Source organism: Hyalella azteca, unplaced genomic scaffold (assembly GCF_000764305.2).
Source record: "Hyalella azteca isolate HAZT.00-mixed unplaced genomic scaffold, Hazt_2.0.2 contig4689, whole genome shotgun sequence".
Taxonomy (NCBI): domain Eukaryota; kingdom Metazoa; phylum Arthropoda; class Malacostraca; order Amphipoda; family Hyalellidae; genus Hyalella; species Hyalella azteca.
Window position 1 is genome coordinate 80188 of NW_025934900.1, and position 52025 is coordinate 132212.

The window sequence follows — 52025 nt, forward strand, 5'->3', positions numbered from 1 at the left end:
GGTTTATTAAGCTTACTTTGGGACAATTTATTGATATTGTGTTTACTTAAAAATAAAAATATTTTAATTATATGAGGCAGCTGTTCGGCCATTGAGAGGCGACCAATTCTTAAAGAGCAAAGCATCAGGACGAAACGTAAAGCTGAGTGACCTGCAAGCTTGTGATGGCCTCCATGTCTGTCCTGCTGAGAGACGAGGCCACAGGTGAAAGTTTACAAAAATCCAATTACATCAAATGAAAAAAAAAACACATTCGCAAGACACCAAACTCTGGTTGACTGATTTGACAAACGGACGCTCAAATGGAGGGAAACTCGTCGGACTGAAGACCTTCTTGAGCAAGTGATTCTGGTTGCGAATCAATGCACCACAACAATCATTCCTGCAACATCGAGCTATTGGATGGCAAAATGAAATTACAATCAAGATGATTTTGAATTTTTTTCAGCAAACGATAACGTTCGGGTGTCGATTTTCAGCGTTTTCTGTCCTGGCTTAACGAAGTCGCTGCTCACGAGCGAGCAAAGCATGTGATCACGCGGCAGTTTTTATAACACACGACGGATATTCTGAGAAGGATAAGGCAAGTCGTCAATCGAGAGGTCAAGGGACAACTTCCTTCAGACTTGTCGTGCATGACGGTGCCTCCTAGACAAGAGGTCGGCGAGTAATGAGCGTTTTTCTCATCATTTGTGAACTGCGATGCGTGCAAGACAAACTGTGCCGAGCTATTTCTGGTGCCTCCAAGACGTAGATTTGAAGCATGGAACAAATTCTAATTAATTAGATCTTTCAAAGGAAGGCAGTGTACTGGCCGACACTAACGAAATGTCATCGTATTTGCTCCATGGGATAAACGCTAAATTTAATTTGTCGTGGCATCTATAATTCTAAAACATAGAATGAAATAAGTTAACAAAATCAGATCCTAGGCCATGGGTCTCAGAAGTCGCTTGGGAATACTCCAGACGAGTCACTGGGTAAGAAACCTTCTTAAAGTTGTTGTTTAACAGAATAACTTAATTATCATGAGTGAATGTATTTGGGACATTATTCCCACTGCCGAAATTTGTTTGTACAATTTGCCTAAAAATTTGATTTATCGCAAATCAAATTATGATTTTCGATCAACACTCAATATTAGTAGCGTAATGTTGCTCCGGATGACGTATTGTATTTTGGACGCTACTTAGCAGATAACAAAAGCGGCTGCGTCGCTCAGCCCCAGCATGGCCAGGCTGCCTGGACATAAAACCAGTTTTTTTACGAGGAATTCGATGGGGGAGAGGGAGGGCCTCCCTGCCGTGGGGGGCTGCGGAGTATTGTCCTGGCGGTCATAGGACAGGGGGGAAGGGGAGGAGGGGAATCCAGAGGGCAGTGGACAAGAGGGAGTTCCATTTGAGCCTCTTGCTTCGTGTAGTAAACATGTGCGACTCACATTTGTTCAACTGGGAATTAAGTTTGTCTCTTAATATTCGCTGTAAAATTTATCTCATCTGATTTGTAGCCAGAATATTAATGGGGTGAATATTGTTGAGCGGGTAGACACGTTACGCGATAAGGTTATTTTTAAATTCAATATTAATGGTTTTCCTTGAAATTACCTTATATGACATGAACATAAATCATATTAATTTATTATATGATATGAACAAACAATTGCTTTACTGAAATTTTCTAGAAAATCTAAGTTAAGTTTAAATTATCTAAATAACAGCCACTGTAAACTTTTCAAATTTTCATTACCGTAAGTTCATCGAATGAAAACTATGTGCTGGATTCATAAATAATACGTCAATATATAAGTCTTCGATGTGGGTATGTCTTGCACGAGAAGTAGTTTTGTATGAAAATTAGTTCTGCATGCGAATATGTCTTCTATGTGACTATGTCTTGTATGATAATAAGACTAGTATATGCGACTGAAGTTGAATAGTTCTTGCAATGTAACACATTGTCCTTGTGCTCGCTAATTGAAGGTGACATTACGAAGACTATTTCAGAATGAGTTACTTAAAAATAAATCTCCGATTTTAATTGTTCACAAGTATTGATTGTTGATGAAACGTGCAAGAAGGATTCACGTGAAGCCATCTGTGGATCAACAGTTTTTGGGTGAGTAATAATTGTACTGATTTAAATGGTCGCCACGAAACTATACTAATGTGCTCATCGAGTCGATGTACTCACTAAAAATGAATTGATGAAATTAAATTAAACTGAAATTGACGCAAGTCTCAAATCATAGGATAATTATTATTTGTATTATTTTGCGACAAATTATTATTAATTGCTAATTTATTGGGATAATTATTATTTGTAGTATTTTTCAATTGGTTTTAATGTCGTTCTTCTGCATTCAGTCTGTAGCAACAGAAATGAATTCACAGAAATATTACCCGCCCCTGCAACATGCGATACATCGATTGAAACTGTTTAGCATCGCAAGGTTCGGAGCATGAGCATTTGATATGATTGAAAGTTGAAAGAATATTTCATTCGGACTTGAGTCGACTGTTGCAATTACAGAGCAATTCATGAATTTTGAATTGCACATAAAATTTTGAATTTTAGTCAACTGATAAGTTTTCATGGCACATGCGTAAGTAAGAATATTTTAATAGTACCTACAAGCATAAGTAAGAATCTTGTTGCAAAACTCGAATCCCGTTGCAGAAATTTATCAGCACCACTTCTTTTCTATCATCTAACTCAATAAATTTAAAATCAGACACTGGTGTAGTGACTATTATTGTAATTTATGATGATCTGCATTATATATACTATCATGTTAATCCAGCGTTGTTTCGGAACAATAATTACTGCTGTTTTTGAATCCTGTCGTTCCGAATCCTTTAATTACTTCTCTTGGCAGCATACATTTCATAACCGAGATGTCTTCGCGAGTGCCGTCATTCCGAATCCTGTCATCGCGAGTCCAGTCATTCCGAATCCTGTCATCGCGAGTCCCGTCATTCCGAATCCTGTCATCGCGAGTCCCGTCATTCCAAATCCTGTCATCGCGAGTCCCGTCATTCCGAATCCTGTCATCGCGAGTTCCGTCATTCCGAATCCTGTCATCGTGATTCCTGTCATTCCAAATTCCGTCTTTCCTGATGCTGTAACGCCGACTTCTACTATTTCGAACCCCGTCATCACGAGTGTTGTTAATAATAATAAAGCCACATATACTGCATGCTAACGAAGGACCCGTTCAAGCCCATACTTTATTCTGAACAAGGAAGTCTCATTAGACTCTCGTTTCAGAATGTGAAAGACTATTTTTCACTGGATAAATTTTTGTTATGCACACCTATTTAAAACTTAAATCTTTATTTTTGATCCAGTTCTTTTATCTCAATTTTGCAATGCCTAACTGCCAAACCTAGCCCAACTGATAACCGACTATACCATATCAGTTAGAAAGACTCACATGCTGATTTTGGATTTATATATCGACATCTTTTGACCAACGCTTCCTACTTCCAACCTCAACATTTACTTAGAAATGTATTAAATAAAACCGCAAACGTTTTCAAGTAAACGAGAATATAACGAACCGAAAATCCTTCAACATCATATTAAATTGGTTCGAGTGACCCAAGCTTCTTCGAAATGTCTAACATGGTGCTAAATCATAAGCATACTAAAATTTTTGGCGAAGATTTATAAGAACCCTCTGCACAAAGAGTAATTGCACCATATATAACTTTCAAAAACCAGTTTTTCAACATTCATTTAATAGAATTTTAATATTTACCATGCGCTTACAATTCAGAGAATCGTAATCTAATGGCTATATAGCAACAATAACTCACGAGCGTTCAGATGATTAACGCGCTGTTGCTGGGAATAATTGTGCAGCCAAACCTCCCTGAGCATCGCTGCCCCGTAGTAAACCCAGTTAATTTATTAACGCAGCAAGCAACGTACATTGCAGGTGACAACCTGATGAAATTATTGAGCTTTCTATGGGATGCGTCTAATGGGAACAAGTTGCCTCGTGCAGCAGCGACCTACACGAGCAGTCATATATTAAATCTTTTTTCTCCCGTTTGTGACACAATTATGTTCTAATTTATTCTGCATTCATTATTGTTTCCGTCTGTTATTCTTATGCATCTTTAACTTCTCATTCTCAACAAAATTCAGATGAAAAATGAATTCCGTGAAGCGCGTTGTGAAAGAGGCATAACGCAGTCAGATAGCAAGGTTCAGACTAAATAATGGCATTTCCAATAAACCTAAGATCATTTCGATCACTTATTTAACAAAGACCGTATGTGTGTCGTTGCATATAATATTATGTTCACTTGAATTTACATTAATTATTTTAGTTCATTACAAGATCTACCAAGTTGCAGCTACGCGAGAAGACCGACGTGCTCACCCGCGCTGGTCCGGCCCCGGGTGGTCATTACTCGGCCCTGGTTGCCGGCATTGCAGGCGCAGTCGATCGCTGCATCCCTGAATTACGTGCCAATCTCGACAATCTTTACCGCTTTATGATGAATTGAATCTGGATTCAACGTCTACTATGTTCCTAACTTGAATTCTGAAGGATAGATAGAACAAATTCCGCATTCAATTTTGAGCAGCTTGTTCACTCATTCAATCGAATAATAAGACGTGAAATTATTTATACTCCATCGATAACAATAATTGTGGAATCTCTATATTATCCTCACTGTCCATTTATGTACCTTAAACTTCATAAACTCATACATATTGTTAAGGGAGGTTCACTTTGAATGCTTGCGAGATGATCGAGGTACATTCACGAAAAATTCAGTTTCCAGGAAAGAACAGAACAATTCAACTTGAAATGAAATTTATGCTTTCCACGTGAGTTTCATCTAATTTAAATTACCATTTCATTGCCATATAATTTGATTTGTTCAATCAAGATCAAGATGTGTTGTGTGTGCCTTGAGGCACCGATAATCCTCTGTTTGATTCATAAATGGAGTATTTATATGGCCAGTATATATGGCAAATAATAATCAATCCCAACAAAAAATTCGAATTTCCACATAAGTAAATTCTTCAATGGGCGATATGTTGTCATAGGTGCACGAGCAATTGATAGACGCTCGCTCTAAAGCTCCTTGCTCGATCACGATATTTCCATTTCAAGAGACAAACTCTGCACCTCTACAGAGTTTTATGAAATGAGAGATAATTTTTTCTCAATTCGCACCAAATGCGTACAGCAAATTTCCGGACCTCGAGATCTTGAAATTGATTCATCACTTTGTTTCGAGACGACCTTGAAACATCTTTACTGTTCACACTAATTTCTGTTTATTTTTAGAATTTATTCATATTCTCTTCATATTGATTGTCACGCCGTTGTTCGGTCTTTCATCCTCAGTTGAGCTGTAGCTGTTGCTATTACTCTACATAACAAGTTCTGGCTCGAATGAAACTGAGTTAATAAATTATTCATCTGTCAACAATGGGTGACCGTTTCCTAATACATCAACTCATGATATAAATCGTCTTAACATTCTTCTGCATGGGTACTCATGTTATAATATTTTAGCGCATGCGTACTCGTCCAACGTTTTTGTTGAGGTAAGCAGCAGCCAGCGGCAGCCTAGCATCTCGCCAATATCTGGCCAGATCAGGCTATGTGCATTAGCATTATGTATATGAAGTGGCCGCAGCTACAAGCCGCTTTACTGATGAACTTAATACACTCTCTGCAGCAAGGATAGGGCCCGGGGCTTTGACCTGAGTCAGAGAACAACTGCGATTTGAGGATAGGAAACTGAGAGGAGTGGCATCATTATGGCCGAAAGTTCATGACATCAACGACCTTTGCAAACTTTGTAGTTCATTCAATACAATTTTCCCTGACCATAAAAATTAGTGAAATAGTTTACCGATTTTCAGATCAATGCAATTGCGTATAGTCCAAATTATACATACCAACCGATGACAACCAACAGCTGGAGCAACTGCGGCTGGATTATAGGACACACGTTTTTCTCCAGCAATAAGTCACTCCGATCGTATTGAGTGTACGACCAGTCACTAAATGACATGATTATATTCGGACAAGGGGGCGAAGATGTAAGCAGTTTCACTTGATAATGAAACTATACAAACCAAATTTAGAGACGCAATAGATATTGATCTGTACAGTCAGAAGCTGGGTTGTCTATAAATTTAGTTTGGGCAGTGTATACAATTCAGGTTCTCCTGATGCTGTAGCGTCATAAGATCGAAGGTGGATGAACTGCAGCACACAGAAACGGAATGTAGTCTTCGTTCCTCATGCAGTCCTGAGAAAGAAATGCCTTGCAAAACAATGCGCTGCTAAATGGCTTACGTTCTCTGGATTGGCGGAGATAAGATTTGATGTTTAATGTAATCTTTATTGATGCTGATAATTTGTTACTTATTGACTCGATTGTGATTGTTGAATGTTAAAACATTAATGAATGCCTGCGAAATAGAAATAACATGTTTAACTAACAAACAAGGGTACTTTTATTTTGACTTGGATAGGGATATAATTAAGAATTAAAACTGGTACATACTCAAACATGTAATGATCTTTACCATTGAAGAATTATAATGACATTAACACGGTGAACTGACTTATTTTGTATTTGAGAAAGAAGTCTTCCTCGAGAAAAATTGTGAACCCACAAAAAGCAACGATGTAACGAGTGAATTGTTTTTACAATAGCTTTTATTTCCCATTGAAAAAGGCCCTTGATGTTGACGAATGGCTTTTATAGAGGAAATTTTCCCTAACGTTTCAATTAAAATGACAATAGTTTTCTCAGCTGCCGAGATCCTTCACATGAACCGATCACTTGGGCACCGCGTCCAGCTCTGCGCAGCAAGCGCTCATGCTTTTATAGCAATAGAAATTTGGCGAATATAATTTTTTGAAGGAGTAATATATATAATACAACCTTGAAGATGAATTTTTATATATTTTCAAATGTGATATAACCCATAATAAATAGAATCATTCTATTGTACTCCATCTCAGATTGGAATCAAAGTAATGAATAGTAAGGATGATCACTATTCTTGATACACATTTTACTCCAACTTGATAATTGGCTAGATATACTTCATTATTATTTGTTAAAAAAAAAATACTTCCTTAAATTTCTTTATTGGAAAAATGAATTAATTTAAGAGAATATATGTCTCTAAAGATTTTATCACGAACAGTAAAAACCTTTGAAACAAATTGTATTATATTCAATGCAAGTTCAGCACTCGTCAATTCTTATTACAATAAACAACTGAAAAGTGAACGATTTTACGTATCAAATCTGAAGACAGCAATGGTAATTAAATTTGATCTGCAATATTCTGATGAAATAACAAGACGGAACCAAGAGGCTGAGAAAAAAATCGTGATAACAACCCAAACAAGTGTTCACCTAACGACGACCATTGCTAATAGCAAGACGAGTTGACCTCTAGCATAGGGAAGGTCAAGTTGCCTTGTTCAGATTACGACTAGCTTTGTGTGAGCCTCGTATGAAAAATGACCGTACAACTAGTGCACAATAGATAGTTTTAGAGCGATTCGTTAATGGACACTTGAATATGCAAATATCCAATTTCATGCTTTAAGGCAGGCATGTTTTCACGGTCAGGAGGTCGTGTCTGAAGCTCTCGGTTCTTCACAGCGATCGAGGGATGTGCGTATTTTGTGATGGCAGTGTTTTGTAAAAAAACGAGTTTAGATTATAAAAATTCATCATAAGATTGTAAAGATTTATCCGTTTATTCAGAACGCAATTAATTTCAGTGTAGAAGCAATCACTAAGCATTACAAATAACGAGACCGTCTTCGGTCAACTGAACGATATATAAATGTACAGAGAGACCTAATCTGAAAGTACTGAGAAAATAAGGTACTATAGAAGAATGATTTTAACATTATTCTTAGGGTAAAATATATCCCATTATGCTAAATCATTCATATCACTCACAAAAATTTTAAGTTTTTAATTACAGACGATATCGAAAATTTGTAGTTCGGTGTCTCGAGTTTTCCGTTAAGCATATAATGTTGGGGATACCGGAAGGGAGATATTAAAAATGGATTCTAGGACAGTTGGTATTTATTTATAACTACGACATTAATTAATCCTGCTCGAAAAAAGATGATCAGTGAAATATGAAAATTCACGTCCCATTGATCCGTTCGTTGACAGTTTTAGAACCAAATTAATGTAAATTAATGAGAGACCCATCAAACCCAGGCATGGCATTAAATTCTCGTTAAGAAATGAGGATGAAACTTTTTTTTTTTTATTTCTGACGCGTGATCCATTTCCAAATCAGAGTTTTTAGTCAGGATTTAAATTTTTAAATTTCAATATTCCACCGGAAATAGAATATTTTTTGGGACAGATAAGTAGGCTTTGGTGGATTATCTGGATACGCGCTGGAATGGCCTCTATTTATTTATTGCGTTCAATAACATATGTTGGATTTTTAGAATATGATATCACCAAGACGATGCCAATATTCAACTGGAAATATAATAAATTGGGACAATAAAAAATTATTTACTCACGTGCGTTACGTCAAAAGAAATGAATCAGCATACATTCGCATCGTATAAGCAGACTAAATCCATGATTTAAACTTGAACATTTACAATTTACACTGTCAAGTGAGGTGTCAAGCTCAACGATCCTTGAAGGAGGCTCACTCGAGAGCTTGTCCATACTTGGAGCTGTACAGACACTCGGCGGGATTATGGCCGCACCCGGAGATGAGGTTTGCATGGTCCTGTAGGCTGGATACCAGCAGAAACATGGCCTCAAGAGCGGTTGGCAGAACTTTATTATTGGATAGTGTAATGCAAGTATGGTGATGCAGCGTAATGGGCAAACTCTGTAGTTAATGTTAAAATTTTTGAAGCATCGATCAAAATAATCTTTTTTCAACGCCTGAATTATATATTAGTTTTCTATACTCACAATTGAGAAATCTAGTATAATGGTAATTTTAGACTTTTACAGCTTTTCTTTGTGCACGATTTTATATCTATATTCTCACCCAATAGTCTGATGGTCCAGGAATAAACACATTTACTCGCTAACCCTTACCTATTTTCTTTATAATTTGAATGAATGGAGAGCAAGCTAGAAATTATCGTAGGATTTTGCAGAATAATATTATAATTTTTTTGCAATCTATAACCTGCATTTTTTCAAATTGGAAAACACCTACGATAGAAACGAGTTTTTTGTTTCAATATTTATTGTTTGCATTGATTGCTTATGGTTGATAGCTTCAACTTATATTAAGTTTTTTCGAACCCCCATATACCTTCTCTCCTCGCATTAAAGGAAACGCTTCTCTATGGCTCCGTCGAGATCTATAATAATGGAGCCGGCATGACAATGAGATGCTCAGCTCAAGACGTCGTGCTGAGTCTATTTGCTAGCTTACTCGTGCCAGCCATGATTGAATCTTGAGGTCAACGCAGATCTGTGCTCGACCAAACTAGTGACATCCTCAGCATTAGCCGGACAAGCAAACTAAGATCTTTATTAACACTTACGCTTTTTGTTTAGCCGAACTTCACAGGATAAAGCCAAGGAAAAGAGCGTAGATGTTGACCTTGGCTTACCACGGTCCGATCGACATTTAATTTTGTGTGCAACCAACGCTGCTGGGCTGACAGTAAAAAAATTTACACAATAGGGTTTTTTCAATTACAGAAGCTAATTTTACGAACCGAATCAAAATTTAGGTTGTTCTGATATTACACCGATGCAGGCAGTAGTGAAAAAACGATATTTATTGTGACTTGTGAGTTGTTCACCTAACGCCCTCAAAACAGGCGAAAGACATCTATAGTATACTTCTTGGCGCCTGCTCGATGATTTACATCGAGTACTCATCTCGGTTTACTCTGAGCAAACACCAATAAATCTTTTCACAGTACGGGCGTCAAAACTGCCGCTTCGAGTCAGCCTAACAAATGACGCTATTTGTTACGCCGCAAAAATTTAAACCGCCATTACGCGCAACAAACGCACAAACAAAATATAGGCTTATTTCCATAAAACTGACACGCGGACTCTCTTTCTGGTCGAAAGTATGACAACCGCTTTGCTTTTTGAAAAAAAGTCTCGCCTAAATGAAACGATGATACAAATAAGATTATTTAGTCGCTCATGCCCATCGAGTGCTTCGGACCACAAAAAAATGACGAAAGAACCTTAATTAGGCTCATAACGAGTGGGCCCCGAACTTGTTAAAATTTCGATAGTTGAAAGCCCACGAACTCAATAAGATTTTTTTACACATTTAGATTGGTAATTCTATTGATAGCAATACGTACCATACTCCTCGAGCTCTGAATTTATTTACTCAAATTACTACAATGCCATCTTTCAAAGTACCTATTAGGGACTTCACAGATCACACCGAAAGTGCGACGTCATGCACGTCTCAATATTCGCTTTCATCACTGAGATGAAGCTGAATGACTGGGAGGTCCGAGTTCATACATGTCAATGCTCACCTGAAGTACTTCATCAGGATCAATGGCACGAGTGAGACTTGGTTGAGAACCTGAGCTGTGTCTGTCCGTCCAGACAATTATATAATCTTGTTCATCAGCGAGCCGTCCTGAATTGCGCCAGGAGATGAAGGGGAAAGGGTTCCGTTGAGATGTATGTTCCGGCTACCACGAAAGTGTTACCTTGAGTAGTAGATTTTTAGCTTGAGAAAAAGTATTCTAAAGAATGGTCACGCGTCTTCCTTTAGCGCTGGTTTTATGTTTAAACTGGTCTTGTAAGCGATTTACTAACGTGATAACCTTATATCAAACAAGGAAATAATATTAATAACTATGAAATTGAGGCCTGATAATCGCGAATAACATCATGAACTCGTTAATTTGACTACCATTCACAAAAAATACATGAGAACGAAGTGGGGAAAGAAATGATATCACTTTATTTACAACCTTGAAAGCGCCATTCTTGTTTTGCCTACCAGTTTCGTGACCATCGCAATGATCCCAATTCAGCGGGCTGTCAATTTAGCAGGTTTAAGCTTATAGTGTAAATTTCAAATAGAATATGTATGTTAACATTGTTGCCTATAAAATGTCGCAGGGAATAAAACAAATAAAGAAATATTAGACGGGTACGACCTCTACTCTCCCTGCACTAGAAAACCATAGCAGACACAACAATGAAAATGCGTAAAATCAGGGCTAAAATTAATTCTAACTTATTTAATTCTCAATCCCGTATAACAAAGAAAAACAAACGGTAATCTTATACGTCGTCTTCAAGCAGGGCGAGTAACGTCTTCAGTTTAAGTTAAAGTTTGATATGGGAATACACATATTGTTTTTACACTTTTACACTGTAGCCGCACAAATCCACTTAAAAATTGCCATGAGCACTCATGCATCATTCACCGTGGCAACATGCAAGCTGAAAATGAAAGAGCAGACGGCTGAACATGAGCGCAGTGTAACATCAATACTTGCATCTTAAGGAGCTCAGGTGATCCTGTACAGGACTTCTGCCGGAGACGCCCTCGAGTCGATGATCTTGTGCGGTGTTTTTATCTTAGCTGTTCGATGGACAATTTCTGCAGCGTCATCTTCTCTGAAAAGACGTACGTGTTGTAGGCATGTGCGCGGTTTGTATGCTTACGCTAAATTTTAGAGTATACTCAGAGGAACGCGTGAGACTTTGTCCAAATAGCGATGTATTTTCTGCCTTGAGTGGGTCATCTTGACCCAGTTTGACCAGAAAAATATGACTAATTAGTTCCTCGTGCAGGAAGAGTGTCTTTTTGCACAATATCACCCAATAATTTTTTCTGAGGGTCGAGAGATTCTTCGGCAATGCAAAAATACTTCTGCTATCATCAAACATAAGTTTCTCTTAAATAAAATGACTTGGTTACGTTGGCATTAGCATTCAAATTACTTCTTGAAACGGAAACTTCGGAAGTTACTACAAAAAAGAAATAATTTTTGTTTCCATTATCTATAACTGAACCCATGAGCTCGCAGTGCCCCTCATGTGGGGTTATTAAAGTTCATGCAGGCACTGGCACGTGATGCATTAACTTCTCATTAACAATCCTGCAGAAAATGTGCCTTAGGCGGCGTCTGTCATCAGTGGACAGGACCCATGCCGCCTCCACCAGCCCCAGGTTCCTGTTCTGGAGTTACCAAATATCAGATTCTGCCCCGCGGTGACTGCTATTTTTATGAGGGTTTTTTACTATTAAAAGGTGCGAAGGCGTCTTACGGACCGGTCAATGATCGACCAAGATCCATTTAGGGCTGAGCGTTGTTTCTTTAGATTTTAAGATGAAACTTTGGTAGAAATATGCTGCTGGAATAGCCCATCAATTCGAAAAACATATATAATTTCGAAATTATGTTGAGGCTGAGAGTTATGAGGCCTGTTATCTAGAAAAAAATTTAACAGTTGTATCGGTACGTACCTATCTATTTAGAAAATGCAGTTTGATAGGTTTGATAGAGATGAGTGTGTAAAATCCTTTTCAAAAATCAAGGAAAATAATCCTATCAATCAATTTCCCACTATTTCTTAATTCAAATTTAATGGGTGTTAAAACCTGTATAATGATATTAATGAATTAGTATTCACTATTTTTAATTAAAATAAGCACAAACACTCCGCGTGTCGTCGAACTTGCTCGCTTACGAGCGAGGCGTCTGTCGTCTCACTCTGAGATGTTTGCCTCTCGTAAAAAAAATTTGTTTGATCTGCTTTAAAGGACTCGTTGCTGACCAGCGTCAAAGCAGCAAATTTGTTCTTTCTTTGCAATAGCAGGACGCAAAGTCCACCATATAAGTGCACTTCGTTCGGGCCATAAATGCCTATCTATCTATATTATCCTGCCTCACTCAGGAAATCGCTTGAATTGATCATGTTTTGTTCGATTAGCGACTGTCACACATTTAAGCATAGTTTATAGATATTAAATAAAATAATTTTCATAAATAACCATCAAATTAGCATGAGAAAATTTGAATGAGTCACGTCGTTGCTTTGGTAAATGTTTATCTGGATGGCAAACTTACGTATTTTCCTTCATTCAGGCTCTTCAAGTTATATTTGTTTTCGTATTCTGTTCGAGCTTTAATAGACATTTAACAGTACGATTTATCGATATATTGAAATCCAATATTAACAATTAACAGTTCACATATTCTTTTGTTATTGATCCAGGTCCTGGAGAGGTAAATGTGATTTAGTTTGAAATATTTTAATCAGGTCTGGCTCACTTTATTATAGAAATTGGCGTAACACAAAAGAAATATGGCAATAAATGAAACACAAATTGATGCAAAGCAAACTTCTATGGATGTTAAGTAATTCTCCATCATTATCCAGGCCCTGTTCCTGCACACATTTTACAGGCATGTACATTGATTAATTATTCAGAGGCTTCATATCCTTTCGCTCAAACGGGCATGCATGGGCGGACATGTTTGCGGTCCAGCTTCGAACGCTCCATGCACAGAATTTTTTGCCCGACTCAAACTTAAACATTTTATGTTGAGAACTCGCGAGCTCACACGCACTGCAGGTAAAAAGGATGAACTTGAATTTTTAAAGCAGTTCATTTCCAAGTTCAAGAGGCCATCGTCGTTCAAGGTTGTGGGAGTTGATGTGGGCGTCGTAGAGCCTTATGGGGAAGGTCGTTCCCCTCGCATAAGGAGGACCCATCTTAGGGGAAGCTCAGGGGCTCAAGATGCTTCAGTGCTGAAGACATGGCAGGTGTTGGTGCAGGGTGCTGGCTTAACGCAATGCAGGACTTATGATATCCTAATAGATCATACCTGACTAGGGACAACGTGATAGAACTGTCAGAGTCCAGCGAAAGAATGAGCTCGCGGGAAAACTGAAATGTTAATTCACAATCTCCGGTAACAAAAAATTTTTCGAATGAATTACTTAATTCAAAATAATAATAATAATAATAATGGGAGACTTGGCTGTGAAATTGTGTAGTGGGCTTTTAGTCAATAGAACGTTGAATATTCTGTTGCACGCAATTTTAGGCTAATGAACCTTTTCATTGAATTTAAGCCTTAAATGATGTAAAAATTACATGAATGTTAACCACAGCAATGACGATTTACAGTTAAAGCATTTATAGCGTTGTACAAGGAACAACATTTAAGAAAATAGCACTAAAGGTATTCAAACAAAACTCTACAGATCCCAAGATGTCTTAACGTTCTATATGTGGTGTGTAAAATTTAAGCAAATTAAAATTATTTTTCTTAATGCACACACACGAAACTCACTGCTTACACTCATCAAAGTGTTCAATTGATTTCATATCATCATGAAATGTAGTTTATTTCCAAATGACAAACCTAAAACAAGCTCGTAAGGTATTTTATGGCCGCGCATTAGCATATCGCAGACCGATTAGCGAGTCATCCTATACCTTGAGCTGCCTTTCTCTGCAGGGAACAGAGCAGCATCAATAACTGCAGACATAAAAACACAGCCTAACGCGTATAAAGATAAAACGCAGCGAATTAGATCATTGAGTGATGAGAAAAAAGTGAGTATCGCTTGCCCTTAGAAAATAATTTACTCGCCTTAGCTTCTCCTTAGAAAAAGATGAATAAAAATACACCTAATATAAGATGCATTCAAATTTAAATGTATTCAATGCAGTATTACAACTTTGAGGCAGATTTTATTCCTATTGCATACATACATTTTTTCAGCAATTATTTTTTTAAGATTTAACCTTGGAGATTGGATATTTCCGTGAGACAAAATCTGTAAAATAACCATCAAGAGATTAAGTTAGATATTGCATCAAATTTTATTTTCATTTTATTTGTATATTTTTTTAATTCAGGCACTTGCTGCTGAGTTTGAGATCATGATCTGTGAATAAATCATGTCATTATCCTGTAGAAATCGACGGAAATTTTGACCTCAGATCTATGAAATTACCCTCATAGATTTACAAAGATGGCTCGTAGCCATTATAGTAATCTGTAAGGTCTTTCAATAGCTCGTAAAGCCGCCTTAACGATGCCTGGAGCTTTCGTCACGAGGCCAACTTTTTACAAATAAATTTAAAATTAAGCAAGAAATCGTAAAAAAATATTAGGCTCCCATGGACATCCCAATAAAGGCGATAAAGGTAAAGATTAAACTGAGAGTTTGCATGGGTGTAACAGGTGAGGCATTTCTCAGCCTAATAGAGGCCCGACTCTAATAAAGATTTTTGCCGGGGCCACAAAATCAGTTTTACGGCCAAAGACTTTCACTTAACAGCAAAAAATATAGCATTTTATATCCATTGAAGCTGTAGAGCGACCCTAAAAGAAAGGTGATGAAGATATCCCATTTTATCGCTTAGGTTATTTGCGATAAAGGCCCAAACTTTCACGAACTGGCTGAATTTTTTAGATTATAACAAAATTTAGCTTTTCTCGAGTTTTGAAATTGTTGCACTTTCTTTACTCAATTTTGAAACAAAAGAGTATTATTCATCATGAAATTGAAGGCAGTATCTGTCTGATGCAGCGTGATTATACGAGAATGATAGTGGTAATCTTGTTAACCGACTATGTCTCATGGTGAAATACGATAATTGACTTATAGATTAGCTGGATAATTTGCCAATTATTTACATTCGATGAAATATATGTACTGAACATAAAATATAGCACTTCATATGAAATATTTGTATTGCACAATACACATATGGCTTATGTCAGGATGAATAATGTGGTAGATCATTATGTACTCAGCGTTGCTGTTCCCAACGCTAATACTTCACATATATGAAGATGAAGTTCGAAACTTCCAACACTGTTCTTTCCTCACTTTCAATCAATCAATGAAAATAACACTGAGCTATAAATATTTTCAGTTGAAATATGGTAATGTGCTGCCGCTGGTAATACTTATAAAGATTATTAAAATTTTGAATTACTTATATTACCCGGCTAGATAAAATTTTAACTTGAGATTGCTCTTTCTCTGCAGGTAATCAGAGTTCTTACTGGCAACAATATGGCGAGGCTGCAGTTGATGGCGCTTATCTTGCTTGTGTCGTCCGTGCGTCTCGTGGACAACCAAGAGGCCTCAACCACCTTCACGTCCGCCGTAACTGAGGCCTCAAATGCTGAGAGGTGAGTGAACGCCTTGTGTAGAAAATTTTGTTACATTTTTTGTCCGTCAAATCTAACGAAAATTCAAATATTCCAGCTTCTACCCGGCTTTAAATCTTGCGATTTTACAGTGACACAACAGTGACAAGTAGAGGCCGTTTGCTGCCGTCACTCTCGATGAGACTCCCGCGACGCAACCGCTGGCGTCAGACGTCAACGAGCGTCAGCAGCAGCGTCAGCAGCAGCGTCGCAACTGACGACGCAACCGCTGACGTCAACTCCCACACCAGCGACGTTCCTTCTGGACCTCCTTTGCAGCTCAGCGACGTAAATTTTCCTTCAAATTTCCTAGTTACATAAATGAAGATATTTTGCAAGTCGGGCTTCCGATGATCATTTGGAATAATATAAATTAGATTATCAATAGATATAACTAAGTATTGAAAAGATATTTATTTTAACTACTTTAAAAATATTTTCCTTTATCAGATACCGTAATTTGAGAACCTTAATCATCACTGCTTGAAGCCAGACTCACAGTCGGCTTGCATTTATGTTGATGGCTGATGTAGCCAGTCATGGGCTGTATGATTATATCTCAAATAACATATTTTAGTGAACGAGAAAGAACGATGTCTGATGAAGTTCCTGGATGCCTAATATTTTTACGATTGCTGATAAAGTGTAAAATTTATTTATAAAAAGTTTGCAACTGACGGAGGCTCCAGGCTTTTCATGAATTATTTTATTAATATTATATTTACAGGCTGAGGCAGAGAAGTCACTATTCAACGGTAAGCGCCAATCACGTCCGCCTAGTTTCGGTCCTCCTGCCATCATCGGCCCGCCGTCCATCGGACCGCCATCGATCATCCCGACTACAGAAGGGATACACGCTGACTTCGGCCTCTTCGGTTCAAATCCTGTGTTCCCGACCATCCCTCGACCTCCCTCATCTCCACCTCCTCCTTTCCCATCCCATCTCCACAACTCGCACCGCCCATTGTCTAGGCCACCCAGTCCTCCGTCCTTACCCATTTCTCCTCCACTACCTCCCAGGCCTCCTGCTCCACCGCAACCACCTGCTCCACCGCAGCCTCCAGCACCACCACAAACTCCACCACCTCCCATGCCACCACCTCCGTCAGGAACCCGACCTCCTGTTAGCATGCACGGCTCAGGCGCGCCTCAAGTCACAGGTTGGGTATTGTCCGCAACTTCCATGTGTAAAAATTTATTTTAATTTGAACATTAATATGAGGCGGGATGGACAGGTAATAATAATATTTAATATAAGAGAGAAAATGTCCCGAAGCTCATATTATGAACCCTATAACAAAATAAAAGAACAAACCTTACTAAAAACCTCAATCTTAATTTAGAAGAAAAACGAAATTTGAATCATCAAGCGTCAAAGAAATTAAATAAGTTTTAAAATAAACAATGTTTTTTGAAAAATTATTGACTCCATTTATGATTTAGGTGTTAGAAATAGCACATCTAAAATTTGCAGTTAAAAAATTATGTAATTTATTATTACATTCTGCTGTTATTCGACCCCGAATGACAGAGGCCATTAGGATAAAAGCTAACATGGAAATGTAAGGTAATAGACGGATGTTCTTTTTCAAATAAGGGAATAATTCCAGAAGCTTCCTTATTATATTAGCCTGTTTTCTAGTAAACGATACCAAATGATCAAATCGCTTCATCATGAATTGTTATGAAAATGAAATAAAATCTTTTCGCTTCACTTTCTGCTTCATTGAACTAAAAGATTTCCGTATCATAAGATGTATACAAAAGCAATATAGATGATGAATTTTTTTCTCTTAAGTTGAACAATGAAATGATATTTTGCAAAGATATCACTGACAACTTGGAGATATAACTGCAAAAATTATCGTTGAACAAAAACTGTAGACACATTTTACTGAACAATTTCTGTAAAAATAATTATTGAACACTAACTTACCTAAACCACTCTGAACAAAAACAGTAGACACATTTTACTGAACAATTTCTGTAAAAATAATTATTGAACACTAACTTACCTAAACCACTCTGAACAAAAACAACCGGAGGTTTTTGAAAAATCGTGTTCATCTACGAGTATAATGAAATAGAACAAATATGTTCATGCAATTTAAATTTAATTCGAGGTGTTTTCAATATTAAGTGACACAAAGTTTAGCCCATAATTTCAAAATAACCACGATGTAGTAATTATTTGCGTTCGAATTTCCACAGGAATACAGAAATTAATATCTACGAGATAAGAATCAATAACTTAAAAGTGAAAGAATTTCGTTCAGAATATTAAATACGTAATGAGAACGATGTCTTGAGGTAGTCCTAATTTCTACCGAATGCAATTTTTGAAAAATCCAAATGTTAACAACTATTGTCTTTTCCAGCCATTCCTATGCCTGACCCTGCGGTTCCCCCTGCTGCTGGGACTGCGTCTACCAGAGGACGCTCTCGTGGACATCCGATGTGAACCTCAAGATCCAACCGCCGAAGACACGCATGCCATCAGCGTTGCCACGTCACAGGAAACAAGGTGCGATATCATCTGAAAATTTTAGATTAATTTTATGAATGTTTCAATTGGGTTTATATATCATAAGTAAGTTATTTTTATAGAATAGTTTTTAGAGCTAATATAAATTTTCATGCAGAACAGTTGTCAAGGAAATTTGTTTTTACTGTAAAAAAAGAAGTTATGAACTTTTATAATGAAATCGGTACGTAAATCCATAACCATTATTTTATTACATGTATTTAAACCACTTAATTAAATTATGTAAACTAAAACTCAATTAATATCATAAGTCCTGCGGTTGCTGGGCAGCTCAGACCGAGAGGCGTCCGTTTTCGAGGGCGGGGGACAAAATTTCCAGTGCGAGATCGCGCTCTTCAGGAAGGACCCGGCGTCGGGGGGGTTCACCCAGCGGGTGCTGGAGGACACTGAGCTGGAGCTGGGCGAGGAGGTGCAGTTGTGGTCCATCGTGAAAGCAAATGACGGTAATAATTCAAAACGATATTCATTAAATACGTCATTAAGTTGGAATGGTATTTATAGGTATCTCATCTTAATATCTTCTTACTCTCGGTTGTTTGACAATCACTTTCCTTCACAAATTTCTCATTTATGTGCACCTTCTTTTTCATTACCAATGCATTTCATAAGTAATTCACTCAGCTCTTCTATAGGCCACATCGCCGAATACTCATAATTATATTGATGTCAAACCGTCTTCATTCTAGTGTGATCAATATTTCAATTGCGTGTACTGTATCATTACAAATATTCCCGGCTATATGATATATGACTACCACCATGTACCACGGTCAGGTTGGGAGTACAGCCGCATGGTGGACGTGGTGGTGCATCGCAGTGGTAGCGGCTCTTCCAGTCATCCGCGCAACACAGCTGTTCTGGTGTTCGCTGATGGCTGCAACAATCCCACTTATGAGGTTATTTTTATTTAAATTTTTTTTATTTACAGTTCACACAATATTAAACTGATGGGCAGTTTTAAACAATTCTTAAACGAGAGTTTTTTTGCTTTGAAGTAGATCCATCTATAATCTACGAATGCGGTGCAAGTGTAATTCTGAAAGGACATCATTTATTTATATAACACAAGTTGCTTACAGTTCCTTACATATATTTACTAGAACCAACAGTATTTAGTATGGTTGGGCACAAAGAGGAGTTAAATTTCAACAGAAACCGGCATTATTGTAATAAATTACATTTTGCCGCATATGTAAGAAATACTCGACAGAATCATTTCTACTATGGCCCATAGAGAAAATACTTAAGGTAACGAATAGGTAAACTTTGAAATATGTCTCTGAATTTTAAACATAGGGCTCACTTTTTAGCCCGTTGAGCATAGAAGAATACTTTTGACTCCTATTTCAATTAATCAAATTCCATCATGTGCATTGTACGGACACGATAAACTTTTTAGTAGTCTCGAACAGCTGACATGCGAAGAAGAAAAGCTCTAATTCTCCACTTTCTTAACAAAATCCCCGCTGCTTTGGAGAAGCAGCCCTGGCTGCGAGACTTGGCATCATTAGATCAACGACCAGTGAGACTCGAGGACGGTAGAGGCGAAACAAATTATAGTCGTTCAAAATTTTTCTACTTGTGGCGACTGTCCCTGTATTTGCGTGGAAATCTTTTCATTCATTTTTATTATTATGAACATTTTGGTTCTTATTTCACTGCCGCAGTTTCGATGTTCTCATGCGCTCTGAGTTTCTGTTTAGTGTTTAATCGTTATAAGTATTGTGCAGAATTTGTCACCTACCTTCACAACTTTATATAAATAACCAAGAGGATCTTGACAAAACTTTATTGTTTTAATTAACGCTTTGGTATTCGATTCCTTCGTAAGTGAACCAATTACTAACCATGAGTCAAAAACTTTATTGACACGTCAATTTTGAGTTTGTAAGGTCCGGTTCTGTCATGGTCCAGGTCTGAAATTCATCACTCACTTAGAACAGATTGTGCATGCACATCGCAAAAAAAAAAACGTTCCACCTTCCTAGTTAACAAAAACGTCTCAAATGACAAACACTTCTTAAGGCTATCCAGCATTTCTCATTCCTATAACTAAACCCAAAAAGAAGGGTCTTCTCTTCTGAAACAATGTTTTAAATAGATCGACTTGACAGGTACGAACCATCAACTGATTTTAAATGTAAAAAAATGGACATCATGTCGAAAAGACCAAGCAACGATCGACTACTAGCTGACTACTAACTCTACGTTGAAACTCACAGTTAAAGTTAAGATTTGAATCTTAATGAATCACAAGACCTCTTCACAAATTAATAAAGATTCGTCTTTAGCATGGTATGTTTCCGATTCCGAATTTAAATTGGTTCATTTCATTAACCTTTCCTTTGACATGGTCATCTTTTCAGATCGTAATTATCTTTCGTTTCCGAATAAGTTTTTTTCTTCTAAAATGCTATCTTCCGGTTTCGAAATCATTTCGTTTCGTCATTTTCTTTGGTTTCGTTGAATAATGTTCCTTCTGACCGCTCATCGCAGGCGATAGCACGCGATAAGCCAGAGCAGACACCCCGCAACCGCCTGCTGAACAAGTTCACGATGCGCGTATTTCTGTTCCAAGACATGCAGCCTGGAGACACCATCATGATCTCTGCCAAGGTGGTCGGGTGCGTCGAGGAGCAGGATTGTCTCGAGCCCGTAAGTTCAGATTCAGGCTAAGAATAAGAGACGAACTTATGTTTCGTACACTCATTTGGTTTCAATTGAAACGGTAAGCGTAAATTTAACATTCAGAATCTCAGCATTACTCAAAACCAAATACTATTTAATCGTCAGCCAATGTCACTCGTGAACTTATTATGGCACATTTGTTTTTGACAGACTCACTGCGCCGGATTTGATCGAGGCCGCAGAAAGAAGCGAGAAGTTCGTGAAGCCTCTGTTTCAGCAGCCTATGGCGCATCAGCGATACAATCGCAAGAAAACACCGATCCCTTCACAGAGAATCCTGTATTCAGTGGAGACCGCAGCACCCAATTAAAACTCACTCCTCCAGCGCCCATACCCCAAAAGATGATGCAAGCTCCTCCAGGGATCATGCATCACAACTCACTATTCAATTCCACTAAAGATTGGAAGAGAAGCTTGTCCATTAATGTTAAAAACCCATGTGAGTATTGAGAAAAATTTGATAGACTAGTAAGACAACATCAATGTACTCATAAATTGTCACGAAATAGCTAATTCAATTTATAACTCATTCTGTCATTCAGTACTTCGCTAAAATTGCCGGACTTGATCCTACGTAAGTTGATCCTTAAAGCGTTTATTTTCTCCAACAGATGTACCACAATCAAAGCTTGCATTGTCAACGCCGCAGTGTGAAATCTATTTGTTCCTGACCGTTGGAGTGGCTTGCGCCTTCTTTCTGGCAACAGTTGTTTTTGTCGTGACACTGTTTGCAAAGCGCAGAAAGCTTTGGAGTAAATTCGATTCATCTGCATCGACGTCGACCACTTCAGTCAACGTTCGTTCAGAAGGCAAAACGCAGCCGGTTACTGAAACTAGCTCTCGCTCTCCCTCGTCTTCTTTGAGTAAATCTACACCTTCAGAAGCCTCCTCGACAGACACAGATGGTGTTGAGCTGCCTTGGCTTCCTGAAGTGGTGGTGCCTGCAACCGTGAGACAAAGGAAGCGTAAAGTTAACTCCGAACTTATGGACACGTTCCAAAACGGCTCTCTGCCTTTAGCATCATGTCCTGCTCTCCTCAACTACTACGGCTACATGGTTGTACCTCGCAAAGTTTCTTCTTCAAACTATGGTTCAGAGGGACGTGCCAGTAAAGTTCGACGAGCTAAGTCACCCATTGGGACTCTGGACCGGCATTTTGACGTCAGTGTTTTGCGCGACATGGATTCAGATTACGACGAAGAATTATTTTCCAATTTAGTAAATTCACGGAATAAATCTTCTCACAAACACCGTTACAAACGCAGACAACGTAATGCCGAACGTTCACGATCACGAGAAGAAAGAAGAAACTCTCATTCAATGACGGAAAAAAATCCTGGTCAACGTCGCAGCCCTGAGAGATCGGCGGATCTGAAGCACCAGACCCTAATTCGCATACCACCTCCATCACCGCCTCTCAGACCAGCTCCAAGGCTCTCTAGACCAGAGCAGCCAAGTGATGATCACTTCTATGAAGTTCCTCAAGATTCTAGGCCTGTCATTGTATAAAAAATAGAATCCGTGAAACAAATACGCGTGAAGAATTATGCCAAGTACAATGTTTGAGCAGAATTGAAAAAGAAAATTTAGAGAATTCCGTTGGAAATCAACTAGTATTTGAAATTTAGACAAGTTCTCATGATTTTTTATAAAAGCGGTGAAGGCATGAGCGGTTACCTCACTAAATTACTGGAACACCAAAAGTACGCTCGTCAATAACGTCAATAGAGAACAATTAAGCACTACATCGCAAATTACTACGCTCGCTTATGCACCGCTTTGAGCTTCATCGTTAATACGAAAATTTTGATTGATTGTATTTGAATTCAATGATTCTGTAACTGACGATAGAGCTGGACTACGAAGTGTGTACTGTAAAGACATGATGAAATATTGTGGAATTTCTTTGATTCTATATTCATAGACAATTTGTGATTCAAGCTATCGATTGAGTCTTAACAACATCAGCGTATAACATGAATTTTTGTTCAGATTTTAATTAAAAATGAAGCGTTATTGATTTGGAGCTTCAGATTAAGCTACATGGTCTAGTTGTGTGTACAGGTACGATGTGACATGCATTACATGTTCAAGGTGTGTGTACAGTGTACAATGTTATGTGTATTTATATTTACTGTTAATTGGTCTGTAATGTAAGTGCAGTGCGTTCCTGTGTAGACGCTCGTGTTAGGGCAAAACTAGAACAGAATTTATGTTAAAACATTATAACAGAGGAATAAAAATTAGACAATTTAAATAATAGAGTAAATAACGTAGCGTGATAATTATGCAAGTAATTCAAAGTATTTGAAACTGATAATGAATGTAAAGGAGCGTAGTTACAGTAAAATATTCTTAGTTGAGGAAGCAATAAAAATTTACCAAGGAGAATATTGATTATTTATATATTTTTTGATTGGTAAACATTGATTGTATAGAAAATTTTCTTACTTTCAAAAGTGAACTAACAATATACAATTATGGCAACAGAAAACTAATTAATATAATTCATGAATCTCTCAATTTGGTTCCAGAATTTTAAAATAAAAATAAATCTAGTTTTCGTTCAGATGCAAGCAAATGTAGGTAGGATTATTAAAATAGGCAATTCATCTCTGCAACGAACATGCGTCACGTGAAATTACCAACAATTGATGACATTAATAATAACTAATTTCAATGGAATTTGCAACGTAAATACCATTTTAAAATTATTTCAAACTGAAGGTGGAAAAAAATAGATAAATTCCAATCATGAGCTATGCAAGTTTCTTCAGAGAATTCTGCTATTTCAGTAGAGAGCATTCAACGGATTCTTGACGCTCATGAATTCACAGGAGCGTACTGAGAAATTTATAGTTCTTGCGCATGAACACAGATTGGAGAATAAGTAAACGTCCCATTTCAATGTTTACTCTAAAATCAATGTGATTACAAAACAAGTACAAACGCACATGCGTGCCGCGATGATGGAGTGAAATTTTCGTTCCTGAGCCCACAACGCAAATGGACAGCAGCGATTAGCCCAATAGGAACTTCATGACGATAGTACAACAGTTTTGCGTCTCCAGCCGACGCAATATGGACAGATTTATGAAGTTTTGAAAAAATCCATGATTTACGGCACACCATCTTTTGGAATGCATTGACCAATGGCATACCAGCACGAGTGTAGCTAACGCCTTGGCAGCCTCGTTAAATAGGACAGCCTTGAGTTCTTCAGACAAGATGACATAATCGATAGAGCAGGCGCCATCTACACAGCGCAGGGCCACTCACAAGAAATTAATCGTGAGATCACAAATCATAATATCGTCTTCGAATTAAAGAAGCCGATCACAGACGTGGAATTAAGGTCATCGTAACAAATGAATAGAATGTAGCTTCAAATGTATTTCTCGGAGTAGGTGGTACATCGTATCTCTTATCAAGCGTCGAAACCTCGAGTAATTTCTATATTCCTTCCATAAACGGTAACGATAATCAGTCAAGTGATTCTAAAAAATTGAGAAGAATTAAGGAAGTGGCTTGGACCGTAAAGATTGTTTTCTGATCGGTCATGATATGAATTTCAAGGAAACAAACCACGTAAAGCCTCAGGTGACACAGAGAGACCTGTAGTACGCTTAGTACTTAGTACAGGCACGCTTAGAGGAAAATCTGTCCCGCTTTGACTGTACGACTCTTAGAATAAAAAAATTGCTGCATGAACACTCACACATTTAAAAATAAATAGAACAACACACGCATAACAACAACAAACCTTACATAGGAGACCATCAAGCATTGAAACACAATCAAATAATCATGAAACGAAAGATGTCTATGATAAAGTTTGAGGAAATGTATTTTTCAATTAAAAATGTAAACGAAAATAACGAAGAGAATAATACTGAATATCAAAAGCTGAGAATTAAAATGTTTTGTGCCGCTATCAAAGTTGAGAAGAAGTAGCAGGTTTTTTAGCGCTTTATGAAATCATGATCTCGCTTGAGTGCGGGTATTTCTTATAGAGAATCTATATAGGATAGAAAGGCCCTAATTGTCCCGCAAATATTTAAGTACGTCCGAAAACAAGAAGTAAAAACGGTAATCGAGGAGCTCGCAATCACTTGAAAATTCTTAAAAAATAAAACCAAAGAAAAAAGATTAGCTGATGATGGAAAATCAATAGAAATAGTGGAATGTAAACGAGCTAAACTCGGGCCCGTAACTTTGAAGTCATCGTGCCGTGACATGAAGGGGACCAAGCTCTGCTCTCCAAAGAAAAAAGACGAGATCTAAAGTGAATACAAAATCGGGTGCATCATCATAGGTGAAGTATGCACGGGGAGAGAAAAAAAGGCGAGAAATCTCCACAAAAAGCCTAATGCGAAAATATTTTTCACAGTCAAGTGCACTCAATATGTGTCAACTCAAACCTTAGAAGCACACAAAAGGGCAAGGCCTCGTAAAATCCACACAAAGACAGCATGAAAAAACACCTCTTCAATCCATGCTAATTTATAGCACACATATAACGCGCGACAACATAAAATAAAATTCATCAATGAAATGAAGTCGCACATAAAGATTAATGAAGAAGGTAGCACAGATACTTCAGAAGAAAAGCCGTAACATAATAAACCAAAGACCTAAAACAATGGAGTAAATCAGATAAAGTCGCTGGAAATTGAATCAATGTCAAGTTATATAATTAAATCATATCAATAAACGGACGAAACAAAGCCATGTATGCGGTAATAAAACATTCCCAGCACATGGCGAAGAAAACTTATCGTGAAGACCAAGACTTATTATTACCAAATCCTTAACGAGTTTAAGAGCCTCATATATTAAAAATATCTCATCCAGTCAACATTAAATTGATAAGCGATCCAATTGGAAGTAAAATCCATATGGCTGAGCTTGAAGATATTGGATATCGCAATGAAAATGAGTTGCACCCACCAACATTTCTGACAAATAATCTATTTGTCTTATTATATTTATTGGTAAATATACCAACAAATACTTGTTGGTACTTGAATCAACACTCCACACGTTAGGTGCATAACTAATTACGTCACTCATTCACAATAACACAAAAAGCAAAGGGTTTCACATCTGATTATTGTGCAACACGACACATTAACACAGTCTCATATTAGTGAAGCAATCAACACTCGTAGTGATGGTAATCAAAGTGCACAAGGAAATTTTGGAAGCTGAGAGGACGCATCTGAGAGTAATTTTGGACAGAAAAGTCAAAAGCTAAAAAGGTTTCTGGCACTCGGACCAATTCATAACCACGAGAAATTAATCACCAAAATAACAGCTGAAAATGACACTATTGAAAAGCATAACATGAAAAGAAATTAGATATTTATAATATCTAGATAACACTGTGCAACCTTTAATTCGCATTACAAACTTTGAACGACCGACGTTTGAATTTACATCAGTTTTGGGTGGTAACATCGAACTGATTTAGGTTCATGAGATATCGGATGCGGCCGGGAATGTTGCCTTCGTAATTTTTCAAAGCAGCGGCCGTCGCAATAAGAAGAACCTCGTTACCCCGGACGGCGATAATAAGAAGGTATTGATAATACAGAACACTTTCATTCAGAAATGAATATTGAATTCCATGCCAATACCTTACAGGTAATTTATAAATGAGTAAAGCCGCTGGAGCATTAAATACAACAAAATTAAGAGAGTTGCTCCAGTGACACTAAATATGGTATAGTCACCAGCACCAAAACAGCTCAAAGGCAGATATATCAAATGGAAAATATTACAAGAAAAAAATGCCATAGCGACTAGGAGTTTCCACACAAGACGTATTACAGACGTAAATACCGTACGAGTTCTTTCTGAGCTGTCGATATCTTACGCAATATTGGACGTGGCAGATTAGGGAAACGTTATTTTCTAGAAGAAAAACCAAGGCCCACACGTACGTATGTAGGAGTCTTTAAGGCCTCATCAACAATGATAGAACATCAAATAAATAAAATAATTGTGGGTAAAATATCATATACTGTATAGAGTAGGAATAACAACTAACCAACTAATTTTGATTTTAAAACTTGAATATAAAGAACAGAAAACAGAAAAACACCATAGCTTATAACGACGAGGCAAAAATGAGCTTTGGTGAAAATATTTGATATTAAAACAGGGGAAACCAGAATAAATTAAACCAATATTCCTCCAAAACGAGAAAAAATCAAACACATTTGAAATAATTAAACTTGCATTTCACCTCAAGTTTCTTAACTCATCATAAATATTCAAGCATACAAATTTTTTATGTCTCCGCATTCACATGCTTAGCATGTGACGCTTGCCGAAAAAAAACGTTGAATCTTGCAGTATCCAATCTTCAACAAATTATAAATAATAATAATAAGACATTATGTCGCAGCGCTGGAAGCAGAGGCGCTATCACATCCTGCAGAGACAGAAGACGATGGGAATGGCGGCTCCGACGGCGGCCACTAGAGGCAGGAAGGTGCCTGTGCTCTCGTCGCTGCTGTAGGGGTCGGGAGTGCGTGGACCGCTTGACACCTTGCGGGCTGTTGAACCTGAAAATGGAATGCAAAATCTGTACATCATCACTGTTTACAATAGAAGACTTAGTCTTAAATGAACACCAGGAGTGTCTTAAGACTTGGCAAATTATTATAATTTATTTTTATGGGAGTTATTGAAATTATTTGCCAGACAGGAAATGTATGCAAGCACTTACCTGACATTGGTGGCTGCGCTTCCTCCTCCGGCAGCAGCTCAGACTCTTCTTCTAGCGGGAAAGGAGGCAATGACGGCACGTCTGGAAAATTCAAAGTATTTCAGATTGGAAAAATATGAGTGAAATATTGCAATTGAGGATGCCCAACTAGGGAGAAGATTTGCCCCAATTGAGGGCCTTTCTGCCCCGATTGAGGGCCATGAAGAAGCTAGCAACCCACTGTTTTAGGGAACATCTGCCGTTAAATCACTCTTCTTGGCCTATCCGAAATGATTTACTCCATCAGTGAATCCATGACTAAGTATTCACACTAATCCCATTTTCAAAGATAGGACAATAAGGTGAAGCGAAGATGACTGTTCTGATTACTAAGATATTCTTCTCAGATGGTGAATGTTCCTCAAAAAATTTATTCCAATAATGCAAACCAAAATGAAAGATACAAGTGATTAGATGAATGATTTATATTCAGTCTCCAGCAAATCTTTGCCTATCGGCATAACTCAACACTCAGAGTTATAGATATTTACCCAATTGTTCATAGCGAGAGTGAAACCAAATAAATTAGCAATGAATGAAAAAACGTACGAGCCATTATTAATTATTTGACGTTATGTAAGCCCACCTTGGGGGGTGCCTCGGAGGAGGTAGATGGCATTAATCTTAGGATTGTCTCTGGGGCCCTGAAATACAATGTCCCTTATTATAGAAATGGATGTGCAAACATGCATTCAGCATTAATTTATTGTACAATATTATTCAATCATTATGAATAACCTGCTAAAAATGGAAGCAACCAATATTTTCATATGGGAGTCAGAAATCTGCATAAATATCAAATCACATGTTTACTGTAAACACTAATCAAATTAGAGAATACAACTGCATCATATGATAATTAACTGGAGCTTTAAACTTAAAGTTTAAACGGAGCACATTGAAGGTGGAAACCACAAAGAACAAATTTGTTTTCATGCTTCGTGAAAATAAATTGAAAATGCAAAATTCCAGATTAATTTTGCCTATAAATTCAGTTATAATACAGCATCAATCATCAACCAACAACCAGCAAAAATTTTCATGTTTTTTCTTCTCAATCCATACTTCCAATTATCAGTTACCTTCATGAAGTCAAGTCGGACTGAAGAATGTGTCGCCAATGGGGTTTTTGTTCCATCCCTGAGTGTGATGTAACGTGAGTCTGAGATGGTGAAGGCAATGAGCTCTTGATGCGCTACACCGCGACCCACTTGTGCAAAGATGTCAAGCTCAGAGATGACCGCAACTCCATTCAAGTGCACATTGAACACCTGCAGGATAAGGTAATATTCATTAATTCTGTAAAAGGAAGAACAGGTTAGGTTCATGTTCAAACAACTTCTTGTTGTTTGTTTTGTTTGTCTGCTACAAATCTTATAATTGATATTTAACACACTCCTACCTTCCAATCGATCTGAAATTTTGCAAACTTGCATGAAGTCAGAGGCGATGCATGAATCAATTTACAGAATAAATAATTTTTAAAATTTAACTTTTTTATATATATAAAAAATTCTAATTAATTTTTATTTAATTTTTTAAAATAAAATTAGAAATTCATTGTACATGTGTAACATCAGAGACACTGGATTCTTCAGAAGTGCTGTCTTTAAAAAGTAAATTTCAAACGCATATTACTATTACCGTACTTGGGACACTCAAAGTGCAGAAATATAAGATTTCTGTTGAGAACAAAAAATACAAATTATTCTTATGACACTATGTTGGATTACCTTCTGGTCAGGTGCATTGAAGTAGACCTCAGCAAACTTGAGCACAAGCACATAGTTGCCATCACCGCGCAAGGGGAGATCGTAGCCAAATGTGGAGTGATGGTAACGCTCCGTCTGGTACAGGATCTGCAGCAGATAGGACGTCAGCTTTGAAGAGCTACCACTTGTACTGATAGATGGTAAAGCATCAAGTTTTCTTATTGAATGAGAAATTAAAAATATCTGAGCAGCACATTTTAAAATAAAAGATTACTCTTCAAGTAAAAATGAACATCCAAATGAAAGAGATGAATAATTTAGGCAGTGCATGCAGGCTTCAAATTGTCAAATGTATAACAGTAATTTAAATCTTCTATGAAGTAGCAGAAATTGTCATAACTTAGTAGAATTGAGTAAAATATAAATTGAGTAAGACATAAATTGATCAACTCAATGGTAACTTCCCATATTAATGGAAAAATTGAGAGCTGAAAATTTCAAGAAGTTGAATCTAACCAAACAAATTGCAAACAAAGCCTTTACCTTCTATTCTAAAAAATTTGGACTTATCAGTCAGCATATCAAATTATTGTTGCTACACTGGAAGCAATGAGAATACATACATAATTCAGGACACTCAAACTTTAAATTTCTTACTTGATCAGCAGGAGGCACTCTGGCAATTATTAGGTTCTTGCCAAAGTCAGACGCTGTTCCAACATCTTTGTCAGCAAGTGGATCTCTTGAGTATCGGATGCCATGAATGTCTGTGTGGGCTTCTCCACCTTCATAAACATAAAGCAAAAAAAGAAAATTATTTTCTTGTTGATACTATATAAGAATGCAAAAAGAAAACAATTACAGAATAAGATTGCAGAACAATGAAAAAGTAGATTGGTTAATCGATAAGGCAAATGGGACTAAAATCATCATCCTTCTTTTTCTTCATATAGTGTTTGGGATAAGAAACTTAAAAATATAACCTCAATTAAAAATTGTTTTAATTGTAACTTTTTTTGAAGTTTCAACAGATTTGGGCCAAGTCTGAGAGACTTAACTAACAAGTAATACACAGTTAGAAGTTCTTAATGATTTAAATATAACATATATAGAGCATTTTAGAATTGATTTCAGGTAAGGACAGCTAAAATTTAATTAATATAAAAAATAACACATACCTGCATTAATGGCATAAATCACTTCACTTCTTGCCAGACATCGGCTGCAGTTCAGCAGCAACACCAACAGAGCCAGAGTGATTTCAAAAGTTTTCATAATGACATGCATTTTGTGTCAACTGTGGGTGCAAAAATTCTCTCTGATAATATAAACTGGATAAACGTAGGTAATCAATAATCAGCGAGTTTGTACAGTTTAAGCTAGTCAAATTTTGAACTTTTACTGGCCAATTTGCTGCAGTAGTACCATATGTATTATATCAAGTTGACTTTAATCTGGAAGCAATATTCACAAATTGATAAAAAAAATTTATTGGTTTGGTGCAGAACTTTCAGCCATAACTTTTATAGTAGACATACGTAGGCAGGTCTATGAATTTCAATTTGAGATTTGAAAAGATTAAATTGAAAAAAATTAAATGGAAATAATTGCTAAATAAATTAATATTTGGATATAACAGTCACTTCACACTTGGGAACTGATCACTCCAAGCCTTGAAGAGATCAGTTTTGGAATGACAATTATAGCCAAATTAAAATTTATTCAGCAAGTATTTATAACATGAGAGATACCTTAAAGTCTCTTGATGTTAACAGCATTGAAATCCATGCAGAAACATAAATTTTAATATTTTTTAGGCTGAATTAGGTTCCTAAAGACTTGAAATCAGACTTTGTTGAGGCTTCACTTTCAAATTTTTGAAGAAACTGCTGCAGCAGCTTGTACAGCAGTACAGCTGGCTACCAACTCAACGTTGGCCTGCCGCTTTTGTTCATTTTGTTTTCATTTACCTTTTGTTTGGGAAGGAGCTAGTGTGTTGTTTAGCAGTCCATAAAGTAGCATTGACAAGTTCAAAATGTCATTTGACCATGTTCTTTTACATTACCTTTTTTTTAATTTCATAAAATTTTCCACTTCCACAATCCGCATATACCGTTCCTGCCAAAATATCCAGCAGAAGGTGATCATTGTAATGTAAAAAAGTCAGCTTAAATGTTTTGTTGAAGATCGCCCATAGCTGCATTCACGTCAGACTGCATTAACAGATTTAACACATTGGCCGCGATTGCTGATTTGGCCCGATTGCCGTACGGGCGATAGGTTCAAACTTGTATATCTCTCTTATACACATCTAGATGTGTATAAGAGACAGCTGCCAGACGGAGGCTCCCTCACCTTTTCTGCTAAGGGAAGGGGAATCTCGGCCTCCTTTTCCCCCTACCCACATCTTTGGCCACCTATCTTCCCTGGGGCTCCTTGTGGCCTGCTCTCCTCCCATCTCTTCTTCCTGCTCGTTCTTCTTCTCCTGACCCAGGGTATACACCCCAACCTTGGCCTGCACTCCCCCTGTTCCCTACCAGTCATGTGGAGTGGACATTCGTTCTGGTGCACCTGGTGCGGTGCCTATATCCATAAGCGATGCTCTGGCCTGCGCTACATTAGACTCTACACCGAAGATTGGATCTGCCCTATGTGCAGATGGTCTGTCCCGTCCCCAGCCAGACCCTCCTCCCCCTCCCCCTCACCCCCCGACNAATGGTCCTATCTTACCCCACAAATGGTCCTCTCTTACCCCACAAATGGTCCTCTTTTACCCCCATAGTTTATCAAAAATAGCTTTTAAATGAATATATTATTGTGCATAAGTATACATGGAGTATTTTGGTCAAAATTTTCATCTTTTGCAGCCTGGTCCCATCTTACCCCAATGGGGTAAGAAAGGACTGGTCCCAATGGGGTAAGATGGGACCAGCTCACTTTTTTTAATCTGTACAGAAAACTGTATTGTATGCAAAAAGTCTGAGTTGTAGCTTTGAAGCCCATTGCATAACCACACCTTGTGATAAGTTTAGGATTTTTTAGTTATTCATGGTATAAATGCTACATGCCTGTTAGTGATTTTGGTCCTGTCTTACCCCATCTGACTATATATGGTAACAAGCATCAGTGATAAATTAGGGAGGGAGTGAAACAGTAACTCGATATAGTAGTACGGTATAATTGTTTTTCAATCAGGTATGAAATATAATAATGTTGGCAACACCCAGTTTTGTAGTTTCAGATCAATAAAAAAAATATATTTTTTTTTCTTTTCATGCAAAGATAGATAGGTACATATATTGCTTACATCAATGGACACAAATTTCGTAATTTTTGTATTACTTGCATTTGAAAATAAAACTATTTCCCTAAGCAGTAGTTGTCAAGCAGTCCCTTCAAAGCAATCCCTAACATGCCTATTGAATTGTATCATTGAAATTTGAAAGAGTAATAAGATTTTATAAAAATGTGTATTTTTCATAGGAATGTACCATATGTGTACACATTGCAATTCTGAGAAGTACAGTGTATACATATATGGCGCACATCATGGCCAACGTGTTAACACACCTTGTAAATGGCTTTTCATGGCTGAGACATGGAATTTACGGTTTAAAAAAATGGAATCACAGCTCAAAGAAATGGGATCATGGCTGGTAAATCCATAAAACCATGGCTCGAAAAATTCAGTCGCGACTTGCCAAGTAGATATATTCCATGCCTGAATTAGTAGCATGATCAGTTCCAAAATATTAGCTATATATAAAGTAAAATTTAATTAGAGAATTAATAATACTTTAAGATTATGTGCATCTAAAAAAAGGGTGTTTTTTTTTTTTAATTATATGTTTTTTTGGGATGTAGATCAAGAATCTGAAATCCATTTTTGGCGGTCGGCATCGGAAATTTTCAATAGAACCTGTTCCTAACTGGACCTAACCTGCGGTTTTAGTTGATTGGCTAGGTTTTTCCGGCCGCCGGACGGACTCCAAAGATAGAAAAAACCTATTGGCTAGGTTTTTCCGGCCACCAGACGGACTCCAAACATAGAAAAAACCTAGCCGATCAATGAAAACCTTGCAGGTTAGGTCCAGTTAGGAACAGGTTCTATTAAAAATTTCCGATGCAGACCGCCAAAAATGGATTTCAGTTTCTTAATCTACGGTACACCCCAAAAACATATAATTAAAAAAACAACCTTTTTTGGATGCACTTAATCTAAAGTAATACCAGATAATTTTAAAACCAACATGATAGCTATGTGGCGTGCACAGGACAGCACATGTTCATATATTAACTTTCTGGCATCAGAAGCAGCCTACCTGTGCCTCACCTACCACACTTTGTAATAACTATATCTGAGACTGTATTCAAGTCAGAATTCTCTAATTCATTCCTATTCAACTGGGGACTGGAGGTTAAAGACACACTAATCAAAATTTTGTTTTGTAAGAATTTTGATGAAAATTATCTTTGCAACACATCTTGAAGAGTGAAGACTGCTGCTTGCTGGCAACCCACACGGTCACACGGCCATGGTGGTTTTTTAGGAAATCCTTGGGCATTTAGCCCCAGTGCCGCCCCCAGCACTCCAGCAGGCACACTGTGGCGCTCCAAAGCAAAAAAAAACAGCCTCCCAGGTAGATCTAGGTTTTTTGCTTCCTGCTAGGTTTCTAGGTTTTTCATTAACAAACTGATCCTAATTTAATTTTTTTCAGAATGATGCACTGAAAGCAGAAATCGGTCATTAATTATTGACAAGAAAGGGAGAACTGCTACGCTACGAAGACTTACGCGATGGAGCCATTTACAGGAGATAAACTGGGAGGTTGTCTGACAGAGGCTGCGAGCCGCTCCTCTAATTTAAGTTCGACGTTCACAAAACTCAAATTACCAAGGTAATTTAAAATTGATATGTAATTGCACCGTGGTCACACCTGGTGATGCATCTTGACCCTTGGCTTTGCCACTCTGCAGAGAGTGGATGAATATTGCAAGATCTTTGGCGACGCTTCAGTAGCCAAATTTTCGGCTTCAGAAGATCTTGCCGACACATTTAGATTGAAATTCTTGCATTTAATATATTTCTCAGTCTTCAGGACTGGAGGTTAAAGACACACTAATCAAAATTTTGTTTTGTAAGAATTTTGATGAAAATTATCTTTGCAACACATCTTGAAGAGTGAAGACTGCTGCCTGCTGGCAACCCACACGGTCACACCTGGTGATGCATCTTGGCCCTTGGCTTTGGAGTTTGGATGGATAGCCGATAGGTAGGTGCTGTTGCGGATGCCGGAGTCCGGACAGTGTTGCCTGTCACTGTCAGTGTCAGTAACATTTTTGGTCTACAAATGCAAAAATTAGCAATGCATTTACAGTTTAACAAACTCTGCACTCTGCAGTGCAAACTGGCCATTGGGCATTGGCCAACAATAGTCAAGAGTGACGCCGACTCTCGTATTCACCAGAGGCCATAGTGGCAAAGCAGAGAGTTTTTTAGACTCTCCCTCAAGTTCAGTTTTGACCAGAGGCTCGTTTGCCGCAGAAAGTCTAATTTATCTACTCAAGACTCAAGAGCTTATTAATGATGCCAAAATCTTTTAAATTGGCTCAAAGCCAGATAGCCTCATAGGAAAACTAGCAATGTTAGTTAAAAAAAAGTGCTAAAAATCAGTGTTTTAGGATTTAGGTAGGGACATAATTAATTGGATATAGCCTTAGAGGCTTAGGGCCTAGGTATAGGAAAAAATTCATTGTTTTTTCACTTCTATTTGCATTCTAATTATATTTAGATGATACCTACATCCATAGTGGCAAACCAGAGATTTTTTAGAATCAGTTCATTTTTAATTTCCTCATTTACCCAAGATTTAAAGCAATTTCTTATGTAAGATAATGCTGGTATCCAGGATACTTTACTAATCTACTTATAGGACTAAAAATGAACTTGAGAGAGAGTCTAAAAAATTCTCTGCTTTGCCACTATGCCTACATCCTACTTTTCTAGATTTTTTCTCTGCCAGTCTGCCAGCAGCCAGACACATAATTTTCACATTAAGATCAAATTATCAGAGGAAACATTTTTAGTACACATACTACGGTAAGTAATTTTTGTGCAAAAGGTTTTCCGCTTCGTCAACAGCAGCCACTTCATTCTCACGAACCATGAAAGTTGTTATCATGGTTGTACTACCTTAGTATAAGTATATAATACTACTAACTACTCTACTAGTTCAACCATGGTTGCTATGGCCACGCCACGAACATCATCACTCTATCCAACCTTTCGATTTGCATCGGTTTATGAATTTGAACGATAGGACTCTTCCCCAATTGGTTGCTCCTATCATAGGAGAAACAATTGTGGAAGAACCGGTGACTTCATTCCAGAAGAGGAATCGCTGCTCTGCTGCTCGCTGGAGCCTGGAGGAAGAGCAGACAGGAGCAAGGCTGCTGGCCTTCTACTTGATCAGAATATCAGATGACCGCTAAACGGAAGACGAACTAAAATCCGGAGTCTCACAAAAAAAAGTATCTGCTGAACAATTAATACCATGGTTGAACTATATAATACTATTAAACTATTAATACCATGGTTAAACTATATACTAGTTCAACCATGAATTAATACAATGGAAATAAAATTTTTTTAACAATTAAGTGGAATAATTAGTTCTACGCTCAACCATATTGGTCAAAGTGTGTTGCTTCTGGAATCAAGTTTCTTTTATGCGTGTTCACTGTTCAATATGTCTATTACTTGTTTACGTTTTAGGCTCTGTTTCTAGAACTGTTGTGTTGCCCGGCCCCTTGGCAACTCCTGTAAGCCTGATATGCCTTTGCCATTTAGTCTTGTATTAGCTTCCTCCAAATAAAGTTCTCAAATTTTATGTCCGTTTCTGCTTTTTTTTGCACCCTATTGGAAGGATTGCACCCTGTTGGAACATGAGGACAGGGTGTATAGTGAGTACAATGGTTACTAATTAGGAGTCTTTTTTTCATTTATTCAGTCACATAGTACCGAGTAAGCGGATGAAACTTCATGGAGATGAACTGCAGAATTCCACCTTGCATATCAGTGTATATATTTATATATATATTATATAATTGTCTCAAAGTAATCCATCATTTTTCATATCTTCATTTGAAATGGGTTCAAACGCTATCTTTTAAGGAAGTATTTCGATATTTCCATTCAATGATACGCAACTCTCCTAATTAATTTCTCAATCTTGCTGCATTAATTGGGTGCTGAGTTACTAGTATAACTGGTGACATTAGGCTTTCGCGGTTTACTTGTAACGTTTACATTATAAATGAAAATCCAATGTTCGTTAAAAAGATAATGGATATGGAACAAAAATATCAGAACAATTGAAATACTCAATTTTGTATCAATTAAAGAGGAAGAATGATGAAGTTACCACTATGATGACATTACACGGCAACAATATTGTGGTAACAATTCGGCAACAACGACTGTTAGATGAACTGAATTATGCAGCATTAGACAGCCGAGGATGCGGTGCATTGTCTAATGAGGCTGTATTATCCTGAGAGGGATATATATGTGTCGAAATTCCTATTCGTTGCCTTATTAATATTGTCTACGCGCACGAATTCGATGTACATTGATCTATTGTTAGGACGAACGATGGTTGAAAGCAAAGTAACGTGATTTGCAATGCTTGTATTTTTTATATATACATAAAGTTGCAAAGACAAAATTTCAACCTGCTCGCTTATCTGAGCCATAGAAACAGACAAAAATTTAAAAATGTCCAGATAATTGATATTTTACGTAATGCATTATTGAATATATAATTCATTTTCTACTATATGTATTGCGGTATATTCTCAAGCTACGAAGATACAATTAATCATCTTATTCGGATACATGCATCCATGCATGCATCAGTTGAAGTGAATATCATGAAATTTTTTCCTTATTGTTTTCACAGGTACATTGCATTTGGTACCATAATTTATTCAAGTTTTCACCCACCACTTATCTCATTCTATTTACTAAAATTCAGCAATTCTTCACTTGTATGGCCGTTCAGGTATAAATACATTGCAGTAATGTCGTCGTTGAGCATGTTCTTGTAGTAGTGTTATTTTATTTAAAATTGTTGTATTCATATTTATTGGAGCTGCCAACTCGAGTTTCGCTTTCAACACAGCAACAGTAAGTTGGTGTGTGTTGGAGTGGGTATCTTGAATGCACGTAGTTCATCGTGTGCTGAAGCTCTAGCTGCTCCTGGAATCTTGCTTCCAGCTGCGGAAGCTTAATTCTACGATGAACGATATTGTAGCCAAGNAATGCCATGATTGGCCGCTTTACGTCAGGCGTTCCTTTTTAGTTTGTCCAGCCCTCTAATTAGTTCCCATAGGATTTGTTAAAGGGCCTAAAAACTGCCCTTCTTTGGGAAGCTGTCACGAAATCATTTTTCGACGCACAGGGATGATTCTGGTACCGTTGAATGCGTTGAAAAGTGAGCTTTAAGATGAGCCCAAAAAGTGGAAAACGCCAAGATTGAAAATTTTAGGTTAGCCGGTCCCCTTAATGTGTGTAACAATTCCACGTTGAATTTACTAGAGTAATCCCCTTTAAAAGTGAGGGCGCACATTTTGTTCCAGCAAGACAGTATTTCCAAAAAACCTGAGTGCCTTTTTGGCGATATTAGGACGAGCCTTTATTTTTGAGTAGGTGAACAATTAACTTCTGTTGAAATTTAAACAGAATAAGTCTTGAGAGGGAGGACGTTCACCTTGGCAAAAACGGTGTCCATGACCCCGTACATTGCGGATTTGATGCCGACGTAAGCGTACTGTCCAGATACAATTTTTTCGGATGCGTTGATATAATCGTTCCCCCATGAGCCGACGTTTCGATACAGCTTGCCGAATGTGGAATTTGGTTCTGCCTCCTGGAGACAAAAAGTGTTAATTTAGGTTTCGATTCGAATAATAAATATCTTCGGGTAATAATATTCGAATTTATTAGAGCTTTTCGTAATTTCTATAGTATTTTTAGTCTATAAGATAATTAAATCGGACAGCATATGTTAAAAAACTTTTTAATTTCGCATGCTCTAAAATAACAAAACCAACACGAGAACTTTCAGTCGTGATTTCCAGCATTTCCAGTAAAGTTCGCGAATGTGATGCTTATACCCTTGACAAAAAGTCCAAAAAGGCCACGAAGCAAAATTTCATACCCATCAGGAATCCATACTCCAACTTAGTGCATTAGAGCTTCCACGAATATATTACACCTCAAGAATTTAAAAGCACAGAAAACAGCCAAGAAATTCACCATTTCTTAAGAATGAAAACGTTTCGGAGTCCAGCTCCATTGTCAGTTCAAACCCTATAAGACAAGCAGAATCAATTAGAAAACTAAAATTCAGAAGCTAAAAACCTAAGGTGACATAAGAAAAAAAAATACACATGAGTTGACAGGCCTATCTATTTACAATTTCAATGGAATAGGAGCTAAAGGCTGCATTTCAACTAGATTTCTGCTTAAAAATATACAGGGATTCTAAAATTCGTAGGTAAGTAACACCGGTCATGAAAGCTAGTACTCAAAAATCACTATCGGACACCGGGACATTGCATTGCTATGCATAGACGCGCACAGCTGGATGAGGAGGATGGGCAAGTAATATTCACGTTCTAAAACTTCTGCCCTTATGCTCCGCCAGCCTAGTATAAAAATTGCAAGACGTCATACCGACGTACGCTGATGCGCACTACGCACAACTGTATCTATATACTCTGGACGAACGAATAAAAAGTGGGAGAATAACTTTATACTTGATATCGAAGAACGAGCCGAGTTTAAAGTTATTCACCAACACCACTTGCAGAATAACATTCGGAAGATATTTGCTGAACAAAACTTTTAATTCTTTAGTCATAGTCTCAAATGCATTACCGAAGGAGGGAAAAGAAGAATAAATTAGGTTCCTTCTGTCACAATCGGGAAAAACTTCATTATATTGCCTATAGAAATGAATTTCTTAACTTGAGTATAAACGAATTGTGACGGAAACCCATTTAATGAAAAGATGCTACGCAAAAATTCAAGTTCTGTGTGCATAGTATTGAATGCTGAGCAAATAAGGAAACCATGATATATTAAAATTTTAATCCCATTCAATTTGAAACGAAATGAGCAAAAACTAAAAAAGCTAGTGCTTAAGTCGATGAACGTTGACTTCCGGAATACAGAGGTCTGGAAACAGCAATTCGATTTTGTAACATTACAATCGAGAAAAGATAAACTACTGTTGATTTCAAGCTTCATGGTGAATTTTATTGACTGATGTTGGAGGTTAAGATAATCAAAGAAAAGGCCCACATGAGAGGGATGTTTTATAAGTAAAAAATAAAAGAAGTATCATCGACATATCGGTTTAGAAAACAGGCTTAAAATCAAGGGGACAATTAGCCATCCCTTTAGCCTCATGAAAACGCTTGCAAATATTTGCAAAAGTAGGACCGAGTGGGAGACTCATTCCCAAGCCGTCAATTTGTCTTTAAAATTTGCCGGTAAATACGAAACAAGAGTTTAAAACAGACAATTCAAGAAGAGATTTAAAAAAATGCGGTTCAAACCCATGACAATGTCATTAGTCTCTCTGAACAAAGAATTGAGGCAAATATCAGTAGTTTCATGGAGAGGTTTATTTGTAAACAAATTCTCTACATCAAATGAAGCCATATTTAAATCCTGAACATTCGTGAAACTCTTCAAACGGTTTGCGAAAACAAAAGAATTTTCTTCCCTATATTGGTTGGTTGTCAAACAGTTCAACAACCGGGACCAAAAATCTAGCAAGCTTGAAACTCGGAGTGTTGTAAGCAGCAAAATGGCACGAAACTGCAATTTCGAAGCGAAATCTGGCTTACATATTTTAGGCAAGCCATACAAAATACCTGGACAAGAGCCAGAGGCATAAAGTTTCAAATAATTGGCAATGAAAGTACAGCGGAATCTTTATGTTTTCTTAAAAAAGTATCGATTTTATCCTCAATCTTCAAAATAGTTTTTGCAATTAGATCCGTAATTTTGATAGATTTAGAAGGGTCTGTAATGCATGGGAGCAGAAAGGCTCTACTGTTGTAACGATTACGATCAACCAATACGACTCCCTTTACCTTATCTGGTTTGCAAATGGTAAGGTCCTTATTTTCGGCAAAGTCCTTTAACAAATGCGTGTCACGGGGTTGGAAAACAGATGAGAAAATTTTATAAGATTTGAAACCGTAAAAATGACGGTAAGCTATATAGGCTTTGCAAGTTGCCAATAAATTCAGGACGATTGGTAAAAGAAACATTTCTTATGCTTATGCTAAGAGAAATATTTTTTTGTTTCTTTGTCACTTTAGGTTTTAAGCTTCAATGTGAATTTTAATTTTCTAATTGATTCTGTTTGTCTTATAGATTTTGAACTGACGATGGAGCTGGACTCCAAAACTTTCATTCTCAAGAAATGGTGAATTATTTGGCTGTCTTCTTTATTTTTAAATTCTTGATAAACGCGATTTAAGAAATCAAGTGATTTTTTATATTAAACCTATTCCGTTGTTAAGACTGTACACTAAAACTACACTTACATCCAGGTAAAAATCAAATACTCTTTCCGTTGCGTCTAAAATACGACCCTTAACCGTAGTCATAAAATTTCATCGGCAGTCGACGAGTCGTGAAGTTCTGCGGGTATCGCTTCCTCTGCATGATATTGCAAGGTTTCCGCAGTTACACTGCGGACACCCGCAATTTACCGCAGTTGCACTGCAAGCCTTCCAATCAAGATTAATATGTCAAAACCATAAAAAAGATTAAACTTCTGTTATATGTGTGAGTGATTAATTTATTTTAAAAATTTAGAAACTAGGTATCCAGAGCCCATAATTTCAAAAAAAGTTAAGAAATCGTAAGTCCATCAACCAATCATTGACGGCCACGCAAGCAAAATCCACCAATCATAAAAAGTAAAATAGAGCGTAAGTACTTACGTTCACTTAGCGAGTTTTGAAAGTATGGCGGACACCAGTTTACAATGAGGACATTAACAATGAAATAAAAAATGCAGAAACAGAATTGATGCAGCACAAGGCTCACACTACTGCATCTTTGCTTGGTAAAGCTTCATTTCATAAGACATAGTTGTATCCGCTGTTTTATAAAGGCTTTATTACGCCCTTGATGCACACGTTCCTCCACAACCTGAATTTTTGATGGGGTAGCAACACCACAGTGTCCCAAGAAGAACTGGGCCAATGGAGCAGGGCAGCGGGTTCTCGAGTCTTGTTTTGAAGCCAACACATATGAAACAAACCTTGGCAATAGCGCTAAGTAGAGTCCCAGGCGAGAGCATGTACGGTATGGGCCTCTTGGTAACGAGCTCGTCGAGGGTGTTGAAGGGCTCGACCACCCTCGGCAGGACGAGCATGGACGTGAGGAAGGTCTTGTAGAAAGTGCTCAGAAGGAAGCCCCACAGCATAAAATTTCCGAATCACGATTTGTCAATCGGTTCGAGTCACACCATGCAGTTTCGTTTACAGATACATGGTCATACGCTGCTTTTCAGCATGCATCATCGGATCAACATTATTGGTTCAATTAAGATAATAACACGTTGCTTTATCGCACGAAACAGACGCTCATATAGGCTTTTACTCACGATGGTTAATCAGAATTTTAAGCACTGCGAAAACGGAGATTCGGGCGTCGCGTGACGACAATCGGTGTTTGCCGCGTCTACGGGAAAAATAGCACATATTATATCAGTAAATATTTTGGAAAATATGTTATTCTCATGGATAATGTAGTATCTCAATCGCGTGTGTTACTTTCCCCATTGCAATCAACAATCGTTAGAACAGGAACAATATGATAAATTACATTGCAAATTTTGAATTCATTCCTTGAACAGAATTGAAATTCCAAATGAAACGAATTGGATGAGGATATAATATTTGTTCCACTATAGAAAAGAATTCATCACCTCCATTTCACGCTTATTTGGGTGAACTTGTCTTACTTTGAATTGGCTTTTGGAGACAGAATCTCTCGTATCTTGAACGTCATGATGAAGCAGATGACGAAAGCAACAAACGTTGCTAGAACGCTCAGCCAAGTCTGTTGACCAGATTTGAGTTTTCCTGATTTGCTTGGGGACTGTTTGGATACTCAAGTGGTCGACAAAATTGTCAATAGACTCTTAATTATTGTTATGCTGGTGATGAATATTATTTTTCAATACTAATATGAGTCATTCATTGGATTGAGACTTTTATGGTCATTAGGACAAGAGCAAGGATCATAATGTATAAATACAGAATATTGAGCTCACTGTAGCCAGTAAACATCTAATCGGAGTGTTAAAAAAAGTTTGCAATAAAAATGTATTATGTGAAAATAATATCTGAAGGTTAAATACAACCTTACGAGCCTCACCGTGGCCGAGAAAGGCTTTATGAAGCCAGCAATGTCAGGCTGGACTTGTGCCTTCCTGTGTATAGTCGTGTGCCACCCAGCCCATAAGAACTCTGAGAAGTCCATGACCGTGTACCGCGGAGAGTTCGGCGATAAAGGGGAAACAATCATGTCAAATTCCTGACAAAACCACAAGCCGGGTTGTTATCATTTTTTGCCGTGAAAAAGTTCGGCTTAGACCCCATTTCAATATCGCAACAAAACAACAGGAATGGAGTAATAGCCAGGAAATCTCATTACAAAACTGTTGTGAAGGCAATCGCGTAGCTACAAGATTTCTGCAGCAACAGCAAAGTGAGCTCAGACGATGGTTGCGAGACGAGCAACCTTTAGTTTACGCGTTGAGATGAGACAGTTACTTCACCGAGATAGAGGAGAAAGCAATAAGACTTTCTTCGCAGTTTTCTAGAGACATTTATTTCAATTGAACATTCGCTTCAATGAATGTGTCAAGTCAACTAGGAGAGGCTGAGTGTTTTTAACCAACGTTGACCCACAGTAGATAGGGCTAGAAGTCCCCTCAATTACGACGCTGCACACATCTTTTATTATTAACGAGTCTGCCAATATTGCAAAACTGGATTGTCGCCCTCAATTTCGAAGATGGAAGGGCCTGCTCCCTTCGTTATCACGATAACTCTTTGAGTCAACGACCCAAACATAAGCCATTGAATGTTAGACGCTCATTAATCGACTCCACACTTTAATCTGTTGTCGCCTCATACTCTTCACCCAAACATCACAGGCATATTATAACTCTTAGTCTAGCAAAACCCTATTTCTCGGCTGGAAAACTTAAAAATATCAAGAACTATTTCTCTGACCTGCATGGGACTATGATGGGAGCACAGTATCGAATATGAAGCTAGCAGAATAATTAAATGTCGGACAATAACGTTGTGAAGTTATACGCGTAGGGAGAGTGAGTATAGAGTGCTATAACACAGTGAAGGGCCCGCTTTTAGGGATAAAATGTTGATTGAGTTCTGAGATTGAGTTGAGCCGAATCGACCAATCTCAGTTAATAGCTGAAAAGTTGGCTTATTATATTAGCGCTAGAAGAGCCTAGATGCGACGCTTTTGCAGCTTGGGCTCAGCTTATATACCTAAGACGAGCTGTACACTTTTCTCTAGGGGTCGTTAACTCCATACCTCTATGTCGTTAACTCCCTACCTCCATGTCGGTGACTTTATACCTCTATTTCTTTAACTCCATACCTCTATAATGTCACTAACTCCATAAAACTATACAACTCCATACCTCTATGTCGTTAACTCCATCCCTCAATGTCGTTAACTCCATCCCTCTATGTCGTTAACTCCATACTTTTATGTCGTTAACTCCATACCTCTATGTCGTTAACTCCATACCTCTATTTCGTTAACTCCATACCTCTATGTCGTTAACTCCATACCTCTATGTCGTTAACTCCATACCTCTATGTCGTAACACGCTTATACAATCAACCTATTGATACGCTTTACATCTTTTTTATTTATTACTGCATTTTCCACTTCTTCTTCCTACTTCCAGCCATTCTGTGCCACCTCTTGTTTTTTCCACCCTTCCTTAGTGGCAGCACAGCCAGACAGGACAGATTCTTGCCTTTATCGCTTCCCCTTCTACTCAAGATGAAAGCCACGCTGCCTAATATCGTAACCGCAGGATCTCATCGCGATCAGACCTAGACCATGGAAGTGAAGTATCTTTCTGATCAATTTCAGAATAAGTTTTGCCAGGGAAACTTTAGCGAGCTCCAGAGACGATACAAATGGTAGACTCCAACAAGGCGTTTAATTATGATGTGGTTTATGCTCATTAGGGGCCAAGCGGTCAAGAGGATACATTGACCGGTGAGCCTCATACCGTCCGTCAAGGCGAGCCCCGACGCCCATGTGCGTTTTATCCCGCGCCTCCCTGGCTTCGTCATCTCCATTCTCTAGCTGCTTATGATTCTTCCACATCCACCATCCCCGCAGCCCCGTAGCCCCGTGTACGTGCGTGACCATTGGTAAACGAAATAAAATCATGTTAAATACATTAAAAAGAAACTCAACGGGCTGACGAACATGTCATAGCACGTTCAAAACAACGGCCTTTTTCAAAGAGCTGATAGCACGTCGAGCCTATTCTTCTACTCCAACATCACTATGATATGATCATGTAAAAGACCGTACAGATCAAACCACAGCAACGGGCTGATGATCATGCTGAAAATCGTACTGCGCAACGGGCTGAAGGTCATGTCAATACTTGTCTAAATAACAGCACCGTGATTATGATGATGCAAAAGACCGCACAAAATACCCGTAACGTGCTAATGGCCAAGTTGAAGATAGCACACAACAGTATCGGTCTGATGATCATCGTATAGTGACCGTACAAAACTGCGACGACGGTCTCATGATCATATAAAAGATAGTAAGAAACAACTGAAAAGGGCTGATGATCATTTTAATGATCGTACAAAACAACTGCAAAGACCATTTCAAAACATCAGCGAAGGTCGGACGATCATTTAAAAAAAAGTACAGAATACCAGCAACGGGTTGCATGCAGCTCATGTCATAGATCGCACAACAAAGCGGTGCAGTACGTCTAACGACAAATCGATTAAGCTTGCTCCCTAATCAAGCAATTATTTTCTAATTGATCAAAAAATTAGTCTTCAGAAGTATGTTTCTACAAATTAATAATGAATAAATGCAATAATTCGTATGAATTGAGGAAAATATCTATCTATCCATAAGGGTCGTTAATCAGCTTAGTTGCGGTTATCACTATAGTACTGATTCGTATTTTCTCGATGGAATTAAAAGTAAAATTAATTCCTCCTAAATGAATACATTTCATTATAAATTGCCTAGTCTAGAGAACTGGCACCGCAATATTATGAATAGAGAGAATATCAATGTAATTCTCACGTGGCGGATGAGTTGACCAATCGCGCCGTCCCAGGTATTGTTGGGCAGCAGGCGTCCCATGTAACCTGCCTTTGATGGTTCAAAGATGATGCTGAAAGTATCAAAATTTCATACGTTAGTGAGCCTTAATAGTTCATTGTATCAAATATTGAAGTATTTCGAAATGCATGCATGGTTTATTTTTAGGATTGTGCTGTTTGAATTACGATGAAACCGACATGTCGGTCCTGTTACGGCTATTTCAGAATACTCGAGTATTGTGAAGTGACAGTGCTAGTCAATTGATCGCTCAGTTGCCGACGGCAATCAGCAGAAAGCAATTTCTACATAACTTCTTACCACCACCCCAGTTTCTTTGCAATTATTTCCACAGCATCCACTTGTACTCCAAGGGCACCGTGGGGTGAATCAGCCTTGATTGTCAGGTATGGTGAAAATTGCTGTAAGAAAATATTCAGTCTTCAATGTTTCGTACTTCAAGTTTACGATGTAATGAAATTTTATTTCGCGATGTAATGTCAAATTTTATATTTTTCAGCTACTTGATTTAAAAAAATCCTAGCATGGAACATAAATTGAACAACGAATAAAGTAAGAGGTTCTGTAGTTACCTACAGTCATCATCGCAGCTCTCATGCAGGCAGATGACCCGCCTGCCAACGGAGCCTCCATGGCCTGTGACGGTACCATTTTGTGAATTAATGATAAAAGTTTATTTACAATAATAAATGATTTATTGACAATTTAACATTTATTCTTGTACAATTTCTGACAGCCAAGGTTCAGAGCTATGAGATCTTCTATCAATTAATTGCATCCAGGGAAACTGACCAACTCAGATACCCTGTAGACCATTTATTCCATATCTTAATAATTGTTATCAAGGCCCTGTAATTTAATTCTATACACACTGTCGAGAGAAATATTGCCTGCGTTGATGTCTTTGAACATTTGCCGCAGTCTGATCTTCAGATTAAACAGTCGCGTTTATATAAGTCCTCTTGTATATTGTGACTTTTACTTAATACTATTGCATGATTGAAGTGAGGTGGGGTAAGACCAAATATTCAAATATCATCACTTGATCATCTGACTAACATATGCAAGCAAGACGTCACCCAACTTCTTTCATGTATAATCAGAAGGTCCTTCTGAAAATCGAGGACAGTATAATTCTTTGAGATCTTCAAACGAAGCGAGCATAAGTTTTGAAAGGGCAAGGCAGTGAAGCTTCAAATGCTGAATATCAATTAACAAATCGAGTGTTATTGCTTAATTAGTCAGGTCCAAAATATTTAATTAATCAGGTCCAACAAAGCAGTTGAAGTACGATAGAGACAGGAAAACTTTTTAATAACTTAACCTGTAATAGCAATAAACTCATTACGCGGAGGGGGGGGGGGGGTGAGAATGATAGTGAAAATTGTGATGAATTTAAAACAATTTGTGTATATTTGTTAAACTAGCCGGTTTGTTGGGTGTTGCTCGAGCTCGATGATCACTAAAACTTTTGGATCCTTCTATCACAAATTCTGCAAATGATGATGAAGCTAATGCGTATTGATTAAAATTTTAGAACCATTCAAAACCCCATTTCAAAAAGAAATTGGGGGAGAAAGAAACTCGCATTTTCTGCCTCTTCGTAATAAATTCAGATTTTCTTATTTTGAAATCAGACTTCAAATTTTTATTCAATATTTCCTCTTAGTTGCGCTACGCCTCACAATTTTCCCACTGAGAATAAATTTTCAGGTCCAGTCATCATCCCAAGAACTTTATAAGTTGAACTTTGGTGAATATATAAAAGATTTAAATCACACAGAAAGAGAACTGTATGTTCAATTGTCATTTGCATATTTATTATTCCCAGTCAAATATTCAGAGTCAAATCATGAAGGTTTTTCAGTTTGTAATCAAACATGTGGGTTACATATTGATCTCATGGCGCAAACTACAATCACCGGTGGTTTTCTGTTGTCTAAAAGGATGCAACCTTTTTTAGCGCATTTTCTCATTTATGGAAAAAATGCGCAATTGTGCTCGCCATGTCCGTCTGTCCGTCAGTGACTTCACATTTTCGTCGACGAGAAAATGCGCTCTCTGTCACTCACTGCAGTGAGTACTGAGTTATATTTTTGTATGATACAGCAACATACAGCAACCGACTTCCAAGAGAAATTGCAAAAAATTTATAAATTCCCTGATATCAAACCAAAAAACTTGACTTTCATATTTTTATTATTTGGAATGAACAGTATTTTTTTTATTTTTTAAAGATTTTGTTCGCAAGCCCCATACAATTAACTTGAAAAATTGCAACCTGCAAATTTTAAATTTAATTGAAAATCTATATATCAAGTATTCCTTTAATCGACAATCGGGATTTATCTCGATTGTCCCATATTATTTCATATAACATGCAACGGCGTATCATAAATTCTTCTGCTGTTCACGATCAAAAAAGTTCATCTAATATTCTTTATGCATCAAAGGATAAGAATCCTAAGCAGGCGTGCAGGAACGTTAAATTGTTAATAAGGACTAGCTACTATGCCCTTTATGAGTGTCAAATGGCAGCGTCATGTGTTCTTTATATGACAACACGCGAAAACAAATGCTCGAACACTCGCGCGTTTTACAGATATTGTACCATGTTGCATGTCTGAGTTGGGTGTTCTTTTATTAACGCATATAAGGCAATTCTCTTTCATAGCTTTACGAAGATTTAGGCCGGAACAACAAGTTTGAGTTATTGCAGGATTGTGAGTTGGGTTAGAGATGAGCTACTCATGCTGTCCATTACGGAATAAACTCAATGGTTATCAGCTCGGTTGACAGCAAGGTATTTTCACGAATATTTTTACTCATTTTGAGCGTTCTTAGGAGCGCAAATAGCTGCGATTAAAATAATAATAATACAATAAATCGTAAAGAGGCTAATAGTAAAGCATTAGGCAATAGAAATTGGCCAAATTTCCCATTAAACTTTCGTCATCATGACATCAAATCGACTCAAAGTATATCTCCCATGATAGTAAAATGTATTATATTTGTGTAGTCTGAAGATATTGATTAGATTTGTGGAGATTTCAATGAAATTATTTTATTAGTTAACCGGCGTTCCCAAGTAAGTCCCAAGTTTTACAGCGTGTCACCATCACCTAGCCTCACTGCGTGTCACCATCACCTAGCCTCACGCTTCACCGCGCGTAGGCATCACCTATATACCTCACGCCTCACCGCCTAACCGCATCACCTAGCCTCGATCACGCCTCACTGCGTGTCACCATCACCTAGCCTCACGCCTCACTGCGTGTCAGCATCACCTAGCCTCACGCTTCACCGCGCGTAGGCATCACCTAGCCTCACGCCTCACCGCATCACCTAGCCTCACGCCTCACCGCGTGTCCGCATCACCTAGCCTCACGCCTCACTGCGTGTCCACATCACCTAGCCTCACTGCGTCAGCATCACCTAGTCTCACGCCTCACTGCATCCCCATCACCTAGCATAGATATACTAGTTTTGTAGCAGTGACTCGCCTTACTTAGCGCCAAGCCTCCAATTATTTGCATTCTTCAGTTGCATTCGCCTGTGCCGAGCTCGACTCGGCCGCTGCTGGGACGATCTCAGCCAGAAATACAAACTCAAGCCAGCGTCTGACAAGCGTGGGATTTTCGCTTGGCCTTTTCTCAAATTAAAATAAATAACTGGATTCTTGGAATTCTTGTATTGTTAACATAGGTATTCGGGTCAATTTAATCGATTTTATTTTATTTTCATGCTACTGTTTGAAACCTTTTTTGCTAAACAAAATTAATTTTTAGGCTTGCACGGTTTCTTCTTATTGTCTCCGCATCTCCTTCACAACTTCATGATAACTTAACGCTGTATAAATTATGAAAATGGTAATTCCAAAAAATTCAATATTCATGTAAAATTAAATATTAAATTTTTGTCAAGGTGATTCGAAAATACAATTAGATGATGAAGATTTGCCAATACATTGAGCTAATATGCTTCTCTTAGCGAGGATTGATGATGGGGCTGTAGTTTGTGATTCATGGAGATCCCCATAAAGTCAACGTTTGTGATGAATGACAACTCTTGTTCGTTCAATCTTCATTTTCTGTCAACATATATCAAGCAAATTCCTAGTTTCAATGCTGAGAAACTTCCAGAAATCACTCGAACTTTTTGATAGATCATCTTTTTTCGCACTTTATGAACTTTCATGGAAATATTCATAAAAATTGTAATTTTTTCTATTGAAATTCTTATTTCTCTGGAACACTTAATGAAAAATGAATCATAATTACTGTGCATCGGAAAAATTTATGAAACAATTTTTTTGAACTGATCCTTCAGCTGCACGGTCTAAATAAAATAATTTGTTTTAAGTGCGGCCTGATGCAAATGAAGGAAAGTAAAATTCGTTAAAATGTTGTCATTTCGATATTTTTGCGTCATGCAAAACTTCTCCAGTTTCTTCAATGCTGCTTCCCTGAATTCAAATTCGTTATTTGTAGACGCCACTAAATCAAGGTTTTTACGAGCCGCGCGCAATTAGAACGGTAGATGCGATCGTAGCGGCGCGCGCCTCAAAAGATATGAGCTGCGAGTGATTTGAAGGACTACTCTGACTGGCGCAAGTGCCAGAGTTCCAATGAAAAGAAATGTGACATTTAGGCTTCGAAAATCCGAATATGAAAATGTTTAGCTTCGACAACGATAAACATCGAGAGTTTGGTATAGCGAGTCGCGTTAAAAGCTTGTATTGATACTAAGCCTTAATTGCACGTCAGCAGGGATAGTTGGCATATAAAATATCCAGACATAAGAAATATAAGCTCCCTTCTTGGTTCTCTTCACAAACACTGTCTAGTAGGTTATAGAACGTGACGGTCATTCTAAAGTTAATCTTCGGATCCTTTTTGTACAACATTGAGACACATATCATTCGATGCGTAAAGTCTTTATCTATAAAATGTTCATGGTTTTTTTTTTAAAATCCAATTCTTGTGGAAGTGGGGGCATTTTTCGAAAATTTTTGGATTTTCCCCCGCCACCCCCCCCCCTTTTTGCAGAATAAAATCCAAACTATGACGAACTCAGGAAAAACGGCATGAAAGTTTTGTAGATCTTTCATTTGCGAATCGAATGATATATGTCTCATTGTTGTAGCTTCAAAGCTGTAGGAGAAGATAGGTTTGCACTTTGCAGTGACATAAAGTTAATTAACTTTTCAGTAGGGCCTGACAAAGTAGCGCGCGCCTCGAAAAAGACATTCAAGGGTGCAAGGTTGCAAGACTAGACGATATTGGAGCTCAATTTCTGTCAAGGTTGGTGCGAACGACGGCACGAGAACCATCCCATACGACTGCAGGCGGATAACTGAAGCACAGCGTGTTCAGACTAGCTATTTAAGTGTGCTACCGGTAATTTCGGCCCATCTTAAATGTTAAAGAACTCCACCACCCCTAACCTTTTCGCGATCTGTCGTGAACGCATAAATCAACGTACAGTGATTTATGCAGTTCAGTTTAAATCAATGCACAAATCCATTAAATGCATAAATCAAAGTACAGTTTAATGCAGTGACGTACTGTCACTGCAGCAACTGTCACTTCAGCAACCGTCACTGCAGCAACTGTCACTGCAGCAACTG

At 37.8% G+C, this 52025-nt stretch overlaps 2 protein-coding genes across 2 annotated transcripts; one reads left to right on the top strand and one right to left on the bottom strand.

Moving 5' to 3' along the window:
- The first annotated feature begins 14232 nt into the window (after positions 1–14232).
- Positions 14233–23823, top strand: LOC108678000. The gene is made up of 10 exons (XM_047880148.1): positions 14233–14586; positions 16035–16180; positions 16291–16486; positions 16926–17363; positions 18577–18722; positions 19014–19186; positions 19518–19639; positions 21240–21398; positions 21582–21870; positions 22043–23823. The coding sequence occupies exons 2-10, from the start codon at positions 16062–16064 to the stop codon at positions 22939–22941; spliced, it is 2541 nt and encodes an 846-aa protein (XP_047736104.1). The 5' UTR covers positions 14233–14586; positions 16035–16061; the 3' UTR covers positions 22942–23823.
- A 506-nt stretch (positions 23824–24329) lies between these two features.
- LOC108678011 (malectin-B) lies at positions 24330–31379 on the bottom strand. Its single transcript, XM_018166341.2, has 7 exons — positions 31098–31379; positions 30577–30704; positions 29941–30066; positions 29290–29478; positions 28794–28851; positions 28169–28249; positions 24330–28004 (listed from the first exon to the last, which is right to left on the bottom strand). Exons 1-7 carry the CDS (start codon positions 31204–31206, stop codon positions 27865–27867), a joined length of 831 nt encoding a protein of 276 aa, XP_018021830.1. The 5' UTR covers positions 31207–31379; the 3' UTR covers positions 24330–27864.
- Positions 31380–52025: the final 20646 nt, after the last annotated feature.

Excerpts from the sequence above, each read along its gene's own strand:
- LOC108678000 (XM_047880148.1), top strand. The coding sequence starts at position 16,062 with ATGGCGAGGCTGCAGTTGATGGCGCTTATCTTGCTTGTGTCGTCCGTG. Across the intron at positions 19,640-21,239 it reads GCAACAATCCCACTTATGAG|GCGATAGCACGCGATAAGCC; the intron begins GTTATTTTTATT and ends CGCTCATCGCAG. Across the intron at positions 21,399-21,581 it reads AGCAGGATTGTCTCGAGCCC|ACTCACTGCGCCGGATTTGA; the intron begins GTAAGTTCAGAT and ends TGTTTTTGACAG.
- LOC108678011 (XM_018166341.2), bottom strand. The coding sequence starts at position 31,206 with ATGCATGTCATTATGAAAACTTTTGAAATCACTCTGGCTCTGTTGGTG. Across the intron at positions 30,705-31,097 it reads GATTTATGCCATTAATGCAG|GTGGAGAAGCCCACACAGAC; the intron begins GTATGTGTTATT and ends ATGTTTATGAAG. Across the intron at positions 29,479-29,940 it reads TCAATGCACCTGACCAGAAG|GTGTTCAATGTGCACTTGAA; the intron begins GTAATCCAACAT and ends CTTATCCTGCAG.